The following is a 64,357-nucleotide window of genomic DNA, read 5'->3' as shown; positions in this document are numbered from 1 at the left end:
TGGAATTAGGAATGATTGACAGGCCAATTCTCCAACACGGGAATGCTGATGCTGGATTGTGGCCCGTGTTGGACTCACTGTTTCTCTCCCACATTAGGCATGCTTCCCTTTGGACTTAACCCACACACACACACACACACACACACACACACACACACCGTTTTGTTTCCATCACTTTGGAGGACATGATGCTGACTTACATTAATTTCCTAGAGTCCTAACCGCAATCACTACCTGCTTGACAAACTCCCAACATAATCTGACTTACTGAAAATGACAAGCCCTTAGCCCAAATCTTAACAACTTATTTAATGAGGACTTCATTTTTGTCCCATTCTAGAGGCAAGTCCCAACAATGTGACCATTCTACTTATATCCCTGCAAGATGAGGAGTACCCAGTACACACACACATCCCTGGCACTGTCATCAGTAGGTAGTTAGGTACATGCTCTAGTTGCTCTAGTTGACTAGACTTTAATGAGTCCATAATTCTGTAGGACATAGTGTGGCAAGCTTTGGACTTGACTTGATATATAATTGAGTCACGATTCAATTCATATAAAATATAGTCTGCTGAGGCAAAGGTCAGTATTTAAAGAATAAATGGATCTGAATCTCAGCTTTTTCAAAATTTCCAGCTGATCCTAGGATGAACTGATTCCGTAAACCAAGCAGCTGGAAATATAAGGTTATCTGCAACAAAGCTCATCAGGTTTACCTTATCTTTCTGATGCAAATGGTTTGCATTGCATTTATCTAAAGAGAGGAGAAAATTAAACTATCTCAAACCAAGAGAAAAGCATCTTTGATTTTACAATGCCAAAATCTTGTTATTAACATTCTTCTGAGATGTGTCGCATCTGAAGGAATATGTTATTTTCCTTTGACAGTTTTTTGTTGCATGCCTCCAGTGCTATGAAGTTAGAGTACCTTTGTTATGTGTCTGTATCATTCCAGTGCTATTTTCTCAGATACTGTTACATATGGGCAGTATCTACACACACACACACACACACACACACACACACACACACACACACACACACACACATGCGCACACACTGGCCAGTCCCAGTTTCAAAAGTGATGTGATTAATACAGACATATTTTTCTGGCAATGACAATACAATGTAGAAGTAACCAATTTCTAATTCAGTATTTCACTGTCTGTCGCTTTAATATCATGTCTTGATTGTTTTAGGGAGGTACTTGGTAATTTCATGTAGATAATAATTTAATTATTTCGCTATATTTAGATGATTGCTTGCAAATTTTCTGATGACTTTGGTGATATCTAGACCAATTTACAACAGGCAGTTCCAGAATTTTTAAAATAATTTATGGAAATTGCTGTGAAAGGGGGATTTTTTTTCTTTCATAAGGACCAGACTCTCTGCATTTTTTTAGGGTTTATGTGATTTTTGAAACTCGTTTTTGGATCCCCTCAGCCCTCCTCCCTTTCCTACGGCAGTCCAAGCGTTCAGACCTCAACTTTGAGTTAGATATTTACTCGAAAACTTTGTATATCTTTTTGTTAAGCAATAAAACTCCTTAGCGCAGATGTGTTAGTGCTAGATAAAAGTACAGAGACCCGCAAAGAAGAGAGGATGCATCACCACAAAGGATAAGAAAAAAAACAAGACAGAAAATGAGCTTCATGAATGAGGTTTTCCATTTTCTTCCAAACATATAATCCAAACTTGCGTGTGGAATTCTGCATGTCATAGAAACATGGAATAATATCCCTCAGCTGTTTACTTAAATGCCCTGAAGAATGTACTGTGCCTCAGAATCATTTGCATTTGTGGTAAATCAAGGGGTAGGTGAGTTTAGAAGTAGAACTGTTTTGAAGATTTCATCTTTATTTAAATACTAATTTATCCTCATGTACGCAACACATTCACTGCCAAGATCACGGAGATGAAATGACTTTTTATTCTGCAGCAAACTGGGATTCCTGCAGCCCTTGACGGACGCACTGCAAAATGCTTCCTTCCTGTTTGTAAGTTGTAGAATCTGTGGGCAGTGAAATGTTTGTTTTTTGACTTTCTGGTCCCTCCCTGATTGAGTCTTCCTACAGTTGCACGCTGCTCTATTTCAGTGTAAACGCTGCCTCTACCCACAGAATGCACGATGTGTTTTCATGTGAGTATGTGTTTGCTCCTTCTCGGTTTTGTGTCCAAGGGATTCTTGTTTTGATTACCCCCACCCCTCTGCTCATGAGGAGAGTAGGAATTTACCATTTTTTTTGAGTCGACCATGCCTGCGCTGTTCACTACTGCACGTCTGTGTGTGTCTATAATGTATGTCTGTTGTCTGCTCCATTGTGATGCCGACATGTATTATTGGTACATGTTTGTATTGCACCCACACCAGGATCCCCGGACCAGCGGAAGCTCCCAGGCCAAAGGAAGTGCCAGAATCCTTTGTGAACAAGGCTCCCCCCGAGATTAAGCGTATCACACCCTAAATGCAGGGCTTTTTTTTTTTACTGGGGATTATCTGAGGGGACAGGGGGGCACCCTCTCCCGTTGGGGCCCTGTCACCCAAATTCAACACACTGTCAAAAGAGCGCTCCCTGGCTCCCTCGGAAGGATGCAGGGCATGAGGGGTGGCATTGTGCCCCAAAAGACAATGCTAAAGTGATTAGCCTGAGTTATTAAGGGACCATAGAAAATGCATTTTGACACGGGGCTTCCAGTGGGTCCAGTTCACTGTTGGATATCATGGAAGTGTCAAAAGCATCAGGCTGTTTTTCGCATAGTTTCGGGATCCATGCGACTACTTAAGCTTGTCGGATTTATGTGTCAAATAAGTAACTATGTAAATACAAATAGATAACGTCTATCCTTTATCTGAATTTTATCTTTTTAAGCCTATTTTTCAAATAAAATGTTCATTTATAGAGCCTCAATCTAAATAACGGCAAATTAAAAAGTTAAAATTTGTCCCCCTTAATACGACTGAATCGCACTACTTGTAACAAAATCTTATAACTTACACTGTAACTTCCCCAGAGGTTTATTGTCACGTAACGCCACTTATGATGATCCTTTATTATGCCCAAGATGAGACAAAAGGATGAAAGTAGTAAAAGAAACTAGATACCAGTATGGTAAGCAGCATAATACAACATAACATCTTCAGTAATTCTTAACCATAAACGAATTCACCATCTCCAGAGGTAAAGCAGGGTGCAGAGGAGGGAGCGTCTTGTAGTAAAAGCAAAGCAGGCATGTAGCCGAGAGTGACTTTAAGAAGTTGAGTGTTGTCATCATATTAAACGCCTCTTTGTGTCTGTTCTCCCACCCCCTCCAGATCTTCCCCATATTAATGTCTCTCTTCCATTAACCCCTCCCTAACTCTCCCCTATTGTCTTTGCACTGGCCTTTCCAGTGCACTGCTGTGCATCTTCATTTTCTCTTTGAGGCAGTCACACATATTCCCACTGGCATTAGAATACTAATGTTCCAGCATGAATACAGAAAAAGCATCTGAGCGGAGGTGGGAGTTGACCAGTTAACCACCTCTCAATGACTGAGCTGTCTCTTCTCAAGAATCTAAATCTTCTTTCACCCACTCACTGTTATTTAACTTTGCAGAGGACCCCCCCCCCACCCCCCATGACTTCATGACTTTTTATTAGGTGTGAAGAAGTTTTTGAAGTTTAGAAAACTGAGAGAGCCACAACCGACATCTCCCTTTAACTGAAGTTCTGACGCTCACGGTCCCGGCCCACGTGAGTCAGTGCAGCCAATATTTGAGGAGCTCTAAATTTTCTGCTGCTGAATGCGGCTGTTGTTGTAAAGGGAAGTCCTTGGAATCGTCACAGCAACCTGCTGGGTCAGTGGGGTTGCTGGCCTGTGGGGGAGAACAGAAAACGTCTGTATAATTAAGATTATGAAAAGCACTGATAGTTATGACCTCAGACAACACAAGCCAAGTAGGTTAACTGAAGCTGCTGCGAAAAAAAGTAATTTGATAGTGGTGAATGAATTACTTTGGTCATTTATGGAAGGAGATGTAGGAGTATTTTTATTGGCATTATTAGATTACAAATAAAAGCCTCGCTATTGAAAATGTCAAAACAATATTGAATAAAGTAGCCAAAGTAAAAATGCTCATAATCCAAATTGTGTTGTTTTTTTCATTATATCACATGTTTTAAAATGTTAAAAATACATTTGAAGATAACTTAATGTATCAGCTTTTCCATGTGGAACCAATTTTAGATACTTTTAGTTAATTAATTATTATGTGTAAGGGTATCATATTTTGATACGATCTGGATTGTACCTTTTTGTGCAAATCTTACCACACATTGTTGAAAATTATATAAAACAGAAATGTAAACAATAGGTTATTAAACCATTTTATGTAACATCTTCATCTGAAAAGTAGGAGAAGTTCTGTAGACTTTGAAATGTTGTGGCTTAGATGTAACATCAAATGGAAATACTAGTGCACAAGTATCTTAGAATCATACAGTATATACCAATACACGCACCTCAATTCATTCACTACCTTGTCATTTTTCCTCCCTTCTTTTGCACCAAACATTCTTTTACATTCCATAAACACTACACAATGAGCGTTTCTGCTTCGTACACTCATGCATTTTGTGTAATTTCCCTCGAGATTCCTTGGAAAGTTAGGTGAAGTTTATATGATCACCTTTTGAGAAAAAAAAAGAAAAAAAAACACAAGTGTGCCATTATTTATATACACCTCATTCCCAGCCTGTCTATTTCCTCCTTGCTCACACCTTGTCACATGCTATAATTGCAGTTGGCCCCTAAATCTGACCAATAAAAACTGCAATTGTTCACTCTAACAGCCCATGATAGCAGTTTTTTCCACTAGTAAAATTTGTTTATATGATTTGTAGTAACTGAGTGTCAGTTGAAGGTGCTTGAGGGATGCAACTCGCAGCATGGCTGACCTCTTACAACAACATTTGGATTAAATGATACTGACACGATAAGCCTACAAATCTGTTAAAGACTGTAAATGACTGCCTGTTCACTTGAAGAACTTCAGACTTGATCCCAAAAGCATTATAGAGCTGTGGAGCATCACCTCCCTCTTTTCTCTACCCCAGTTAGAGAATCCTCTACAAATGAGCGGTCATTCCTGATTAGGCACACATTCAAGAAATGTCAGAAATGGTTCATGTGCCTTGTCTCAGTTCAACTGGTGCAGTCAGATGTCCGCACTGGACTGATAGAGGCTTTGGATTCGGAGTGCAGGCGCGTCATGCCAGTTAGTTTAGGGCGAACCCAGGTTAGATGCTTGCAATGTAAGATTTGGATAATTTTTCTTGTTTCATTTTACTTAGGGGTTGATTTGAGTGCCACCTAAATTGCTCTCCATCAGTCACTAACACTTACATTACACAACTCACATGCACCTCAATTACAAAAGCGGAACTTGAGTCATGTCTCACTTTTATGCATCTTGTACTAAAAATTAAATGTAGCTTCGAAAATAGATTTGAGGAAAATGCAAAATAAAAACCAAGTCTTTGCATTCCCTCTCAGAGTTTAATGTGTCAGATTCACTTAGCTTTTTTGTTAAGATGTGGAAAATACACTGCCCATGTGCCCCCCTGCCACCTTCTTTGGGACTATATTGGCCCATTTTTAGGTTCTGGTTTAGCTTTTAATTCCTCAGCTGTGGTACACCTTTTTGCAGCTGGGCAAAACCCAACTGAGCACCAGTTGCCCAACAACCCACAAAACTGTAAATACAAATTAAAGTAACATTTAACAACAGTGTTTTAGTGAATGTTCTCAGGTGTTGCTAATGCTGGAGGAGCAGCAATGTTTGATGGAGAGTAAAAGATGGGAAATGGTTCCTTTGCTCAAGCTAAGAATGGAAAAAAAACTTGAATTTCTTCACTTTCAGATGTTTCACCCCTCATCTGAGATGCTCCTTCAGTTCTAATGACCTATGGGGAGTTTCCGAATAAAACTGCCAGGTTTTGGGGCAGATCTAGGTTATGGTTTACTTGTTGGGTAAATGGAAGAGTTGATCTGCAGAAACTAGGTGTAATGGGGGTTGTTATGCTAATGGAGGTGTCGTTTGTTGGAACTAAAGAGCAACTTAGAGAGATTACCTGGTTTGGAATGTGAAAAGGTAAAGCTAAACAATGGAGTGAAACCTGTTGGATCACATGAACTGAGGCGCATGTGGACATAGTAACATAGAGCTGGAGGAAGACAACAAAGACAACGAAAGAACATTGTACCTTATTTTGCTGGTGTTTCAGAGAAACTCTGAAAGGTGTTGAACAAACACCATATGCCGGTACATTTCAAAGCCCAGAACACCCTGAAGCAAAAACCGGTGCACCCTAAGGCCAAAACACCCAGGCACAAGATAGATGTGGTGTATGCTGTCACTTGCACTGAGGATTGTGATGATGTCTGCATTGGAGAGACCAAACAACTTCTGCACAAACAGATGGCCCAACACTTCAGGACAGGATTCTACAGGCCACCTACACCTGAAGAACGAGGGCCATTGGTTTGAAGACAACAATGCCCGTATTCTGGCCAGAGAAGACAGATGAGGAGTCAAAGAAACCATCTCTGTCAAAACAGAAAAAACATCTCTGAACAGAGGAGGGGGCCTCAGACACAACCTTTTACAAACATACAACGTCCTACTGGGATCGATACCAAGACAGATTTGCAAACATAGACTAGGCCCATCTGCATCCTACAAACCACCAGGAAAGACCAAGCATCAGAACCGGCCCCCGGTAACGTCCGCATGAGCTTCGGTTCATGTGATCCAACAGGTTTCACTCCGTTGCTCAGCTTTACCTTTTCACATTCCAATCCAGGTAATCTCACTAAGTTGCTCTTTTGTTCCAACAAACGACACCCCCATTACCATAACAACCCCCCCTTACATCTTGTCTCTGCTGATCAACTCTTCCATTTACACAACAAGCCACTATAACCTAGACCTGCCCAAAAACCTGGCAGTTATATTTGGAAACTCCCGATAGGTCATTAGAACTTTAGAAGCCTCTCAGATGAGGGGCGAAACATCTTAAAGTGAAGAAATTCAAGTAAAGTTGCCAAGACAAGAAGATTTTGACTAGAGTTTGAAAACAAAGCTGTGTTTTTGATACACTGCATGACATAATTCCTGCATACCAGCCATGATGACCTTTTTCAGTGTGCAAAGCTAATGCCCTGTGGCCGTAGTAGCAGCACTGTATCTGTGAATACTCTGTTAAACTGGATACAACACACAATGATGCATTGACTTTATTGTAATTGATAATGATTTATTTGACTTTTCACAAAATGAATGCAACAGAATTATGACCCCGCCAAAACACTGAATGAGCTATGCAAACCTATTTCAAATATAACAGGCTTATGATCTCTGAGCTCAGATAACAGCTAATGCTTTAGCATTAACCACAACTGTATTCAATACTTTGGTTGATGTGGATCCCTTGGGCAGTGTTTACAAAGTGAGCATTCATGTCTGGGTTTTGACTTTTCAGTTGCAACATGGCGCCCGTAAATCAAACCCAATAAGTGCTGCGGCCAGTGTTTTCATTAACTCAAAACTTGCAGCCCCTGAGCCACAAATAGATAGAGGAGAGATTCACTGATCCCAGAAATTCCTTGTGGCACGCAGTTCGGGCTGCTCTCATCCACCCGCCGTGGCCACTGGATCGGGGCCCACTTATAGCTCACAGAACTGATCAATCTGCAGAACACAAACTGTTCCACACTAACTGATCAGTCACAGGAACACACAAGCTTAAATGTATTATATGAAATCAAGTCACAAAAAGCAACGTGTGCACTCTTATCCAAACCTCACTGGATAAAAGAAGTAGCAAAGCAGTATGGCATCTTCATGGGAAGATAAGGAGGCATGATATGTATTGTATGGTCACTTCTTAACGGTATCCTAATGCACCATGCTGGTTAGAGCATTATTTTTTTTCAGTTTGCAGCAATCCTCAAAAACTTCTATTATAATTGCTTCATTTGAGAAACTTATACAATGCATAATTGTAATGTTAGAATGTTTATACAGTAATGAATTGAACATAATAGGATTATTTTAAATGCCAATAACAAAGGGAGGCTGCTCTGTGAGGATTTTACAGTGGCTGTTTGAATGTAGGCTTATCCAATTCTTCACAAATAAAGACTTTTAATTCCTAATCTAACCAAGGTTAGATAATAAGTTGGATGCAAGCATGCAAAATTCTGAATATTCCCAATACTCTCTATATTATGAAATATTTAGGCATGATTCAGCATATACAGTATTAGTGGAGACAGTGTACTGTTTGAACCCTGTAACTTATTTGAAAATGTACAGTGCAAAATGAAATATAAAGATCAGATTTTAGTGGTTAGATTCTTAACCAAAAGGCAACTACTACCACAGTTCACTGTGAGTTTACAACATCATCAAACTACGTAATTTGTTATTCATTTAATTGATCTACCCACAGCGATAGAAACCTTGCCACAGCCACATGAAGGAACAGTTTTTCATGATGAACTCTGATGATGTTCTTCCAACTTTTGCATCCATGTTCACTTGTTGAAACAAAGACAGCAGTGATTCAGGCCTTCATCCTCATCAGCATTAGAACCCACAGTGAAGGAAATCTTTTGCCAAGAGAATTTCTCTGAAAACATCCCATTTACTGGTTAGAAAACCACAAATCCTTGCTTTTCGCTGAACATGCATAAAATAGGGGTGGTAAATGAGAAAAAGGGAGAAAGTATGGGCATCTGTACAAATTAAATGCAGATTCTGTATATATGTTTTTTATGTCACAAGTGGAAAAAAGGGAAGAATGAAAAATGGAGAGAAATAACCATCATCGAGCTGGCTGGGACTCTTGTTTCATTTGGCGAATTGAAGCTCAGCAGCATTACAGCCCAGTCATTACCCAGGAATCCACAGTAAGGGAAAATAAAACCATGCCTTTTCTTTCTTCATTTCTTCACTTCTTTTATTCGCCTTGTCTAAATGTTATACTACTCTTTTTGCTCTTTTTTTTCTCTTAATCACAATCATCTTTCTGCGTTCTCTTACACATCTCTTTGTCTGCTTTGTCAGGTCCGTGGCCTGTTTACTTATGGGAATTTCAAGACAATACACACTTCCAAGCCCCTGAAGGACTTCAGCATGCTGCAGAGATGGTAATTTTAGGCTATTAGGAGCTTGAAATAAATTCTACTGCTGATGGAAGCAGGAAGCTTGGAATGAAAATGATCTACCACTTTTAAAGTGCCACACAGCTTTGGATTAGTGTTTATGAGGTACTCTGTCTGGCCAATGCTGTAATGTGAAGAAAAATATCATTCCAAAAATCAGTCCGCAATTCCACAAAGAGGAAGTTTTTTCTGTTCTGGTTACACTCGTCCTCGTGAAATGTGCTCCTTTCTGGTAAGAATGAAGAGCCTCAGAAAAAGCCACGTTGGTCTGTGGCATCTGGGTTTTACTGTTGGGTAAGTAGAGAGGGGGAAAGGATGGTTTAAACCACACATATAGAAAACCCAAGAAACATCAGCTTTTGTATCCAGAACGGCTGTACAGGAAAGGATTACCGCCGCTAGAACTGTAAGAGAGGGAGACGAGCCGTATGAACAAGTGAAATGGACGCTAATGTGTGTCTCCCTGGACTGCAAACTATTTGATTCAGTCTCTAACTAGCGATTCTTTTTACTCTTTTTTCATAATCATAACAATTGCTTTCATGCAATAGACAGGCAGATGGAGTGAGATTCAAAGAGACAATGACAAGAAGACAGAGACAGTCAGGTGTGACCTTCACTAACCAACCTGAGACCAGGTTATGGTTGCTGTGGAAATTACCATCACAAACTAGACACTGAACTTGTTATTTCGCAAGAGGAGATTATTCTCTTTCCTTTTAAGATAACACATGCGACTGCCAAAATCCCCTTATTATTCTTTGATTTTTCATGACATTAACCTGTGTGTGTGTGTGTGTTCAAGGCTGGCCATTCACATTAGCTCATACTAACACAGAAAGCCTCTGCTCTCCTTCGTATAAATTTCCTCCTCCATTCTTCAGTGCCACTGCTGTCAGACAGGATGAGTTGAAGTCTTGGACCACTAATATCCATCACACTGATGTGCGTTCGGAGAAAGGAATGGCCTCCGCCGGCCCTGACCCCCACCGTCAACTCTTATTCAAGGGTGAGGTGAAAGGCTGTGGTCAGGTACCTTGAATGCGCTTAAGACAAAACTGGATATACTGGGAGTGTTTCTTAACTCCTTCCCTGTGAGCTGTGGTAGGTCTGAAGTGTCAGCTACAGTCATGTAGGTCTAAATAATTTTGTATACAACTAAGGTCCACCATGATTTTGAAATTACGATGCTGAAACAAATGTGGTAATTTGACTTTTAAGCAGTAAAAACAAAATTGGCTGGCAGTGGTATTAGTGTGTCAGGACAGATGGGTTACAGGAATTGGATCAAGGAGTCCTTTCATGGTTCAAGAATTTTTCAGTTATGTTTTTGTATAACGGATGGAAAGCCCGGGCCTCGGAACGTTAAGCGTCTGATATAGACAGACACTTTGGAATTCATTCAGATAGGTAGGTTGAGAAGGATATGTGGACAGGAAGCTGCTGCCAACATCCATTTACCTTAGCTTAGCATACAACAGAGGGAATCACATGGCTACGTCTGTGACTAAACTGAACTCCGAGCACTTTTAAAGCAAACATTTAAAGTACTTCATTTTGTCGGCTTCGTTCATACAGAAGCCAAAGCGCAAAAGCAACTGATTTTGGTATTGGTTGACTATATAAGTAGGGATACAATACTTTTGGATTTCAGCAGCTTAGTGAGGATGACACGCAAGCCATAACTTTGGAAAAGACATAACTTTTGCATGTCTCGCAAAATAATTCAGGGTCTGGGACCAGACTGTAATTTCTTTGTCTTTAGATCAAAATATCCATCTTATGGTATTTGTAAAGGTTTCAGGCTCCAGCTAGGAGCTTCTGTGTTATTGTGCCAGAGGGAGTGTGGAATCAGTGTCTGCCTTTTAACATTCCCCCAACATCCCTTCAGGGCAGCTTTAGCATTGTGAATTTTTTCTTTCAAACAGTTTGGAAAGCCAGAGAAAAAGACAGAAAGACCTTGTTCATGACTGGATGAGGTGGAGTCACTGGGCACTGTGCCCAAACTCTCTCCACCCCTTTGCTTCTACTGGTGGTCTGACAACTTGCAGACTGTGATTCTGAAGCTTGTTTCAGTCATATTAATGAGTTGTGGGCCAAGTTGGAGGATTTTTAATGTATGTGTTTTTCATAGCGTGGACCGGGGGTTCTTTGAGTGGGTGTGTGTCACGGATATGAGTTGACAAGGATTGTAAGTCATACGGAGCTGACAGGCAGGGGTGACAGAGGCCATCCAAGGTCTTTATTGGCTAACATGGGGGCCTTTTATGGATTTATCAAATCGCTGCCCCCCCCCTACTCTCATCCCCCCTGTGCACAGGAAACACAGATGTACAAAAAATGTGGCGAACATGTCAACAGAGCATATGGGACCTGAGACAGAAGGATGTGTCGGGGGTTATTTCTGTTCGGAGGCGCATAGGAGTTGATGTGACAGTGGGGGATTGGGTCAGGGCCGTTCGATAGGATGGGGATGAATTGGATAGTAGGCATTCAGCTAGCTTCTGAACCCCCAAATTTAAAATGATAACCTCAAAGGGCAATTTTTTGTTGCAAGAAAAGGTTAAAACATCATAATGACTCCCCCACCTCAAAAAAAATCACTTCAATGAGGTTTCTCAATTATTCCCACTGACAATGTCTACTTCTAAATCTCAATATAAATGCACAAAGGAGTCTACCAGGAGTGACAATATTATAAGAGATGAAGGGATGGCAGGACAAGAAGGAGAGTGATGGCTGACAAATCAAAAGTATGTACATATGCACACATTCGAAATCTGGCCATGAATGAAAAGTTATCGTGCTGCAGCAACTATTAACAAAGTCATGCTGAATGTTTGCAGGACTACTTGCTTTGTTTGGACATAATCGTCTACCATTTTTAAAAAATCTTATTGGCTCAAACCCCACCCACCTACCCTGGACCAGTGGCGTCAAAGGCTGAAGGATGTAAACTGCATGGAACACATAACAGCAAACCTACGACTTCAGACAGACCTGTATCTTGACAACTGGGCACCCATCAAAAAATATTTGGAGAGTTGAGGATATTATCTCTATTTGACTGAGCTAGATGTTTTTTTTTTTTTAATTCTTTGTTGTGTTTTAGTTTTTTTTCTTTCTTTTTCCTTTTGCTTGCTATTGAGGAAATAAGTGAATTGCTAAATGAATGGTAGAAATAATTATACCTATAAAGAATATTGTATAATGTGTATCTTGTCATGAGGTTTTGTAAGAATGTTTGTGACTCTGTCAAAGAACCAGTTCTAATAAATGTTCAAAAAAAAAAAAAAAAGCTTGTTGGATACTCATTTTGATCATGCAAATTTTTTTTCAAACATTTTTAAGATCTTATGGTTTAAGGTATGTCTGTGTAGGTTCTCAGTCATCCAGGTCATCGTGAATTCTTGTCAACAAGAAAGTTTTAATGTAAATTCCCTGTCTTGCTTGAATACCCTGTCAGTAGTGTAGTGAGTGATAACTTTGTGTTGCAGGAGAAAAACAGGAGGTTCAATAGCCAGATTTCCCCAAATCCAAATCCATCAATCTCAGGCCCACAGTCCTGGTTCCACTTTTGCATGTCTCTGTTTTATTTTTTTTTTAAAATAGGTTTAAAAGTGAATATGCGCTTTGGTGCCAGATGATTTCTACTTAAGATTTCATAAAAGGATTTCAAATTCAGTAGAACAATGTCACACTTTTGCTCATCCGAATAACATTTAAAGTTGCTGACTCTAAAGCTCAATAGTTTATTCCCATTCCATACACTTTACACAAACGCTTGTTATATAATTAACTTTAATTGCTTAGCAACCAGCTATTAAGGGCGGTGTTATCAAATCACACTTGTTTCTGTAGTTTTTATTTCCTTTAACGAGATCTTAAGGAGGAGATAACACTCGTATATTACAGACAATCAGTCATAATGTCAGCAGTAATCAGTAAATGTCACAGCCAGCTCACCGCAGTAAAATGTTGTTTCCTTTAGTTTCCACCGTGAACACAATAACTACAGTGTTTAAACACAGCAGTAGTATCACCCCCCCCCACACACTTTTTGAATAAACTTATTTCCAAGACACATTGAATGTAGTAAATATTCCGTCATGTCACATTAGTGCTGCGACCACTTGCAGAGCCTAATGTCAACTGTCTATAAAAAGCCTTTTGTTTCTCTTCCTCTACCCAGCAGTAAACCCTAACATTGGTAAACAGATCATGTAGCATTGCAGCAGTGAAGCAAGCAACTGCAGACAGATCAGCTGAATGATAGAGAAGGATATTGAAAGTTAGCAGGGGATGATGGGAGCTCAACTAAAGAGGAAAATTGGAACCGTTTTAAGAATATGCTTTACTTTTATAACTTGTGTTACATGATTGGGGCTTGTAATTGTCAGATCAAAATGGTCAAGACTTTAAGGTAAAAATGTTTGTATGATCTGGCCTTTGTAGTTAATTCAGTGGTCATTGTAAATTTATTTTTAAAAGGAGACTGCTTTTTATCTGCCAACCCTCAATTTGGTAGATTTACAAATCTCTCTGGAACAGCTATACAGGTGACCAACATTAAGATGAACCAGCAATGTGGAGCTGAACATCAATTTCCGTTTTGAAAGTGTATGAACCCCTTCATATGAAGATGATCTGTGACCTAGTTTTAAGGGGAGTAAAAATTAAAATGACAACTTGAGCCTGTGTGTGTGTTAACATGTGTGCTCACGTGTGTGTGTGTGTGTGTGTGTGTGTGTGTGAGAGAGACAGACAGACAGACAGAGACAGAGAGAGTCTGGACTCGGTTGGTCCTAACCAGGTTGTCTGGATTTGAGCCTGGGGCCCCTGCAATGATTTGGAGTGCCTCAGTTTGGGCATCCTCCTTTATCTTATTTATGATCTGACCAGGGTCTGGTCCAAAATCCCATAAAACACAGGGAGAGAGGAGATTTTGCTGCACAATACCTTTCTGTTACCACAACTTGCGGCTGACACATTTAACCCGAAGCACATGCTGCAGATAAGAACGCCGAAGCATCTCCTGTACTTTCTTATCAGGAGCGAAGTTGCATATGGAGCCTTTTTTCCTCCCTGCTATTTGTTTTCAACTCTTTCTTTCTTCTGCGCCTCCCAAAAGTCCAGCGCGGGAATGGACTGTTCTGTTTCCGTCATGCACTTTGCGAGAGCTTTATTTCTGAATTCATACTGAGATTCAAAGGGTGGATGTTAAAATGCTGAAACAAATATGTTGAGCAGAAACATATTTTAATGAAAGCTGTTTAGAAATACTTTCTATGGGAAATTGTTTACTTTTACACTGCGGTTGGATTGCAGGTGCAGCGAGTTCAGATTGTAACCGCTGTAAAAAGCCGTCCCGCCATTCTGCTTGAAGCCTCAATCATCTTTGCACTGGCATCAGAATATGAGTCGCTCCCTTTTTCTGCTCCATTTCAGCTGTTATGAGAGCAGATACGTCTCATTTCTCGGTCGGCCCTGAGGTTTCATGCAGACACGCACAAGACCCGTATCTTCTCTTACCTTTGAGGCTCCAAAAAAAAAAAAGAATTTTTGATCAGGTCAGATTATGCAGGATACACTTCAGAAACTGTGAGTTTACATGCAAATCCTTGCTTCTTTATTCCCTCCCTCCCCACTGTCTTTTCACCTTTTTCCCCATGAGTGAAGGCAGGGCCCTATCTTACATCACTGCTCAGTCATTTCTGTGTCAGTGAACTGCGAAGGGGTCGGTTGGTGGTAAAAATGGAGGCGCATGTCTCTCCCTTTTCAGGAGGCTTGCAGTATGTTACACCAAATGCAAAAGTGTGGTCTCTACTGTCTACTTTTCATGGCGGACATGTGAGAAGAAAGGATGGGTAAGAAAGTGCTTCAATACACCTCTCTCTTTTTTTAGATTCACTCTTCCTTTTTTGTGGTTAAATGCTGCGGAAAATTGGATGGCTTGGCAAAGCAGAGGTGGATGTTTTCCCCGAAGCAGAGTGCGGATAGAGCACATTCCAGGGGAAAGCTGTGTAAATCCCTCCATTGATTTGGTACGAAACCCTCCTGACCTCTGGAATACATTAGCAGATTAGCCATGGAAGCCATGTGCACGCAGCTCTTTTAGCTCAGGCATTGGCCTGCTCAGCCGCTATGCCATAAGAAAGTTGTCTGTGGCCACCCAAACACGGGGCCCGGATGCTGAGGGCGGATGGGCCCCCGTTCTTTTACTCTCAAAACCCAATTAGACTCCAGTGTGTGCATCAATGTGTGTATTTTCCCGCATTTGATTAGGATGCCGTTTACGCTGGTGATGTTTTCGCTCTTCAAATTTAAGCGTGTGTGATTTCCAAGCCATATGTACCTTCAAACATTCACATTTTTCATTATTGTTATTGACTTAATGAACACGGCCGCTATTCATGCAGTCTAACTAAAACAAGAAGTGAAACAGAGTGTTGTTGACCGCTAGATCAATTCTTTTTAATGCGTGTTTCAGTGTTTGCAGTGTAAATTAGATCAAACACTTTCTCACTTTAAATGAAAAGGTGGCAGATATTATTACTCATAGATACTATGTGATGATCTGGTAATCTTTCCCTGCATAATTCTTTCAACATCTCTTTAGTCTTTCAGTTTGGAAGTGAATGTTTTAGTGTGGGAGAGTTTGCTATAGCATGCATTGTATGAGTGGGGAAGAAGAAATACCTTTATTGTCACATACAGTTATACATAGAGCACAACATCAGCAAAATTTGATGACTACATTTAACCCATCATGGATGCACTATATGCAGAAGGCAGCTGATGAACAGTGGAGCAGTTAGGCGTTCGGTGTCTTGCTCAACAACACCAGGAATGTTCGGTTCCAGGGATGACCGCTCTAACCCCCCGCGCCATGCCGACCAAAGTGGACATTTTTGTTATCACATATTAAGTTGAAGATGCTTTGCATTTTATATGCCTTCATTTAAAAAAAAAAAATTAAAAAGTATTTCTCTCAGAGGAGCAGGAATCTGGGCACCAGCGTTTCTATTATTTGGGCCACCCCTCTGGCACGTGCTTTTTATATCATAAAGGTCATATAAAAGCTAATTGAGTGTTAATAGATTGAGCAAGTGGTCATTGACCCGGCATTGTTCATATGGATGTTTGGACGTGTGCATCTTGTTTGGGGTGAAGGGTGGTGCTCTGGGTCAGGGGGAACACGCCTCATGGTCACAGGCGACAAGAACCACCAGGAGTCCTCTGTGTCCCCCCGCGTTGGGGGGACACAAGGCTCGGCACAGACCCCCGCACCACAGGAAGATACTTGAGCCACAAGCCAAGCACACCGACACCCATATGGTGGGTTCTGAGTAGCTGTCCATCTTTTAGCCTGAAGCCATATTTGACTCTCTGATCTCAGAGAAGGTTTGCTTCTATACTAATGGATTATTTGTGTTTTAATTCAACATCGATACTTCTCATTCTGTACTGGCTCAGAGAAACCTGCAGCTGATATTTGGACATAGTCAATTTCAATCAATGGATTATCATTGTCTACTTTTCTCACTTCAATGCTTTGTTTTGTAACTGGCTTTAATCATCTCTACTCATAAATGTTATGCACTTCATAAACTCAAATACTATCTATCTATCTATCTATCTATCTATCTATCTATCTATCTATCTATCTATCTATCTATCTATCTATCTATCTATCTATCTATCTATCTATCTATCTATCTATCTATCTATCTATCTATCTATCTATCTATCTATCTAGCTGTCTTTTTGATGTTTTCTATATATTTGTTATGATGCATTTGTGATAAATATATATTTTGGATGTAGAAATATCTGTGTGACATATCACTCTTGGGTTTACATTTTGAATAGATGAACTAAAACTGCGGTAGACAATGGATGGATGAACTAAAACAGAGCTATGTATTTTAAAACTTCATAGCTTAACTAGTCATGCCCTCTGTAACGCTACATAACTTACCTGTTTTATTGATTTCAGTTTATTGCATCCGGCTCCAGACTTTGATGGATTTTTTAATCTGCCGAGATACGTGACAGGCTGGCATTATAGCAGGCGCTTTCTCTATTCCATTTCTCCTACCGCTTGCAAGAGGTTATGTGAAAACTCTAACTTTTAAATAGTCAGAAAATGTGAATGATGGGATGAATGGTTGTGTGTCTCTATATGAAGCCCTGTGATTGGTGGGTTTGTCCAGGGAGTGCAGCCGGCGACCCTCCCACTTATTATTTTCAATTTTCGGGCAGTTTTCTTTTTCTTTTTCCTCACCGAGTAAGGTATCTCTGTTTGTCACACGGTGTGGATGAATTCCTTTTGTTTCCCTGAAAGTGTGCCTGCCCTGTATCTCTCTCTTGATGTTTACCCTGTGATTGATTCAGCACTTTTGAGTAATGAAAGATAAACAACTGATCAGATGTGGATGCACCCTGCTACTGAGCAATTTGGTTGTTTATTTGGATGGGAAAACAGGGAGCCCAGAGGTGCCACGTTTTCACACCGTCTTTAATTTATCCCCTTTTTTTTTCAAATTTATCTTGGTTTATTTCGTTGCATATTCACAGGCCTTGCTGTTCCCGTCTTTTCCATTTCTTTCCTGATTCATCTCCTATTTATCCTTCTGTTTCTTCCGCTCTGGCTTTTTGCCTTTTTTTTTTTTTTCGCAAACACTTACAATCACAATGGAGTATAAAATACTCCTCATGGTTTTGCAAACCTCTGCATTTCAGAAGGGGTGTGAAACTTTAACTGTCCCCTCTCTGTCTTTTTGTATGCCTTGAGGTCAGAGATCACCAACCTACAATTCTTCAACCTATCAACTCCTCTCTCATGACCGTATTGACTTTCAAGCAAATGGTGGCATTTAAGAACTGCAACACTGACAGAAGAAAATATGCATAGCATAGAAGCAGGGCAGCTGCACATCCCAACTTGAAAGGAAATATTGCAATACATTTTAATCAAATTGAGGTGATATAACAAATGTAACAATAGCCCCTCTCCTCTTTGGCCCTATTCTCTATTGCGTAGCTATGCCCTCTTAGTACTCCTCCATTCAGCCCTCTCTTATTCAACTTTCCATACACCTCAGTCCTCTGTGCAAGATCATGGGTGATGTGTTGCAAAGGCAGTTGTTTGTTGTCACTGTGAATTACGGTGACATACTAAAGGAGTGACAGCTCCTGCTGGTAGCATAAACAAGGTAGAGGCCGGGCTGGGGAAGACTGAGATAGGTATTTGAGCAGTGGGGGGGATGGGGGTCTAATGCTGCTTTACAGTGCAGCAGGGGAGGGGCTCTCACAGTGTGAACATCAAGATTCTCAGGGATCAGTTTACAAGGTGTGTCTCTTTGACTTTCACTGTTACAGTTATTACAAGCTGAGGTTTTCCCACATGTTTTCTTTAGTTATACATTTAATTTCAGCAAACCAGTCCAAAGTTTGACTAGATAGAATGTTACAATATTGCATATCATATTTTCCAGATCTTTATGTTTGTACGTTTTGATGTGGTTGTATAGAGTTTTGTTTCACAAAAAAAAAAAAGAACAATTTCAGACTCTCAGTTACATTTCTTGATTGATGGAATATGCACAAACAAGGTACCCAAACTGCTACGTGCAGGAAGTTTAACATTCTGCCTGATTAATTTATTTGTACACTGCGATTCTAACAAGGATGACTAAAGTGTACATTAATCACCACATGCTCAGACTCACTTTCATTGTTTATATGAGGCAAGTACTGAAACGACATTTCCCAGCTTGTCTCCAAGCTTGGTGTAATTGTAATCTGTTAAATAGTCAATCGCTCTTTTGTCTTTACTTGAATTGAGCTCTGCAGGGTAATCTATCCAGGTGCCTTCATAAGTACTTGACTATTTTACAGGCCTAGTAGGAGTTTTTAATCCATCCTGATTTGCAAAGCTCAGGATTTCTGCCATCGCCAGGGGCATGAATGGAAATAGAGACATATGCTGAAATGGGGAGTTTTTTTTAGGAAACACTGTTGCTCAGCAGAGTCATTATGACTTGAGAGTGTAGAACAACATCGTAGACAACTATATAAATCTGTCAAGCTCGATGCAGGGGGAAACATGCTGCGACATGAAGCCAGTGTGCTGAAATGTCCACAGAAAAAAAAGCCCGATTGAAAGTTTGCACATTTTAAGTCTGTGATTTGAGGGATTTTGTGCCGTAAACTAATTAAGGCAACATTTCAGATATGTGCGAAATATGATTCTCCCCCGCTCTATCTCTCCGGATGTATCGCAGAGGCAGCTTGAAGAGGGTCAAACAGGTGAGGAGGTTATTCCTCAGGAGACCGTTCAGCTCAAATTAGGCCACTGATTGGCGTTCACGGTCAAAATAGTTAACCTCAGTTCACCCTTAAGAAAACATATGCTTTACTTCAATCCTGCAGTCTCATTTGAACAAACTTATCTGTGAAGGACTGCTGACTCACGCTTATAAACCTGGGTATACAATTATTGTCAGTTACTCAAATTGCCATGAGGGAGAGCAGACCACTTATTTAATTTCAGCACAATACCAAGGAACTTTACCGAGGCAATCTCTCGCAGCATATTGGAACAATATTGTTTACAACTCACAGCTTACCTTTTCTTGTGCCCCTGTCTCAAGACAAAGCCATAGGTACGGTGCAGGGAAAAAACATAAACAGAATTTAATGTGGGAGTGGGGAATGAAAAACAGAACCAAGCCAAGGTCAAGTCTATAACTGCTGCCCCGCGGAGTGATTTAGGTGCTGTGACCGGCAGGCTTGTCCAATAGCGGCTAAGAAGAATGAGTTAGGGTGCAACGTTTGAGGTGTTGAGAGCCTTGGCGGTAATGACTTGCTGATGACATCAGGACATAGAGCAGAGTCTTTTTTTGGCCTTGGGGTTAAAGGTCAGACAGCCCATTCCCTGACCTTGTGATTTATTCCCCGGGGCCCCTCCATCTATAAACACAATGAAAGCTATGTGACCCTGGGAATGCACGACTCTCTCTTTGTTGGCCACTCTACAGAAAACCCGTATACTGACTTCAGGCCTCCCCAGCCTTTACTTCTTCACTGTCTCACACAACTAATATTTTTATTGGATGACAAGCCGTGTCTGTCTTCAGATGCAGTAGAATTCACAATAGAAAATGCTTGCGAGATACAGTGAAAGTCTGTGAGAAACCTGACTTCCATAATAAAGGACACCCCCGAAGACAGCCTCAATTCTTCTCATTTTGCTGCAAAGACCAGTTAACTTTAGTTTCTACAAAGCTTGCATCCTGTTAGCTGTCATTCAGAGCTGCTCCTGGGTAGGGGGGACAGTCACGTGCTGTACATCGTGTAATGTTTAACCTGGCTTCCTGTTGCTCCGGGCGGAGAAACTATAGGGACCGCCGCAGTCAGCACTAATGTCTAACTCAATTCAACTACAGAGGAACACATCCACCGAGTAAATCGCGTCCATGTCGAAAAGTCTGCGTCTCCCTGATGAAGTCTATTTTTTAATCATTTAAAGCTTACAAATGCGTTCAAGACATTCCATTATCTCTAAGGAGTTGGGTACTCGGGTCGTTTTTGTCCCTTCGTTTAACTTAGCATTTTGGGAAATATGCTTCGTGAAGAGTGTCATGGTGATAAGCTTCACGCCATCTTTACATGTGAACAACACTGGAACTGGAAGCTCTCTGCTGTTGCTCTGCATGAAGCAGAAAAACAGCCAGACACAGAAAACCTAATTTTCCTCAGAATTCCACCATCTAAAGCTCACCAGTGACAAATGCCAAAGGCTGTGTAATATGGAGCAAAAATAATAAGCAGATTCTTTCACATATTTATTTGATTCAGGCTTGCAATGACATTTTGCTTCAACAATCATCATTACTGGCATTCGACACCACCATGATTTCTAAATAGCAATAACACGCCTGAGGATGTCACTGTTTAAAGAGACCTGGATACAGGTACACTGCAGGAATTCTGAAGCGAGTTTACATCACGGCCAAACCACAGGGCAAGAGTGACATTGATCAATCGTGTATTGCAACCCATCCAAAAACGCACTTCCACTGACTTTTCTCACAGGCCCTATGAAAGAGCCTGTTTCAATGATTTTATTATTTGGTCTGTTATAAATATAGAGGCAGAAGTGACCGAACTCTCAGTGACCTCAATCCCATTGTATCGACTGTAATTGATGAGTTGGGATCACGACTGAAAATTCTAAGTGACGTGCTCATTAGAAAAGCTATGTACTAACAGAGGTATTCTCGATTAGAGGAAGTTATAATATGATGATGAGTAAAAAGTTAACAAATACACTTTTGTTTATATCTGTGGGCCTAGATTTCCATTTTCTTGGATGAAATGATGAATACAGGCGACTGGCAGCTGCCGGTTAGGAGTGTTATTTCCACTCACTGAGGCATGACAGATAAATGCTTGCTGACTACTGGCCGAAGTCCGGGCATTTTTTTCCAGTGCAGCTTTTTCTTGACAAGCGTTTACCCAAATATCACGCTTCTTTTGGGCCAAATTAGTGTGTCTTTGCCCCTGTGTGTTCCATGCCCAGGAGTGCCGAGGGGTCCCATAGGGTATGTGTGACATAGATATTGTCATCACATAGCATATGTGTGAGCTCTGTTGCTGCAATCAGATGGAATTCATGTCTTGTACAAACATGTCACAACTTGTGAAATCAGTCTTTCAGGAAATTTCCAGTTGAGAACTTGTGAATAGCCAAAAAGGGGTTTCAGTCAGATGGACTCTTCTTGAACTCATGTTAAACAAGACCCCTTTCCCAAACATAGTATTTGTTTTTTTTCGTCATGAAGGTGTTAACAAAGAGCCTATGTATGCGCCCTCCGATGAAGACGTTGATGTCTCAGGGTACTAAATGAACATGTACGTGTTTCTTATGTGTGTTCAGAACAGTTTCAAAACAGCACATGTAAAAATGATAATTTGACCCATTTTCAAGACTTTTGTGAAAATAAATGCAGAATAATTGTAGAACGACTCAATGTCGGAGTATTTCATAGGCTCTTTCAAAGATTTGTTACTGATGGTAACATCGAGCCTGGAGTCACAGTTAAATAAATGAACTTCTGCTGCTGCTTTGAGCCTGCCGTCTTGCAACTCATAGTTCGGACATGCGTGTTTTTAAGGAGGATATTTATCTGCTAACTCTTAAAGGACTGTCCACCGGGATGGGAAAACAAACCAAACTTTGATGGTGTCAGCACAGGCTAAAGTCCTGACTTGCGAAGTGAGTCACTCCTGAATGACTAGAATGGCTGAGATGACCTGTTCTCTGAACCAAATGAGCTGTGTGATGTGTTTTTGCATCTGTGTGCACTATGTGTGTGTGTAATCTTATTGAAGCGTGAACAACGATGCTTAGGAAAGGTTAAAAAACACAATTGTGCAAAAACAGAGTATACGTAAGAGAGAGAAAAATCGTTGCTCTTTGAAATTCAGGGAAATGCTATTCATTATTCACCGTACGTACAAGTTGAAGTCATATTTTACAGTGATATTACCTGTCGCGTTAGGGTGAATACAAGCATTTTGATGTGGTTTGTGTATCACGTACAGCTGTTTGCTGTTTGCCAGTGGGGCACGAGCGAGTTGAAACTACCAAATGCCCAGTCAAGAGCCGGAGACGTCACACTGTCTCCTCTTTTCCCCTTCCCTTTCATCTCGGCCCCACTGCAAGGCATCCCAGCTATTTCGAATCGCTCTTGAGCGCTGTGATGGAAACATGTGAGGAATCCGGACGATTGACCCTCCGGTCCCCTTCCATCCACTCCCTCGGTCCGCGCTTGCTGTTACCTGCCGAGGGGGAGGGGAGCACTGCCTGTCCAGAGGAAGTTATGGCACAGTGCTGACACCGAGGAGGGAAACCTGCTGACTTACTGGGCGATGCCTCCTGAGCTAAAAGCAGGGGGACCCTTTCGTATGAGACGGCTCATGACATCTCATACGCAGAGAGGGAGGTTCAGCAGCAAACAAAGAGGAGGATTTCTTTTCGATCCATTTCGAATTAATTTCCCATACTACTGATGTGTCTTCCCATCAAATGACGGTTTCTCTGAGGGTTGTCTTGCATTGCAAAGATGCTATATGGTTCAAATTAGAGCCTGAGGCATGTGTCTGCATCTTACCTCTCCCTCCAGCACCCCCCATCCCCCACCACCCAGAACTCAAAGCATTTGTTTCATATATTGCACAGGATATGACTCATGCACATTTGATGTTTTAATTATACAGTGTCAGTGATATACTGGGAGAAAAAAAGATTTGGCATAGTACAGTTACAATAACATTTTGCTGCCACTCATGATTAACGGCAGCATGCTGAAGGTGGAATTCCATGTATAGGAGGAGAATTCTGGTGATTTATACTGTAAATATCTCTTCAGGCTTCGGTAGGATTCAGTCCCAAAGAATAATATAAAATTGTACCTTTAGGGTGCACAACTGCTAGTCAAAGATGCCCATAGACCCTGTAATGTAAAAATGTGGTTTGGCACCCTTTGTGCTTTGTATGTGTGTGTGAAGAACAAATGGTTGTCAGAAATACCAAAGACTGAAAATCGGACAAGAGTTTTCAAAGAAAATATGATAAACTATCTAAAAATCAGTAAGGGGCAGTGCAGGGTTACTTGTATCTGAATCCTGTATTTTGGAAACTAGGACTTAAGAAGTTAGAAGCTGGAGTGGAGCTTCAGGTCTTTGGTTCTGGATGAAAGGACACCTCAGTGTTTTTTAAATTTTCATTTCATTATTCCAACTCCGACTCTTTTCTTTGATACTCATTGCCATAACATTCGGCTTAAAATAAATAATTGACCAATTAAAATCGATTCTATGTAACTCCATACTAGTTAAAAGTGACATGTTTGGTTCGTAAAGTTTTAGAATCTCAAAAGAATTGCAGCAATAGTGTGCCACCAAACAATTGTGTTGAATTGTGACTGTTTTTCAAACATTATAAAGTTACAATCCATGAAAGCCCTAATATATGTGTATGGTTGTGCGCAGGCTGTGAGAGAGTTGTGGCACGTAAATTAAGAGCTGTAGAAATCACAAATGAAACCTGATCTCATCTTGCGACCCATCGGGGGGACAGTGCACGTGGCTCAAAGCCAGATGGAGACAACATTTCTGACAGAGGCATTATTCAAATGAAGCTGGTTTTGTTTAATTGTTTTTGTAATATTATATAGGGAAATTGGCTTAGTTTTCCTGGGACCAGCAGAACTATTTACTGGGTTGAAATAGCTAAATCCAACCTCTTTTCAGCAGTAGCGTACGTGTTAATGGGTGTGAAAGCCTTCCAGGTCCTTTAAAAGGTACGCAAAGTTACTTTAAGGTCCAATAATTGGCAGTAAATCACTGCAAACTTTTCCAAGGAGGGAGAAATAGGCTCCTCCTGCATTTGTACCTCTGACAATGCAAGGGAGTGCGCCGTGCATGAGCCAGTGACATATAAAACACAATGTAAAACGCTGGAGGAGGCACAGTTCCAATCATTGACCGAGTCAATGTGAGGCTGCATTGTTTGACCCTTTACATGAAACAAGTTGCATCAGGATGTTGCTTCGCTCATGAGAAAAGAAATGCTAAACTGGCCGGTGGATAAAGGGAAGCAACGGCTGGTTGCAGATTAGCTCACATCCTCGATTTGCATATCTGCAGATGTTGTAATAACTGGAGGGCGGCTCGGATTGGAGGTCAGCTGACACATCCCTCCTGATCCCCGGCACAGATGTTGATTGGATTGTCAATTTCTTTATGTCTCGCGTGCCTTATAACAAACATTGCAGCTGCTTCCAGTTAAGGGAGGAGGATGAACGAATGAGGAAGAAGAGCGACAATGACATCTTGCAAGAGCTGCAGCCTGTTGTCCATCTAGCCCTCATGTCATAAGCTCGTGAGACTGTGCCTGATGGGTTATTTTCAAATGTGAGTGGCTCAAACAGGAAAATAAATTGGAGGCTTATAAATAGCGGGTGAAAAGAGACAGTGAGAGAGAGATTGCAGGGGGTATTTTGTGCTTCTTTTTAAAAATTAGTCCAACTCTCCCTCCTCATCTCCCGTGCACTCTTTATTTCTGGTCAGCTTGTCAGCACCACTGTTATCTGATGGCTTTACTGGGGGAGGCAGAGATGGGAGAGGAAAAAGGATACGGGAAAAACATACATAGCGCGATCCATTCATTGGCCAAACCTTGGCCTAAAAAAAAAAAAAAAAAAAAAAAAAATTCCTTGTTGGAGCCTCTTATCAAAATGAAAGAAACCGCTTTCCCTCGCTTGTTCAAAAAAAAAAAAGGAGACTTCAGTGTAAGCAAGACATAAATAAAAAGTCTGAGGAGATTAGAGTCTCCCACCCTCCCCTGAGTCTCTTTCAGAGCCCTTGAGCGCCTGAACCAATGCAAGCGACAGCTTGGAGCTGAGGGGGCCGAGCCGCAGGGGGCCAGCCTCCAGGCTCTCTCTCTGGACACGTCGTCTCAGTTGTATGAAAAGTTATAAACTTCTTTCCAACTCTGAAATACTGCATAGAAAATTAACCAGCAAACCACAAACTCTGTTCTGCATTATAATGTTTTGCATTTTGGTTCTTCAAAACCAATGGCATTTCCCTTTATGATCAGGGAGAGTAATGACAGTGACTGATATGCAGGGAATTACATGAATATTTGCAGTTTTCTTTTAGTGCCCAAAATGATTAACTGTATTATTCTCCAACATATCATACATTTAAATCCATGACAAAAAGCATGAAAGTCTGAAGAGCCAAACAAATTAAAAAGTACTCATCGATAACCCTATATCTGGAATATTGTGCACAGGATTCCCGCAAAACCTCAGACGGGGCTCCATTTAATGTTGCAATACGACAAATGTAATGAGCTGATCACAAATGTTATGATATAAAACCTAAACTTATATATGTGGAGTAGAAAAGTAGCAGGAGTATGTAATGTAATATTTTGTAAGTCGCTTTGGATAAAAGTGTCTGCCAAATGACAGTAATGTATGAAACTTCAGTAAAGTACTTTTAAACTCACGTACGTTCCAGCAGGGTGGAATTTCCGCACAACCTTGAATTCAAATGTAACACTCAACGTGCAAATGACATACAAAGCAACTTAATGAATGTGTTAGTCGTGTGCTTTTCCATAAAATCACGATTCGACGATCCGGGCGCTCGCGACGTTGCGCGTCTTCCTGGGCAGCAGTGGCGCTTTGCGGCCACTAGGGGTCGCTGTTAGAACGGGGCCTCGACTGAATTGCACCCGGGCAGCAGTGCAGGAAAGGCAGGCAGGCAGCACTACAGTCAGCCGTGGCGGTGGAAGGCACGGCCCAAAGGCACTGCGGCCAGGAGGCGGCTCAAATTACACTTAAGGGGGTGGGGTATGTGTGTGTGTGTGGGTGGTGGGAGGAGGGTGGGGGGGTGACACCCTCTGGAGTGAAGGAGGAGGGCAGTGTGTGGAGACGTAAGGAGGAGAGAAAAAAAAAACTAGTAAACCTGACAAAACGTCTGGGAGGCTGTGCGGGGACCGTCTACGGGGGAGTGAGAGGGGGACAGACGCTGGAAAGAACGCGCACAGATGGATTTTAGGACTTTTTGCATCGGGAGTCTTTCTCACTGCGCTTATTGAGCCCGGTTCCGCGTCTCACCAGCTGCAAACTTTGTATGAAGTTGACAAGTGCACTGTCGGGAACGTCGGGTATGTTGTTGCCCGCTGGAAGAAACTTGGTGACGGGGAAGAAAGTTTCGGGGGTTCGGCGCTCGTCGAGCTGATTTCGAAGGGATAACTCGGAAAGTCGGATTTCTTTGCATGGCATCGGACATCGCTGACTGTCGGAGGTGGAATATAATCTCAGTTTTACCGGCTGAGAGGGGGATTGTAAACTGAAAAGGCAGCGCCTTCGCAAGATTTTTTTTGGCGCATTGTGGAGTTGAAGACATTCCTCCCTCTGGTTTCAGCCCATGCACTTTCATCCCTTATCTGCATGCCAAAACAGAGAGCTCTGGGATTTTAACCCTCCTTGGTAGGTATTTTCATTTTGATTTAGTTATTATTGTTGAACTCATCCGTGAAAAAAAGAGTATAAAGCTTCCCAGGAATGTCATCTGTCAAAGATAAAAGTCGGCGACTTGTGTGGAGCGAGGATGTGCGTCCTATTCTTGTATGTATGTAAGATGAGTAATGCATTCTAATAATTATTGTTTTAATCATGCCACGGCGCCTTTTTTCCGTGTGCACACTTGAAACGCGCATCTTAGAAAGTGTCATACTTGAGCTGGGAAAACCTTCCTCGCGAAGTTGGTGATCATAGAAGACGCGCCGTGTTTGTTTAAGGCACTTAAGCGCTAAACTACACCTTGCATCATCACTTTAGGACCCATTGACAAGTGTCCTGGTTATTTATTACTTTGCTTAATTCTCTACATTGCATTTATGGTACCAATTATCCCGCGGCCGCGGTTGTTTCTCCTCGGCTTGGTGCCGGAGCCCTAAATCACCCCGCGCCCCCGAATCAGCTCCACATTGTGGGAGGGGGGAAGGGGGTGCAGCCAAGTGATTTGAATTTCAATAGCCATTTAATCAAGCGCCAAGTAATGTCATTCAGAGTCCGCGTCCACGGATGGAAGTGGTCGTGGACGGAGCAAAGTTCCCTTACTCAATTTCCTCCCGGGAACAATAAAGTATTTCTTATTCTGATTGTCATTCTAGTCCATGTTGCCCGCGTCATGTCGTCAATAACGTCTGAATTTAGAAAGATGGTCTTATCACATCACCAGTGGAGTCGGGAGGTTATTTTCCACGTTTAGTTTTCAATTCTACACCTTCCCTTTTGCTTTTTCAACGCGTGTTCTCAATAACTCACCTTGCTTGAAATTATGTAAACCCAATCAATGCGTAATTGCTATGCGTGCGTAATTGATGCACCAATCGATTCCCGATTGATAAATCACCAGTTCGTCCGGGCGCAGAGGACTGTTGCAAAACCATACTTGAAGTCCGGATGTGGGAATAAACGAATGGATTAAATGGGTTTAAAAAATAAAGCAAAGACAACAAAAAAAAAATCCAGATCGATATCCGCTGACGATTCAGGGAAGCGTTTTCTCTGAACCTGCAGAGACCCAGTTACCCGGTTTTGACGCAGATTTCCAGATAAACAGACTGGAGGTGTGTGTGTGTGTGTGTTAGTGTGTGTGTGTGTGTGTGTGTGTGTGTGTGTGTGTGTGTGTGTGTGTGTGTGTCCCAATATCCCGTCTTTTGAGTTTCAGCAAAAAAAAAACATTGATCCGTTCACCGAAACGAAATAAACCATTTGAGAACACAGTTAAGATAGGCGGCAGCGGACAACAGGTTCCAGGCAGCGGAATAAACCGTCTATAACACAATTATTACCATATCGACTGATCTGGAATATTCTCAAAGCATCTCGTGACTCACGTGTTGAAAAGGGAGGTTTTTTGGTGCTATAGACAGAAAGGATGAAAAATATCTCCTAAACATATTGTTAACATCAGAATTAAAAAGCCATAACTAGCAAGTGGTTAAAACCCCCTACATATAATGCGTGGATCCAAAAAGTATGGGACATTTACCAGATGGAGCAAATTACATATTCATTAAGACCCCAGAAGCCTATCTTTACTAAATGGCTCCTGCTATGTCTTTACTAATACAATAAGGTCAGACTCAAAAGAGTTTCCGACTGGCACCGGACATAAGCGTCATATCGTTTTAAATTACCTTACCTCTTTTTTCGATCATGATATGTACCTGACATTGATGTAGAGAAAAACTAAATCAAAAATGGAGTAAAACAAAAAAGCGGAGATTGTGGTCAGGTTGTAAAAAAAAAAAGAATATGCTGCAAATGGTCAGTCTGTATAGAAACGACGGATGTGTCAGCAACTGGAAATCTGCTTTTTGAAGTGTTTTGACTCAAGTGTTACTCAAAGTGAATGGTTTGTTCACTGGAATTTATACAGAAGATGAGGAATTGCTTGGTGAAGCACATTTCATTGGAAGGGAGATGGAGGGTGGTTGAGGACTGAGCGCCGGTGCCTCACGGCTTCGGTATGTCTGTGGCACAGCTTGTTTGACGGCTTTCTGAAAACACTTCTTATGTTCCTTATACATCAGTCCACTTTACTTGTAAAGAAGTCTAGGATGTAAAAAATGTACTTGAACATTAATTCACACTGGTTTTCTTTCCTTTATTTTGTCAAACTTTCCACAACCATCTCTCCATCCTCCCTTCACTTTCCTGTCCCCTCCTCCCCCTTACCTCTGATTCTAGGTGATTGGGTGAATTCCAGTGAGTGACGGGCTGAATCGGCAGCAGTTGATGGTTGGGCGGACTCCCTCAGATGGGATCAGTGTCCAGGGGGAGGTGGAGAAGGGGGGTATGGGGAGCGCTGGCCCCCTCTAACGGGATGGCCTTGTGGGCCTGTCTGCTGGCTGCCGTCCTGCTGTCTTTGCTGAGTGTCAGCGTGGCCCGGCCACCGCTCACCTCTACCAAGGAGGAGGAGGAGGCCACTCTGGAGCCCGAAGGTAAGCGAGATTAAAAACGAAGGAAAGAGCCTGGGAGGCGTCAAACCATTTGCCGGATTTGTTTTTAGAGAGCAGGTGTTCCTGTGTCACCCCCCCCCCCCCGCGCCCCTGATCCCAAACACAGTTTCCTTGTCATCCCCTCACCTACATTCATTTTATCCAATAACATTTTACCTTCAAGTGTCCTGACAAAATAGAAAAAGCAAGAGTTTAAGCAATCCGATTTTGTGTTTTTCACGCTTCCAAGTGCATAACTTCAAGTTGGTATTTGGAGTTGTTGTTGTGAAAACATCGGAATCTTGTTTTCCACATGATCGGCCAAGGGAGTCACACTTTTGTTTTACATCCATTGCTGATGTCTGCAGGGGTGTAACATAAACGTCAGTGCTGAAGGCTGGTTTGCGGGACAAGGGAGAGCTGTGGAGGAGGGTGTTTCTCGTCGTCCCGGGAAAAACAAAAAGCCAAGAGTGACGGACGCGGAGTAAATCGGAACGGCAACAACTTGTGTTTCGCTTTGATCTATAACCGTTCGGCCAAACCTACACTTTTGACAAACCGTCTTGCGTTTTTCAAGAGCCTTTTAAAATTGTTTTCTTCTGAGGTTTCTCCACTACTTATGTCCAGTCACAAAGTCTGCTAAGAAACTGACTAATTAGAGTTGTTGCAATGGGTGGATGGCAAACTCACATTCCAAAGACTTTTGTTCTTTTGCTTTTAATCAGTATGCTAATTGTATGTTAAGCCAACAACAGGGCATCACTTTTGAAGCCCCTCCTCCGTCTTTACACAACAAACACACACACACACACAAACACGTAGCGTAATGAAGTCATGTGACTGGAGATTAAGTAGCTAGACCTGTGGATCACATGAGAGAGCGATCAGTAGTGCCCTGTTTATCTGATCTGGAGTATATTTCCCCGCTGCACATGGCAAGACACACTTGACACTGCAATTTTGTTGTGTGTGATTTAATCAGATTGTGTACAGCTCTCTCCTTTTCTGCTTGACTGTCACTTGTAAGGAAGAGACGTTAGGTGGGCATAGCGGCCGGTTCCGCCCTCCCTGTCCCAAATAAACCCCCCTACAGAGATTTCTGGGATGCTCTCCGCCCCTCTCTGCCCTGCAGCCCCGGTCACACTGTTACATACGTATGTGGGAGCAATTATTGCTTAGGATTTATCAGACTGGGTATCAGTTTCTAAACAGGGTCTACGCCTGCACCCGGGTGGCCCGGCTAGTTTGTTTACCTGTGGCTGCTGTAACAGTAGAAGCGGAGGGAACGTGCTGGTTAAGGCCTCAACAACAGGCCTATTGTTGCAGCTGCAGCCACTTCAGTGCCTGTGAGAGTGTTTACCTTGCCTGGGCGCTCTCCGTTTGTACAGTGATTAAAATGCTGAACGGGGTGACAATGGCACTGACCACAGGAGGTGCGTGTGTTTGTCCCCTTAACACTGGAAATTCCTTTTCGGAAATGTCTGATCAGAATTTGGAATATGTGGAATATGTATTTATCCGTCTGTTTTCCGAATCACGGTCAAATGCCGAATAAACTATTGAGAAAACCCCTTGAAAGTGATCAGCAATAAATTACAACACATCATTTACAGAATTATCAAAGATAGAGTCTAGAATTTGGGAGAAATTACCAAACAAATCTGCCAAGGATTATCCCATAATAGACAAAAAAGTGCTGTGGATCAAACACAACTTAATTTGCATCCACAAGGAAGAATGAATTAATAATACAGAAACAATATATTTTATTCATTATTTTCAAGGTATACCTTGTAGGTTCAAATGCAAGATAGTTCATTCACAAAACCCTCAATATGGAATTAAAAGCAAAATTCTGAATATGCCACATTGTCATCCATTCTTTGTTTAAAGGTAATCAAGAATGTCAAATAAATATTGCAAAAGTTAAACTGGATTGTTTGTTGATCATGACACATCTGTCTTCTCTTGATCTGCCTTGCCAGATTGAGTTCCTTTAAAAACATTTGTCAAGTTATGGAGACTTAGGAACACTAAATAACTGCAACCGGCATCATATGACAGCAATAAGTAGAAAAAAGAATTGCCCTCTTGGCACGCTTTATAAATTTCCACTCTTAGTTTTTACCTTAATCTATAGGTGATCCTTAGGGGGTCACTAAGATTAAAGTTTCCAGACTGTTGGTAAATTGTTGTGTGTGTGTGTGTGTGTGTGTTTGTGTGTGTGGTGGAAATGGGAAAGTCAAGTACTCGCTGGATTATTTGTAACACTGCACTATCTACATAGTAATAGTGTTGTTGTAAATGTTTAAAAAAAGTCAGCTACTGGGCTAATGACATGATTTTATATGTGTGTGTGTGTGTGTGTGTTCGCCTGAGACCGGTGATGGTAATGGAACTGAACTCCAAGACAAACGAAGTGTGACGGCTGGTGGTGTGACTGGAGGGCAGTTGGGCTAAATATACAGCCTTTACACAATGACTTTTATTAGCCTGCCGTTGGCTGGTGTTAAACTTGAAGGGTAGACGGTGGCTGTGAGTGTGTTTAAGTGTGTGTGCTGTTATTTGCCTTGGCCGATGTGCCAGAAACCGCCTTGTTACTCTAGTATTCAATCTCACACCTGTCTGATAAGAAACTGGGAAACTCCTTCCTGTGCCTGCTTGTGCCTCAAGTCTGTGTCCGGTGTGTATCAGGTGCCAGGCATGAGTGGGAACAGTAGAATAGTCAAATAAAATACAATATAAGAAAGACTCGATCTTAAACTTCCACGTGAAGTATTAAAGAAGTTTCGTAATGAATGATACAATATTATTGAAATTTGAACACCGTGATTGCACTGATTTATTAAGACTTTTAAGTATTGCACAGTAGACAATATTGCCATAGCTGCACTTAAATTGCATTTCATAGATACATGTATGAAATGTGCAGGCGACTTAGCCGTTGTCATCTCCCTAGCTCTTCACCTCTCTGTAAAAATGTGGTGAATTGATCATTTTATTCTGAGGGTTCGTCACAAGAAAGCAGAAAGAGTTGTTCTTCTCTGAGGGTGACCACACCTATAGGAGATAAGAGGTGAAAAGGTCGGGTGGGGTTTAGAGAATGCCTTAATGGGGGTTGAAGGGCCGGCCAAACTAGAGGGACTGTTGCCAATGATGTTAGCAGGAGCCAGTACGAAACTTCTCTTTTGTCAAAATATAAAAAGCCAAGGAGGGATTTGAATCTGAAAGGATGTGGAGACCAGAAAGAAAGGGGGGGGGGAATCTCCAGATCTGATGACAAGCAGAATGGAAGGGAAGGGGAGAGGGAATTGAAGGGGCTGCTGAGATAATGTGATTGGGCAATTTCTATGTGTATGTGCGTTTGCATGCGTGTGTGCATGCATGCTGTGTGTGTCTCCGAGATGTTTGTCGTTACATTGAGCCAAGCCATCCTATTGTGTGAGAAGAACATGTCAGAGATGAGACAGAAAAATAGACTCTTAGGTGAATGAGCCTTTCATGTCATCATTAATGGAAGAAATACTCAATTGCCATTGCAAACTCTGCCCGCGCCCGGCCTCACTGCGACCAGACTGACAGACGGCGAGATAAGACGGCAAACATGCCTTCAAGGAGACGTTTGTGAGATTTTGCTGCACGTCACCCCAGATAGTCGGGCTGTGAGACTAATTATGGGGAGCCAAGACGGTGCGAGTGAGGAGGATGTGATAGGGAGGAGCGGACGGCCGGGATTTATCACACCTGATAGACACGTGTAATAGCCGTCAGATGGAGAGAGAAAACGGTTTAAAATTTCGATGTGCTTCGGAACAGGAGAGGTAAAAGGGTAGGGATGGTAGTGGGAGGTAGGAAGGGAAAGCTGATGAATGGAGCAAATGTGTGAGAGTGTGTTTGTTTGTGTGATTGAGTGTATGTGGGTGTGAGGGGTTGTGTGATTGCATGAGTGACAGAGACATTTTACTCCTTCCTCCTGCGGTGCAAAGCTGGATGAAACTTTGCGGGAATGAAAAATCTGCAGTAAACTGTTACAGCTGCTCAACTCAGCATGGGTTTCAGCAGTCTTGCAAAAAACGTTTTGTGTGTGTGTGTTTTAGCATTAGTCTCTAAGTGTGTATATCTTACAGGGCCTGGCAAAATACTTCACTGAAGGTTGTTTTGATGCAGCTATAATCTTTTATCAAAACGAGTTTTAAAACGTAATTTCGAAATGTTCATTCAAAACATGAAACAGTCTCAACTAAAAACCTCTTTTTCACGATAATTTACATGAAAGTGGAATCATATCAACCTTCATATTCCCTTTTCTGAGGACAAACTGATATCATAATCTAGAATCCAATCAATATTTATATTTTGGCCAGTCTTCAATATAACGCAGGGTTTGTGTGTGCGTTGTGTATGTGTGCATGTGTGTGTGTGTGTGTGTTTGTGTGCGTGCCTGTGTGTGTTTGTGTGTGTGTGTGTGTGTGTGTGTGTGTGTGTGTGTGTGATAGTTTTTACATGTCGCAGGTTCCCATGAATAATCAGGAATACTGAAGGTGTCAACAGGTTTGAGACAGGTCAGGGTAAGGTCAGTGGGGTCAGTGGCGTGTGTGTGTGTGTGCGCGTGTGTGTGTGTGTGTGTGTGTGTGTGTGTGTGTGTGAGTAGGGGGAAGTTGGGGGATGGAAGGGGTGTTGGTGGGGCAACAGAGGGAGGAGTTGATGGATTGGGACAGATGGACACAGCAAAAGATAAGAAAATGGTGAGGACTAAACTAACACATGCATGCTTTCTTTAATCAGATGCGCCATTTGGGGGCACTCCTCTCCTCCTTGTCTTTATTTTCCTGCATTCCAGCCCCGTCACCTCTCACACCGGAGCTCAAGCACTAAGTAGTAATGAGCACGTAGGATCATTGTTTTCTCTGTGGTTGTCTGAGTATTGAGATTGAACCCAGGATTTTGAAGTTTTCCATACCTGCAAGTTTCACAGCAGAAACGCAGACTGTTTTCTGTCTCGGGCAGTTTCTAATATTATATCGAAAAAAAAATTAACTGCGAAGTAAATGTTTGAACTAAAGCTAATGTTAAAAAAGAGCAGAGATAGCTCTTGTCAATCAGTGCAGGAGCTCAACCTCAACCTTATCAGACCACACACAGTTGTGTGTGGCAAGGGAGGGGTTAATTATTTCCGGATCGAATGAAAGAAAGGGGGGCAAAACAGACAATACAGGAACTGTACCTGTGTGTTTGTACTCGCCCAAGGGGAACATTTAAAGGCATGCACACATGCCTCAACCACGGGCTTGCTTTGGAATTACTTTCCCTTCCTGTTGCTGCTTGAGCATGTGTGTATATACTCTACATTTTTCACACACACACGCACGCACGCACGCACGCACGCACGCACGCATGCACACAGTTACAATTACAGATATAGCACAGTGGGGCATGTTGTTGAAAGGGACTTCTGTGGTACAGCCTCCATTACAAAGCTCAGCCCTCTGGCAAATGTTCATAATATACATTAATGACTGGCTTCTCTGTGTGCGTTTCAAGTGTTTCTTCTCCCTGGGATCGCTATAATATCTCATTTATGCTTATTTCGGTCCCCTGTGAATTGTGGCTACAATTTCCTTTTTATTTTATTTTCAGCAATAAAAAAAAGAAATATTGCATTATTTTTATAGTTTGAAGCGGTGAAGAAAGCCATCTAGTTTTTGAGCAGCGTTAATCATTTTGATTGTTGGTGTGAGTCAGTAATGGCCAAGGTGTGACAGGCACTCGCTCTCTGAAGAAACAGTTTTATTTTTTGGGCAATTTTTCCGCATTTTGCTTAGAAGTCAACAACAATCAAGGGTTTGCACTTGGAGGGACAAAATGTGCTCTTATATGAAACTGGAGGTTCAGCCTTTTGCACACCAAGTATATGTTTTGAAAATACATCTTGCATAGTCTTTATTGATATACAAGTATTTGAACACAGTGTATGTACTTGGACTTGCAGGCAGGTTTGGGATTTCTCCCAGAAAAAGTGGTTTTATGGTCTAAGGAGTCCAGCAGAGTTGCTTGCATTTTGCCTCGGCTGGGAGATTTTGTGCTGGGTTGTCTATTGTCCCGGGCCGAGTTTTGAAAGAGGCCGAAGAGGAGAGAAACGGAAAACAGAAGAGTCAGGCAGCAGCCAGATGAAGGTTGTTGAAGTTTAGTCACACAGTCAGGAGTCAGTAGAGGAAAACAAAACAAAACAAAAGAAACCAGCCCTCCATCTCTCCTGCCTGAGAACTGCTTCTGTCAAACACCTTTCTGGCCGTTTTCCTTTCTGATTGGGAGACACACTGACGATTTATAACATTTTTGGAGGCTGCAGGTATCTCGCTGCACTCTTGCTACTCACTCATGTATATTCTGCTTGGCAGATCAATCATTTTCGGTGATGGGGTTATTTCTTAACACAGTGACGTCAGATTCTCATCCAATTCTCACCTTTAACCACACCCTGATTATATTATTTGTCTTCCACGCGTACCGCTCTGGCCGCGACTGCATGCTCGTAATGTATAAATGCTTCCCAGTACATTTTTGTAGGAGACCAGCGGCATTTTTAAAGGACTGCATTTGAAATGACTTACTGGGAGTTTAAGGTAACATTTTGGTGTGACGGTTTATAGAATGGGCCTCCTCTTCTCTGTATTGCTCCTCCTGCATAAGTTGATTCAAGTGCATCCGATTGGGGTCATGTGGTGTTTTTGGTTCTTACACTATGGCTTGTTTCTTCCTTTCCCACCTCTCTTTCCTCCTTCATGTGCACCCTCTACGTTCTCTCCTCCTCCCCCCTCTGCCTCCTTCCCCATTCGCTCTGCAGACACATCGAACAAATACCAAATTTCTAAGCCCACGGTGTGCTCAGTGCACCCGGGGGAGGTGCTGAAGCTGAGCTGCCCTCTGCCTGCATCGGGGATCATCACCTGGACCAAAGACGGCAGCTCTCTGGGCACCAACAACCGTACACTGATAGAACAGGAGGTGCTGCAGATCCGTGATGCCACACCCAAGGATTCGGGCCTGTATGCCTGCAGCAGCGTGGGCAAAGACACGGTCTGCTTCATAGTGAATGTCACAGGTGAGTCAGGGTTGAGGCAGGGCAGGAAAAGGTGATACACGGAGTTTCAGATTCATGGTTGCCATCAGCTTTGTTGTAATCAGACTGGCCATGAAGCGGATGTGGCCAGAAGGACAATGAGTCAGATCAGGTGGCGTGAATGTGTGCGAGCATAGCATTAGGTGATGTATAAAATGCTCCCACTGAATTATCTCCTTGAAGTCCTTTTTGTCTAAAGAATTATAAAGTGGCTGCATGAAAATCTGTGCATGGCATTCTGCGCAAGTGCAGACATATGTGGCAGTAAACGGTGGCAGTAATTTTAGTTACTCTGTGCAGATGCCAACTCGTCGGGGGATGACGAGGACGATACAGAGCGATCGGAGGACACAGGGGCGGATGGAGAACAGATAAGTGAGTATGGGAGGATGAAAGAAGAGATCAGTGATTCTGTGGTGTATCATCTTCCTGCAGAACCTCCTGTAAGTTATTGGCATCCAACAAGAGACCAGAGCTTGCGCTGATCTTTTTTCCCTCCCACAATCACTTAATCGCTGCGGCAACTGCAAAATGCACGCTCCCATGCTCGTCCAGATAATTACATTGACTTCGCAAACTGGAGTGCCTGCCTTCCATTTACCTGCTGAGTCATTGGCGCTCTTGTGAAGTATGCTGCTACTTGGCTTTTCCTCAAAAAGGTCGTTTGTTGTGAACAGGAACACTTGACTTGGTAAACATAATTCAACATAGAAAAAAAGGTGCTCTCCCGCCATAAAACAGGGTGTAACATGTTTGGTTCTTTTCCCTTTTTTCAGGATTTGACTGGTCTGACAAATGATGAAAAGGCCTAAGCAGCATGTCAAAACTGGAATGTGGAGTGTGATAGTCTAACACTAACTAGACTTAATCCTGAGCTGAAATAATCTCATTAGCTACATCGGGGTTTATTAGCAGGGATTATCGGGAATAGACAACAGTTAACACAAAAACTCACATAGCATCATCTCTGCTATTCTATATTATTGGATTCTTGTGTATATGCAGTGATGTTTTAAAGTGTGTGTGTGTGAGAGAGAGAGAGATAGAGGGGGGAGAAAGAGGGGTAGAGAGAGTTTGAGCAAGATGCTCCAGGGAAAACTGAAATTCCTGACATTCCTCCAGCTAGTGTCTCTCAGGTAGCCAAGCCTTAAGGAGCCAGTCAGCTATCCAGTCAGTCAGCTGGGCTCATCTATTATAAAAGACACCCATCTGGACCCAGTTAACCATGTGATGTGTGTGAGAGTGTGTGTGTCTGTGTGTGTGTGTGTGTGCGCCACACACGCACACTCACTCACAAGCAAGTTTGTGCATGTGTATATAGTGTGTGCGGTGTGTTTTTGTGTGTGTGACAGATATTCAGAAAGAGAGAGGGTTGGGGGAGAAAGAAACAGAGACAAAGAGAGGTTTGGAGAAAGTTTTATCTAAGTTTGTCTTTGTGCTGCTGAATGTCTGTGGTCATAATGTGTTTATAAAAGCACGTGCGTACATACACACAGAAAGGGGCTGTAGGCAGGATGAGGGCTTCCACATCTTGTTAAAATTCTCCACATGCATTTTGTCTCACCGTGATTCCTCCCCCCTCCGCTTTCGGGCAGACCGTAATTGCCTGAAACCCATTAAATATGGAGGTAAGAGGAACTCTTTGAGAGGAAAAAATAAGGAGAGGGAAAAGATCCAGTCATTCTGGTGGTAATAAGCTATCTGAAAACAAAGAGAAAGCTGTTTTGGCCGTTGTCACGTTTTCTCACTGTGTTTTTTTTTTTAAATTCCAAACCGAGATTATTATTTAAGAAAAGGGAAAGAAGGGGACAGAGGCAGGATGAGGGAGGGAGGGTTTGGATCATTACCAGCAGTTCTCTGAGCATGGCGTGGAGCCTTGGCCTCTTGCCGAGGACTGGAGAGGGGGAGTGTGTGTGTGCGTGTAGGCATGGGATGGAATGAGAGCGGAGTAAAGCTTTATGTTCTTGTTATTTTCTTCGGGAGCACTCCCAACGGTTTGGGCATCAGGCCGCTGCAAAACAGTGTTTCAGATCCAGCAGACTGTAAAATGTAAGCTATTGAAAAAACAATAATAAGTGAGAGTCTAGAGAATTTGTGTGTTTGTGTCATTGGTAGAGTAATGGAAGAACCATTACAGGGAAGCCTTGTTGAGGCGAAGGCCGAGGTTGAGGGTGTTGGGGAGCACTTTTGTAATCGTGAGGTAAAAACGCTGCGTAGAACTTTATTTCTCTACTCTATATTGTATTTCTTGCGTCAAACGTTTTTGTCAGCGACCTTTCTAATTACGATTCATATAATCAAGCATTGTTTGCGTGCTTCCCATTAAGATGAAAACAGACTATGAAGTAGAATGAACTGTATGAAACAACATAATGCGATACAAACTGATAGAAGTAAAAAGAAATAAATGAAAACGCTTAAGCTCTTTGTTCATTTTAAGTCTTTTGTTCAATCCCGGCGTGTCATATGTATGAGCTGTAAGTCTTATTTCCTCCATTGTGCTGGAAATAAGGCGAGGGCTGTCCATCAGCACATGTGTGCCAAAATGTGAGACCTGCAGGATCTCAAGTTACTAATGTTTTCACCTACATATGGAGTTAACTAAATTATTTGAAAGACCTTTGAATAAGTAAAACATAACCGAGTGAAAGCCAAAGGTGAAAACCAGCATGTTGTCCTCACTTATGTAGAGACTCACTTTCGTGTGCCCCATGCTTTTTAGAGGTGAGTGCCAGGATGTCAAAGCTTGATGGGAAATCATCTCAATGTTGAAATACAATTTTTTGGAGGAGCGGTGGATTTTGCTCTCCTGAGGAATATGAGAGAGAGAGAGAGAGAAAAGTTGACTCATCGTGCAAGAGTTAGATAACCTTAGCTCACCCCCCCTGGCCATTCTTACAGCCGCAAGTGTGGATCCAGATGCATTGGACTTTGGGGTCGGCAGGGTGACTGGAGGCCACGACAGTTAGCTCATTTAGAGAATGCTTGGAAGGTAGTCTTGTTTGAAGTGCTGCCCCTCTGGATGGGGAGCATGAGAAACACCACTGTTCACCTTTCATGTCCCAGGCTCATCTTCTGACTGCCGGTCATCTCAATCTTCGCTTGATCTGTCACTGTCTGAATTGAAAGAGTGCGAACGGGAAGAGGAGGGGGGGGTGACTAGAAATGAATATCAAGAGGATTATAGATAGTGAGAGTGAAGCGGAAGAGGTGGAAAGGGGGTAAGACTAATTATAGTTTGTGCACTTAGCTTATGCACTCATTCAGGAAGGAAGGACACTGTTTACTGACTTTATTATCCAAGTATGCTCGTCTTGTCCGGTTGTGCATGCCAGAGAAAATGATGGGAGGTGTCTGATAGTATGCGGATCGGACAGGGTCTTTCCACTTTGCATGTTGGAAGTCCAGATCTCCTGCGGCATGCGTGCATGTTTAAGGGTCACATTGACGGCTCTGGTACGATTCTTTTGTGGGCATTCATTCAGTCAGACAAACTAGTGCGATACAAAATGATGGCATGGAAACCCGTTTGGGTTGTTGTTTGACTTTGACTTTCTCTTCCCCTCTGAGTCCCATCTGCTTAGGCAATCACACTTCCAGGTGCAGAGAGAGAGGGCGGGTGGGGTGCTGAGAGAAAATCCAGCTGACTGATAGACAAAATTAGGGGTGGGGGGACGGAGGGGTGGAGGGAGAGCTGTCAGATTTCAATAGGAGAACCAGTAACAATTTGTTATTGATAAAGTCTGCACAGTTTGAAATGAATTCAGTGCATTGAGAACTCTTTTGGTAAATGTGGTATTCATTTTCTCTCCTGCTGGGTCGTAAGTATTTTCCAAGGGTGATAAGCAGCATCCTTCATCTTGCTGTCCATATCTTGTCTAGTGACAAGCGGATAAAACAGCGGAGCTTTGGGAACTGCAAGAGGCGGAGGGAGAGAAAAAAGCTGCTTAGTGGAATGAGATGAAATTAAATGTGATGGTCTAGTTACCCCTCTTGGCAACGCCCAGGCGCATTCTCCCCTCAGAGCCCATGTTTTTTCCCTTCCTGCAACACCCCGCAGAGCATTCAGGGAGACAGTGTGTTTTTATTTAAGTGGGTGAGCGTTGAACTCTGAGTTGTGTGAGTCAGACCATGGGTTTGCGCACATTGCAGGAATAAATACAGTTAGTGTCGCTTCTCTGCAGTCATGTATTCCTATATGTCTGAGTTGGCTCAAGTCAGACCCGAAAATAGGGCAAGGATTACAACTCTTTCAAAATGTACTGTTTCCTGGTTACAGGCGCCCCATACTGGACCTTATCTGCAAAGATGGAGAAGAAGCTGCATGCAGTGCCAGCTGCCAACACAGTGAAGTTCCGCTGTGCTGCAGGAGGCAACCCCCGGCCCAAGCTGCGCTGGCTTAAAAACAGCAGGCCTTTCCGCCAAGAAGACCGCATGGGAGGGTATAAGGTAATATAAACAATGATAGACTGTGCTCTTTTTTTACGACTGCCAGTTTCTCTGCTGCATGCGCTGCTCTTTGTATGGTCATTATCAAATATATTTAGAGAGGAAGTTGAGGTTCTTCTTCATCATTTGGTCAGTGTCCTTTCACCCCGTTTTCAACCCTCAGCGGAGAGATGCCAGACAAGCAGCCAGAGGAACGTAGGGCAGGTTTCTGGTGTGAAATTGGAATTGCTCATCTGTGCGCCTCCTCTCACCAGGATTCTTTGCAGAGACTCTCACTGTAACTTGAAATACTTCTTTACCACCAGCAATTAGAAATCTAAGCCTGAGCCTGAAGGGCTAAATGCCCCCAGACACTAACTTATAGAGCAACTCGGTAGCGTCAGGGCTGAAATGAGATGAGTATGTTGAGGTAACTCAATCAGGGAGAACAAGTCCCACTGACTTGGAGATTACCGTGTGATATTGTAGCTGTTTGGGTTTTGGCGGGTTCATTGCAGCAAGGACGAAAACAGCTCCAACGTGATGGAAATTATACAATCAGCCTGGGCAGCTCAAGCTTTACCTGAGCCCAACCCTATGGCATAATCTCTCCACTTTGCAAAATGTGGCCTTGGACAAAGAGAAGCCACAGTTTATTTTAAGTCTGACGATCAAAGCTATTGTCGGGTCATACGTGTGGATTTCATACATAGGTGATTCTATTTTTGCAAGTAAGTTGGGACAATAGTGCCTTTGGGTGCAGGGCCTTGGTGCGGTTGTCTTTGGAACCGAACATACGTGGTTCACTTCCCGTCATCCCCTGGCCTGTCGAAGTGTTGTTTATAAAGACTCTGATCCTTAGTAGCTACCTTTTGCTCACATTTCATCCATGATTGGTTAAATGCAGCCGTCAAACTTTACTGATGTTGTACTGTATGTACAACAAAATGTGATGAATAAAGCTATTTCTATTTGTAAATGCTTACACAACATGGGAGGACCTTATTGTCTTAGATCAACTGACTTACAGAATGGTAACAGGAAAGGAGATTGGATATCTGCGTATGTCTGTTGTTTTACCTCAAATTATAAACTATGATTTCCTTTCAGTTGATAATTCAGTTGATTTCTTAGTGACTCAACTTGTTGATATCTTGGATTAAAACAGTTAAATTAAAAGGGTTGGGTTTCTGTGTTTTTTTCACAAACTGTCAGCACGAGGCTTAAAAATTTATTCCAATATGCAGAGTCACTCCGTGGCATAATCCTGTCAACAGTCTCAAAATTATTTTCCAGGACATTGTATCAGCTCTCTACTGTCAGTCCTCAAATGAAATCCCTTCTTTCCCAGGTTCTCATCCTGTTTCATCCTTACTTTAAGCTCGATCTTCCTTGATCCCTTTTAGACCACTGCATTTATGTTCATCTATTGCTGCATGTGTGTGTGTTAAAGTTTGTTCATACCACAAACCCCTTTCTTTGTAGGTTCGTAGTCAGCATTGGACCTTAATCATGGAGAGTGTGGTGCCATCAGACAAGGGCAACTACACTTGCCTGGTGGAAAACGAGTTTGGATCCATCAACCACACCTACACTCTGGATGTAGTGGGTCAGTACCACTTTAGAAAGATAATGTACTTGTGTAATCACAGAAAAGGGACAAGCGTTCTCGCACTAAGAAAAGAGTACTATTGAGTTTGCTCTGTTTGATCGACCAGGCACAGATAGGCCACAGGTGCAGATCACTGCCAAGTGTATGGAAGCTAACCATATTTATATGTATTTTTTATACAAATTATTAGTATCAATACAGCTATATTTCATTTTCATTTATTTAGCTAAGTTCTACCCCCATCATGGCCATTTGCTTGTATAATGTTCAATCATAATGTGTTTCTAAGCCAAACAAACCACACCTTATTTCGAGCTAATAGTTCAATCAAATTTTTGCAATTATTTGAAGTACTTTTGTCCTATTCTCTATTGGGGTGAACGTTAACTTGATAAACATAGTAAATGAATGGTCAAAATCAAAAAAGGTATGCGGACCAACAATTACCACTTGTGTTTTTATACAATTATTCAATGCGAATTGTAGTGGCATTATTCTGTATCAATATTTCCCACCGCCTCTAGAGTTAAACTGCTTTTTTAACATCAGCTCATGCATAATGGGATTTTGAACCTGTAGTGGATAATCACAGGCAGAGTGCTGGCCACAGCAAAATCACTGCACCGTTCAGCCCTAACGTAGTCAACCCTTCACAATGACCTTTGGAGCGCAGAAAGCAAAATGTGTTTTTCTGCCAAGTTAGCAGAATCAATAGACATCAGGGCAACAAGGGGTTTGGGATGAAGATAGTAGATCAATTTGTGTTTGTTTGTGGACCTTCTCTTCTTTGTCCTCACTTGAACCGCTATCCAGGCAATCAGAGTGCTTCGGCACAGTTGTAAGGCCGGTCAATAATCCACAGTTAAACTAGACTGACATGCAGCTTAAGTGACTTTATTTACAGAAGAGCAATTTAGGAGAGCCAGTTGCTCGAAGTGAGATTAGTTTGTGCTCTATTTCAATTACATCTCTACTGTCACCATTGGTTTGAATAGACCTACTGTAATTACACATGCCTCTTATAATAGGAGTATGTTTTTCATTACAATGAACGGAGACTGTACACTTGAGGCACACATGAAGGGCTCTCACATACTGACTTGCTCCCCAATTCAGGCCCCCCTGCTCTGCTCAGCTCTGGAGTTACCTAAAGCTCTCCTTCAGACTGCATATTTCTGCTTTTTTTGTTCTGTTTTATTACAGAGTAGTAAACCCCCTCCATGTCTGGCTCCACAGCCAGTGCCCCCTGCAACCTCTTGCTTCATTTTACTCCATTATGCGTGGGATAGAGAGAGAAAGGGGGAGAGAGCAAGAGACGAGGAGCGTAGACAAAGACAGAAAAGGCTGTTCTTATCAGTCTTTTTCCAAATTACCCGCAGGATCATCTATTATAACCCCAAGGAGCTGGCAATTTCTGCCTCAAACTAGCCTCTGGAGAAAGTGCCACAGTTGGGTATCTATCAACCGACACAGATGACAGGGAAACACACGGGGGGAGGAGGGTCTTTCAGAGAGAAATGTGGCACTTTGTTGGTAGCTCCTTGCCATCCTGTGCCATGCTGCTGTCTTCCTGTGCCTTGGCCCCTTCCTGACCCCAGGCCCAGTGTGCCAAGCTGGGTTACATAAAGTTCACCATTCGAGCATGGGACCCCATGGGATGCCCCCGGTACCCTCAGGCTTCTCTGTCTGCATTCCACCGCTGCCACTATTAAATCCCTTTAGAAATGAATGAATGGGTAGAAATTCAAATTATAAACACATAATTATGTATTTGCCTCACCAGAAGCTAAAAGAAGCACTGCGGTGTCGACTTTGATTGGATCAATGGAAGCAACAGGCATGACCTATTAGCTTCTTTTGACATCAGTGATAGTGCGAACCCAGAGAGCAAGATTGTTATGTGTGTCCAAAGATTCTTTTCCTGCCAGATGTCTTTTCCTCCTTAAGTGTGGCTCCCTTATCTGAAGTTGATGGGCCCTAAAGGACCGTCTTCACATCTATCCATACCTGCTCACAAACACACACTCTTGACAGGCTATTTCTCATAATTAGGAGACAAATTGATCTTCAATTTAGTCTTTTTACAAAAACAAACACAGCTGTGTGTGCACATTTATACCCACCAGCTTAATGAATTACTAAAGCCATAAGTTTCCCCCTTGGTCCACTTAGTTATCAAAACAAGACATGATATCGAAATATAAATCGGATTTGGGATTTAGGATTCGGCAAATGTTACTATTAGGTTATACACTCCTCCCGGTCTGGGAAACATTGAGATGGTGAGAATGGCTTTGAAAACTAGAGAGCCAGAGTAAAAAAGGGGGTTGAAAGAGGGACAATAAACAAGGCAAGCCCTAGGAATGTGCAACAAGGAGGAGGGAGATGGGGGACGATGAGGGAAGGGTGGGAATCATCTGATCTGACAGATTTTACAGAGATGCAACAGGAAGAAAGGCTGGCAGACATGCTTATGGTCGATGTCTCTTCCTTGCTATTTGGTATTTTCCATCTGTTGATTCCTTGTTTCCCTCATTCAGTTTTTTTTTTTTTAGCCCCACCAACCTGTACCCTTCATCACACAGAATCAACTTTCCTTCCTTCGGCCTACAACACGCACACGCAAGCATGCACGCACGCATGCACACACACACAAATCGCTGCACTTACCTAAAGGCTTTATTTTGGAAAGGCATTGCAGTGCCCCAGGCAGAGTGATGTCATTGTGTGTGTGTGTGTGTGTGTGTGTGTGTGTGTGTGTGATGGCAGAGGGTGGTTGCTGTCAGTGAGGGGGTTGGTGGGCTCCTCACTGTGGTTGTGAAGGCCTAGTACTTTGAAAGGGGGCATTGTTCAACAGGTTTCGCTCTGTTTGGATTTGCTGGTCAAATGTTTGCTTGAAAAAGAATGCAGATAGTGGAAGATGTGAGAGCATGAAGGTGCTTCACTGGCATTTTCATTTGCATACACAGAAGTGACATCCAGTTTATACTCAATTTTTTTAGTTGCCTTCCAACATGGGTTCATGTGCCTTTGCGTCTTCATATTATTTTAAACCATGAGTGGTTCCCATATAATAAAGCCACTTAGTCATGTTTTTATCTGTCTGGTTTGATTGGAAACATTCACACATATGACACATAGGTTGTTTTTTGTGAGTTTTTTTTAAAGATGAACTGTAAAATTGAAGACACATCCCAAAATTGTGTTGTGAAAACAATTCCTTTCTCCTCCGCAGAACGGTCGCCTCACCGACCCATTCTCCAGGCCGGACTACCAGCGAATACAACAGTTTACGTAGGGGAGGACGCTCGTTTTGTCTGCAAAGTCTACAGCGATGCTCAGCCTCATATCCAGTGGCTGAAACACATCACGCAGAACGGCAGTCGCTACGGTCCGGACGGACACCCGTATGTCCGAGTACTGAAGGTACATTCGCGCTCTGTCCGTTTGAATTTTTTTCTCCTCCTTTTTTTCATGACTGTGTTTCTCTTGTAGTTAACAGTGTTTCAGATGGATTTGATTAAAGGACCTAATAATCATATTTCCTCCCCCTGGATATTGTTAGGCTTTATCCATACTGGCCCCTGCTGATGATTCCTGCTCTCTCCTTTCCTGCAGAACCAGTAGCTGAAGTCATGTGTTTCCACTTTTTGTGTACACGATTCAGTGAATATCATCTTATTAGTATTGTCGTGTTCCTGTCATAAGTATGTGTATGTGTGGCTTTCAGCGATCAGGCATTAACAGCTCCGACGTTGAGATGCTCACCCTCACCAACGTGACAGAGGATGATGCTGGAGAGTATATCTGTAAAGTCTCCAATTATATAGGGGAAGCCAACCAGTCAGGCTGGCTGACTGTCATCCCAGGTAACCCCAAGACCTGACTGATACCCCCTTCCTTCCTGGTGTGGTTTCCCGGGCTTCATCCCTGGCCTGTCCTGGTGTGATGGTTCTGCTGGTGGTCTCTTGGTGGTCATAGGGCTCACACATCTACTCTCCTGTTTTTTGACCCCTATTTTGTCATGTGCCGAGACCAGTGCAACTCTGGAAGCACTGCAGACCCAGACACTGAAATTGTCAGAGCTAGTATTTCACCAGTCTTCTCTTTTTTTTTTTGGTTTTCTTCTGTCTCTCCCTCTTGCAAGTGGTGTCAAAATTGTATAAATGTTGTGGCTGTGTAATGCTGTCCATCCTCTCTATGTTTCTGTGTGTGTGTTCTCAGTCAAGTGTATGAATTAGAAAAGGCTTCATTACCAGGTTCTGTTTTTGTATGGTGATGGGAGCCTTGTGGAAATGTATTTTTTGGTGAATTGGTTTCTTATTTCCCATATTTTGGTGGCATATGGGGCTCCTTCTGTGTCTGTTTATGAATCCTCCTCCTCCTCACCCAGCGCCCTTTGCTCTAGATGGAACCGCAACAATGGACACCTTTTATTTTGATGCTGGTGATATGGGTCTCATTTTTTTCTTTCTCTCTGTTTCTCTCTCACTCCATGACTTGTCCTCTCTATTTCTACTTCCCATCCTCTGCTATAATCTTGGACCCTCTCCTCTTTTCCACATTCTGTTCTTCCTCTCCCCAGACCGCGGGTGTTAACACCACAGATAAGGAAATAGAAGTTCTCTACTTGCCCAATGTAACATTTGAAGATGCTGGGGAGTATACGTGCTTGGCGGGTAATTCTATTGGGATCTCCTTTCACACTGCTTGGTTGACGGTGCTTCCAGGTATATACACTCGTATATTACCCCTTCTTTCCATTTCTACTGTCATCGATGTTTAACATTTGAATTATATTATTTTTGCTACTCACATGGAAGGCTGCTCCTTCCCCCTGGAGTACAAGACACACAGCTCAACAATAAGATCTTCATATATACTGTCACAGTCAGATACTAAAACAACATTTCGTAAGACCGCATGCATCTATTTTATAGAATTATCTGGATTTGAAGCTGATGAAAGCTCAGAGGAGGTAATAGGGTAGTTTGCAGACAAATTATTAGGCCTCAGAGACGGAAGTAGAGCTCCCTGAGCAGCTCGAGTGTCTCCGGACTCCAAAGGGAGGGGAGGGTTTGTCTCCCACATTCCTCTTTTCTGTTACATCTTTGTCCTGCTTCTTGGGAACAACTTTTCAGTGACACGTTTTGATTGTGCATGCTAGGGAAATCTGATGTTTCAGTCCATGTGTATGACTTCTGCCTCTTACCTGAGAGGTTAAGGTTTGCTCCACCCTTTTCCCGGCTCTGATAATTGTCAGTCTTTGTCAGCCTTATTTCTCCTTGAAATAAGAATTGAAAGGTAAAGCACGACCGATGCATGAGGTTTGCTTTGCTTTCTCAATTATCAGGCCAAAACCTCTCAGTTCTGAAAAAGTTGATGATTCATGTATGTGAGCATTTTGATAATCTATGTGTGCTCTCACTTTTTAAAATTCTCAATAGTATTTTTGTCATGTGAATTAAGCCTTATAAGACTTTATAAGTAGGCTTCAAATGTAAAGATTCAAATATTTCTATCAAATTGATAGATTAGAATGCATGAGCCTGGATAAATAAAAACAATGATATGACTTTCAGAACTTGAAAGCCATCAACACTACTAATATCAACTCACCTCTTAGGTTGTAATAACGCTGCTATTAAGTTCAGTCAATAAATGATACAGTATAATTGATGAAAAGCAAGCTGTTTCTTCTTAGGGTACTATTAAATATTTATAACCCCAACAAGTTCTATGTACTGCCATCTCTGGGAGTAAGAACTATACTTTGTGCTTAGTTAGAGGAACAAAGAATGATTCTTACATTCAAGTAACCTCCAGCTGGCTGCTTGTCTGCTTGTCTAAACAAGTGTTTCTTTTTAAGCTTGCAACCAAGTTTGCAATTTTATTTTGGCTGAAAATAATTTCAATCACGACGACACTGGTGTTAAACCTTAACAAACCTTTGGTTTATAAAGATGCCAAGTGCCCCCCTTCTGCACATACATTTCCAGATAAATACCCAATTAAACCAAAATGTCTTCCGAAAAACCATGCAAGGAACAGCTACTTTGATTCCAACAAGATATGTTTACGGTTGGAACACAGTCATTAAAATTGTGCTGTGTTTTTGAATACTACTTAGTAGTGGTATTCAAAATATTGACTTACTAGTGAAAATAATGACTAAAATTCAACTTACTGACATTTGTCTCATGTCAGAGTTATGCATTTCAAAAGATGCACTTTTTCATACAATGTGAACACTATTCTCATTGCATCCAAATTATTGCTGCTGGTTGTTGTTTTTTATTGGAATATTGGAATGACTGCAAAAACCGTCCCTGTTTATTATTCGAACTGAAAAAAATGTCAAAGGGGGTCCAGGTGCATTAAAACGCTATAGCCTACAGAGTACAAAAAGATTGTAGCTACCAGGAGAAAGGAAACAGAACTAATCAGAAATAATTTTTTCAGTCAATACACTAATGACGCTATCCACTTTTACATGAGCCATGTGTACAGCATCTATCCCGTGTTTGCCTTTCTCTGTCATGTGTATTTATCCTGTATATGACACACTGGAGCACATGAGAATCAGTGACAGTCCTCCAAATAACTCATTCTGACTGATCTCTGTCTCATTCTTTGGCTCTCCCTTTATTTTTATCAGCTGCTGAGAAAAACAGGGATTCCCTTTCTCCCGACTATGTGGAAATTGCTATATATTGTGCTGGTGTCTTCCTCATCGCCTGCATGGTCGGCATTGTGGTGGTGTGCCGCATGAGGAATACTGCAAAGAAACCTGACTTTGGGGGGCAACCAGCAGTTCACAAACTGAGCAAGCAGATCCCTCTGCGCCGCCAGGTAACAGAAAGTAGATAAAGAGTTCTACAGGCATCTAACACCTCTTGAGGAGAAAAACACACATTGCTGATTGATATATTTTTATTCTGAGCAAAATATTATAACCAGTGCATGGTGGGTGAAGTTATTTCAGTTTAATGAAAAAACAGTGGTAGCACATACAGTATTATTGCAGAATTGCAAACAATTTACCTACAGCACACCCGCTTTAACCAGTTAGCACTTCTACCCGAGTGTTTTGTGTGCTTGAGTCGTGCGTTTCCCTCAAGGTTAACCAAAAGGTTAACATTCCGCAGTGAGACTGATTCCCGTGTCAAGGTAAGCTTCGGGCAGAGAGAGGAAAGATGAGCCCTGGGGACAGTGTTGGGGCTTCTTATCACGCTGCCATCTAAGTCTCTCCTGTTGCAAACCTCTTCAATGCAATCATAGACAAATTTGTATCCCTAAAGATAATAACTTAAGTGAAGAAATAAAGCTTGTATTAAAATGAACGCTCCGCGTCAGGCAACATGATCGGTGATTTCATTTTCAAAAAAATGCCCAGTGCATCATGTAGACCTACATTGAAAGATACTCCTCGAGAGATGCCTCAGAGCTTTTTATGATCGGTGAACCCGGAACGCATTGATCAGCCAGTCACTTTCTTCTTGTAGGTGTCGGCAGATTCAAGCTCTTCAATGAACTCTAGTACACCACTTGTACGCATCACCACCCGGAGGAGTTCTGCACATGATGACCCAATCCCAGAATATGACCTTCCTGAGGATCCGCGCTGGGAGTTTCCCCGTGACAGGTGAGGGGAACTATAGTATTGATATCTAACGCACATAAAAGTTATTTTAGGTAGTTCGGTTTGCATTAGAAAAAATGAACAAACATTACATTACATTACATTGCATTACATTACATTACATTGCATTTGGCAGACGCTTTTATCCAAAGCGACTTACAATAGACATAGGGACTACAAATACACTTGCAAATACACAATGCACAGGAAATATACAGAACAGTAAGCTTGGGTTAGTGAGGTTTTTTTTTTTTTTTTTTTTGACAAAGACATACACAAACGTACACACACACACACACACACACACACACACACACACACACACACACACACACACACACACACACACACTGCATAGCCTAACTTGCTGCCTAACCTGATCTGGGGCATCAGCGCAGTAAAAAGTCCTGAAAGAGAACAGTTTTTACCTGTTTCTTGAAGGTTGAGATAGATGATGCTAGTCTTGTTGTTCCCGGAAGTTTGTTCCACCACTGAGGTAGTAGAACTGAGACAACATGATCGGTGACAAACAACTTATCGACACTTTTGACAACACTTTAATCTGAAAAATTCAAATGTAAGATATTTTTCTTTGAAATGAGAAATGCATTTTTAAATATTTGGAAATAGAAAAAATGAAATGTGAAAAGTACCTTAAACACCAGGAAATAAGGGCTAACCAGTGAAAAATAGTTGCACTGCCTGAGATACTGTTCCCTCTGTTGGCGCTGTAGTAGAATGACTGGGACTTGGCAACATGCCCTTTGTGTCTTCATAACAACTGTTGCTGCATCACCAGTTTGCTCACGCAGAGTCACACACATGCTTGTTGGAGAGGAGTGAAGCTGTGCTAATTACTTGTTAGCCCTCACAACTTTCATGTGCATGTTCAGGCGAGGTGTGTTTGCTCTGTCATACCAGAGGAATAAATGCAGAGAAGGCAGAGGCCAGCAATGAGCCTTTTGTTGGCTCTGAAGGCAGCAGAGGTTGGACTAGTCAAATCCTTTCTTGAGGTATCTGGTTCTAAAAGAAGGGGAAAATCTCATAAATCGCATAAACAAGATGGTCTGTCTTTGGTTAAAATGAGTTTAATAACAGCTCAGATCATTAATTGTTATCGGTAATTACTGAAGTTAACAGTTGTGATACAATGCAAAGCTCTTTATACCTGCTGATTGACATTCTAGCTAATAGTTATGATTTAAGCCAATGAACCAATCGAATAGGGAAGTTTGTGAAGCTCTTTTTTCTTTCACTGTCATCCCACTGCCTGGAGGATCATGTTGGGATGGCAGAATTTTGAGGAATGCAAATGTTTGCGGTTTATGTGAAAGAAATACATCACAGATAATGTAGCTGGATGGACAGAATGGTTGCCATTGAGTATGGCGAGTGTGTGTGTGTGTGTGTGGACAGAAAGGGGATTGTGTTACGATGGCTAGGCGTCGGCCTGAGGCCCTTGCTCTCGCCATGGAGTGTGAGTGTTTACGTAGCTGGGACGCTGAACCTTAGGGGTGGGACCAATGCTTGTCAATCAAAACAAAAAACAAATGAAAAGCACAGCCAACCAGCACAGGACTAGATCAGGGGTCAGATAATAGATGTGGCTGTGATGGATAGTGAAATAAGGTGTGTGTGCGTGCATGTGTGCTTGGACGCATGCATGGTTGCGTGTGTAAAATGCTTTTACTGTGCAACACTGTGCAGTGTGAAATATAGTTCATTCTTACACTGTAACAATCCAGCGATCCAGCTGTTATGATAAGACTAACAATAAAATGCAATTCAGTTTCCAACTTTTATTGTAGACAGGCCCAACTGTGTGGCAACACCATGCCAGCATTCCATCTGCCACAGGTTAATGTATCAGGGCTAAGCTAAGCCCTGTGTAATGACTTGTAAAGACCGTATAGTGGTACATGCCAAGGCAGGTAAACAGTTTAAAAATGAGTGCCTCTCCCCGGCTTTATCAGGTGATTATCGTTGCCATCCCTTCCTACCTACTGTGCTGGCACAGGCTGCGCTCACAGCGCCAAAAAAGCACTCACACAGACAGAGGTGATTGAGCCACAGAGCAGAACCATGATAAAACAAATCAACTTTATTCCTGTCTTCTTTCTCACTTTTACTTTCTTCCTAACATGTGCGCTCGCTCCAGAGAACAGGTTATTCATATTAAGTTTGTCTTTCAGTTATAAATAATATTCCTGACTGTCCTTTGTGGCACCCTTCTTTCTCCCTCTGGCTGCAGGTTGACTCTGGGCAAGCCCCTTGGCGAGGGATGTTTTGGCCAGGTTGTAATGGCAGAGGCGCTCGGCATCGATAAGGACAAACCCAAGGAGGCCGTAACTGTTGCCGTCAAGATGTTGAAAGGTAAGCATTTTTTTGGCTACGTACTAATATTGAGGTTGTAATTGTAAATGTCTGACTTGAGCTTCAGCTTAGAATATCGGGATAAGACGCACACCACTTCATTTTGTCATGTTGGCAACTCCGAGTATATTATATAGGAGATTTTTCCTCTTGCAAGAGACCTGTGAAGGGCAAAGTGAAGCTCGGGACAGTCATTATCGTTGGTAATTTGTGGCTGGTGAGTGACACCAAGGGAAAGAGGTTTGTGTAGGTAAAATTGGAGGGCGGTCACATACCTGACCCCAAAGCAACAGTCGGCTGAGGTTCATCCAGAGTGTACACAAAGAGGCGAGTCACATTAGCAGAACTGTTGTCATTAATGAAAGCGGTAGTAGGGGGTACTGGGATGAATAGATAGCTTAGACAAGCTTGTCAATAAAATCTGCTCTTGAAAATGATTTTTAAATAGTGATGCACTGGAATGCCGGCAGTGTCATTCTGGCTGTCTGGTTTTTGCAAATGGCTCAATCCAGCCCTTCAATAAAAAGTCTGAACAGCAGATCATGAAATCTGATTGAGCATCTTTAATTCCTCCATATCACAGTGGCACTGAAAGGATGCCTCTGTCTTCTGTATGAGAAGCGTCCCTCAGTGCTGAAACGTTAGCCATCATTGTCTGTCGGTTATACTTAATTAGAGGTACCTCACAAAACAAGTTCTTGTCCGAATGTGAGCGTCTCAACTCTGAGGGTGAAAGAGAAGATGGGACCGGGGTGTTTGTGGAAGGTAGAATTTTGATACCATGCTTTTTTTCTTCTTAGATGATGCCACTGAGAAAGACCTGTCTGACTTGGTGTCAGAAATGGAAATGATGAAGATGATCGGAAAACACAAGAACATCATCAATCTTTTGGGGGCCTGCACACAAGATGGTAAGTAAGACATACATGCAGTTATAATATCTCAAGATCTCAGTGAGCAGTACCACAGAAGATAAGAAACGTATCAGAATTTATATGGGAATTTTTATACCACAGCATTACTTTTAGCTTGCAAAGAGATCATTTAAATCCTTTTAATTATATTTTTTGTGTGACTCTTCTGCCAAAGTCACATGTGACTATGTATGAGAAGTGAATGGACTGTCTCTCTTCACAGGTCCTTTGTACGTGATAGTAGAATATGCTTCGAAAGGAAACCTTCGGGAATACCTCCGAGCCAGACGGCCAGCCGGCATGGAATATTCCTATGATATTGCCCGTGTCTCAGACGAACAACTCACTTTTAAAGATCTGGTCTCATGCACTTATCAGGTGGCACGCGGCATGGAGTACTTAGCATCACAGAAGGTAAGAGAGACAAATTTTTATCCATTTAATGTTTTTTTTTTCCCACAAAAGATTCCACTCAGTGTGGCTGTCTGAGCTTCCCTTTGGGAATAATGCCTCCTAAAACCCGGTTCTCGACCCCCTCCCAAATCTCTGTATTGTACTGTACTCATTCATTGACAAAAGACTCTCTGTATAGACAAATTGTCATCTTTTTTCACAATAGTGTTACAGCCATGTTGGCTGAATACAAGCTCACGGTCCCGCTCACTCTTGGAATGTGACAAAGCATCCTGCCTCTCTCACACACTCGTAAATCTCCACATTCTTGCACACTCATGCACAGAAATGAGTAAAACCATATATGTAGCAAAGGAGTCTTCACTTATCAAGACAGGGAGGTGCAGTCGGCGTGGCATCAGTTATTGAATTTAATGCTGCCTTTGTGCAAGTGATTTTAGAAATGATTTATGCAAAGAATGAAGTAACTGTCTTACTCCTCTCTTCCACTCATTTTTTCCACTCTGTGACCTCCGTTCTTTTCCTCTCCCCCTGTGTTTCTCACTTGCTCCATCCAAGTGTATACACAGAGACCTGGCAGCAAGGAACGTCCTGGTCACAGAGAGCAATGTCATGAAGATTGCTGATTTTGGCTTGGCAAGGGATGTCCACAACATCGACTACTATAAAAAGACGACCAACGTGAGTCACGGAGCTGCATGCGCACACATGGAGCAATGTGCATTTTCAGGGAGGGGATTGTTTTGGATATCCACGGCCTCCAATTAGTGTACCCGTCCCTCTGATTCCCTTGCCTCATCTACCTAGTTCACTCTTTCCCTCGGCTGTTTTTCCCTCGGCTGGCAGAAGTTGCAGGTTCCCAGGCAGACTGTGAATGTAGTGACTGCCTTGTTTATCCCTTAGTCTCTTGTCCCTTTAGTTTCATAGACACTTATACAATTAGGCAGAAAGCGAGACAGAGTGAGAGGGAAAGGGGAGCGGTATAAACATAATTGACATCTCTATAGTGGCCCAGTGGTGTCTTTCTTTCCCACCACAGAGTAGCAGTGGCCGCACATCCTCATTTAGTATGCATGGTTGCCTTTTCATCTCATGTACAATCATGCTGAAAACTAGCTGACAACAGCAACGATATCTGATGATTTAAGGGCAATGGTTATTTGGCCAGTGAGTGCTGTGGCGATGATCACTTAAATCTTGGTAGAGCCGTCACTGTAGTGTTATACATGTAGAAAAAAAGGCGTAGGTTTTATATAAAAAAAAACAACAACATAGGGCATTTCTTGTAATATCCAGAATATTTCCGTGAGATTGTTGGCCAAACATGTTTTATGTTATGTTTTATGAATTTATGAATCTTTTAGTTGTTACGTCACTGTTTACCAAACAAGAAAGTTTGATTACTTAGTTCTAATCGAACCAGAAAGTTTGATTAGATAATTTTACCCAAACTCACAGATATAGACAGTGGCTGCTTTGTCAGTTGTGCTTAGCTTCCCAGACAGTGTTTTAATGGCACATATAGATAAACGGTTTTATCTGTGACACTGTTTATCAGCTCCATTACTTTAACAATGCAAATGTTCCTCTGGGATACTTCCTCCCAGACAGTATCTCAGTGCCTTATTGCCAGGTCTGCCTTCAAGACATGGTCTCTGCAAGACATGACATCTATCAGCAGTGAATAAACTAAAACAGGTTGATTAGGCCAGAAATCGATGGTGATACACTTGTCAATTTTCTGTGACCAAACGTGTGTGTCCACAGGGTCGTCTCCCGGTGAAATGGATGGCTCCAGAGGCACTCTTTGACCGGGTCTACACACACCAGAGTGATGTGTAAGTGTTTTTAACAAAAATGTTTTGTGCACAAAACCAAACAAATTCAGTAAAAAAACAGTCAGAAAACCTACCCTGAAAATGTTTTGGAGCCATGGAGATCTGCTGATCTCCTGCAGCCACAGGTTGAGTTGTGTGTCAGGAGTGTTGGGGGTCACAGGCTATAAGGGCCAGTGCTGGCTGGTCTTTGGCAAAAGTGAGGATTACACGCTAGACTTGTAGCCAATGCTGTGTTACTAATCTGACCAGCTTCAAAGGGCCCTGGAAGGAGCCCAGAACCCACCAGCACCCCCCCTCCAAACGATTCACATTTCGCCCCTCTGTCCCAGCTCGGAAGTCTCCCCTCTTTTTAGGCCTCCTCACATGTCAAAATGCAACAATGCTGCAGGCCTCCGTTGCTGGCCTCATACTCCTGCTTTAACCCCCTGCCATCCTCTCTTCAATCTCTTCTTCTCATTCAGCAATTCTTAAATATGTGGCTCATCGTTTTTGAGCCATTCCGCGATCAAAATAATCCTGGTTCTCCCCCCAACTGTTCTTATTTTCATTCATCTGGTATGTGAATTTTTGACCCGTCTCTTCTCTGTCTTTTTTTAAAAGTTCAAGAATACTCATTCTAAAAACAGAACAAAGGGAGAGCGTCACTGTGTTGGTGTTTGAGCTTCATACATTCTGACAGCGTTGTTTGAAGTTTCTTCTCCAGGCGTTGGCGGCAGAAAGTGTATGTGGCAATTAGATAAGTGCCTTGTATACTGATCTCTGGTCAAAAGACATTTTGTGTATATGGGTATGTGTTTGCCCGTTCACCTGTGAGCTTGTGTGTCCTACACCAGTGCAAAATTTAAGTTCATCTAGCCAAGGTATTTGGATAGAAAGATTATCTCTGTTCATGTTTATGCGTGCTTTCGTGCCAACAAATACAATGTATAATTGCTCATAGTGTCCTTCGTGTGCCTTGTAACAGCACCAATCGATAGCATGACAGAGAAATGAGCTTGATGGGCTGCAGGCAGGCAGGGGCTCCTGTAGTTCTCTTTCAGACCACCACTAATTACATTTCATCACTTACTTTTAGTAATTGGCTTTTTCATATAGCATTTAAGAAGCGGAGGAAGAGGAAGAGAGCTTTTTCAGGGTGGAGGAGGAGTGAGCCTTATACTCAGCGGCATAAGCCTGGCAATCCATACATGACATCAGATTAAATGAATACATGAATTCCAATGAAACTCTCTTGTTTTGACAAATAGACCCTTGGGTGCACGGCTCTGGTTTTTTAACATTGAGGGAAAAGCGGTAAAGTGCTCACTCCCAGAGATACTACATGATGGCGGATCTTATCATTGCCACACTGAATAAAACCAAATCCACTTGCTTTATTTGATGAAATTTGCATTGTAGTATATTGTAGTGTACTGTAGTAGTCCATTTTGCAGGATAGTAATGTACCACCTGTGTACTTGATACACTGTATAACATTACTTGCTGAATGATCGTTAGCTCTATACCTGAGCCATCTATCTAGTTTTTTTTTTATAGATTCTCATCTAAGGTCAAATATTGGGTCATTCAAAGTGAGCTGGAACACGGGGTTGTGGAAGTTTGTTTGGTAAGTCAAGGTTGGTTGCAGACGTACACGCCTCGAGTTGGGGAAACAGGATGACAAGCATTGTGAGCTGTTACAAAGTAGCCCAGAAAGAAGAGATGAGTGTGTCAACAAGGGGAGAGATACAACACAGTGATAGAGAAGAGAATAAACTGAGCATTGGTTGTGTAAACAGATGCTCAGAGTGATAAAACACCCGGCATGCCACTCTGTTTTCAACGCTGGTTAAGCTGCTAAGATTTCTATGTTGTGTCGCGATTGTGCCTTTCTATATGGGGACTCGTTGGAAACCCTGAAACCGAAGGATCATTATAAAAACGTATTATATGACAGAGTCTAGAAATCTGCATTTTTACAACTGCTATGAGGAAGTAGTGAGTAGTTAAGTGTCAATACCCTTCTCTTATTCCCTTCTCTTTGTCTCCTGTGGGTGGTCCCCTGTTTGTTTTGGCATGTTATAACTGGACAATGCTAGTCTCTGTGATAGTGCAACCAGTCACAAAAGCAATCATTGAGATCAGGGCCAGAGTGGCACTGGGAGCGGGTTTGTGTCACAAAACATTTGACCACAGAAAGAGGACATTGACACAAAACACACAGTTGAAGCTGACTCCAGGCCAAAGCCAAGTAACCATATGTAAATGAGTTTAAAGCGTATATGAAGATAAAACCACAAGTCCTTGAGCTCTATCCAAAAGTGCATCCACTGTATCTGTGTCACAGTTGAATGTGGTGGTTATGTGAGTAAAGTGACATTGGTTTTCCACAAAAGGTGGTCTTTTGGGGTGCTGATGTGGGAGATCTTCACCCTTGGTGGCTCCCCGTACCCTGGCATTCCTGTTGAAGAGCTCTTCAAGTTGCTAAAAGAGGGACATCGCATGGACAAGCCAAGCAACTGCACCAATGAGCTGTGAGTATTTCTGTTTGTTTCGCTAACCTTCTGGTGTTCACGTGCACACTCAGACTCTCCATCAGATCCGTGACTCTGAGACACTCTGTCCATTTTGATTGGCCCCAGCACAGCTGCAACTCACTTCTATCAGTGTCCATATTCACAATGAGTTCTCTGCATCACTGATACTGTGTAATGGAGAACTGGGAAAAAGAAAGAAAAATAGGAAGAAAAGAGCGAAGAAAGAAAGATGATATTGCACTTGCACATTATGGTACTTTTTGAAAATCACAAACACTGGGATCTGTTTATGATCAGCAGCAGCCCATCAAAATGTAGGGAAATGAGAATGTGTCAAAAAAGCCTGCTGTTTTGATTTACTCTTGGATGGCGAGACTTGAGGACAGAGGAATAAGGCTTTTGAGATTGAGAACGTTCGGGTGATTGAGCAGATGAAATGTGAAGGGCCTGGCAGAATGAATCTAGTGCTTCCTCAAATTTCTTTATATTATCTCCTGAAAGGATAAAATTTCAAGAAGAATATTTTTCTTACCAGGTACATGATGATGAAAGACTGCTGGCATGCCATCTCATCCCAGAGACCCACCTTCAAGCAGCTAGTAGAGGACCTGGATCGAATCCTCACCTTAAGCACCAACGAGGTGAGCATTTCTTATTCATCTTCAAATATTGGACAGCTGGATGCTTTCAGGGTGGTCAGAAAATTGTGCTGTGCAAACACTATGATTTCCTGGCAAATGGGAGGCCAGCGTATCATAACAATAAAATGGAATAATCTGAAACATTCTTACGGAGATCTACTGGTTTTTAAATCCAAACCAAATCATTTTATTGCCAGTGCATACAGGGTTGAACAGAGTGTTGCTGAAGGTTTTAGGAGCATTAGAAGCCACATTGCTGACACGACACGTAAATGGTGACCAAAAAAAAAAAAAAAAAAAAAGTCAGAATAATTTGATCCAGGCCCAACATGGCGGCCATGAATCAGCGAAGTTGCCCAATTTTGACAGCCGTGCCTTAGTTTTGATAATGTACTGTTTTATTCCATCTTCCTTCCTGTCATTTTTGATATCCGCGTGCTGACCTGAAAAAAGGCCGTTGATGGAAAGCTGTCAAGACTTGTCAGCCATTGTGGTGGAACTTTCTGATTCTTTTTTGGCCAAAAAGCCCAGCTTTCAGCTTGAACTTTTGAAATTTAATAAATCCCCCCTTTTCTTTGCCCCAAACCACTGGCAGATGTGGAGGTCTTTAGAAATGTGAGCCTTCTCACGCTTAGCTGGGAAAATGGAAGCCAGTGCTAATTTTCTCGAGAACCCCAATAACTTCCTCCCCACAACTCGTCCCAATAACATCCATGAAAAGACAAAGAGAGGAGGGGGAAAGGGTGCTTCAGCAGACACCAAAAGACCAAAAACATCCCAACAGTACTGGACCCAGTAAAAATTAATAACATTACTTGCGGGGTTTTCGTCTTCCTTCATCTTCATTTTTGTGGGGTGAGCATTCTATTCTGCCAGTTCCTTCATTCTTTCCAGCCATCATATCGTATTTAAGCTCGGCAATGGAGAGTCAGATGTAGGTTTTATTTGGACTGAGAGAACAAGGGGATGTTGTAAAGGCCTCGGTGCCACATATCTACCCCGGTTTTCTGCCCCAAAACCGTCCTCTTCTCTGAAACTTCAAAACAATACTAAACAATTTTTTCAGTTTGCCAAAACCACAATGAGGTCAAAGCTGCGATCTTTGAGCTATGCTGGCAAGTCAGCGGTCCTTAAGTCAATTTATTGCCTATTATTTTTGCAAATATTTTCATCTAGTGTTCAGTGTAAGGTTATTTATTTTCTTCTCTTTCATAAATCCTTTCACAGCGATTTGGTATGGTTTAGATAAATATCATAATGTTGATACTCTTCCCATGTCTCTCACCCCTCTTTGGAAAGTCCTCGCTCTTGTCAGCTTGCCCAACCCTGCATTTATGCTCTATAGTTTGTTCTAAGTCTTTGACATCTGAATCCTTTGAAACATCTCCCCGTTTGTAACCTATGAGCTTGTTTGAGTGTAAAGTATCTCACCTAACTCTTTTTTTCCATTGCCATACTCAGGAATATCTGGACCTCTGCGCCCCGACAGAGCAGTATTCTCCCAGCTTCCCCGACACACGCAGTTCCTGCTCCTCTGGCGATGACTCTGTGTTTTCCCATGATCCCTTACCCGACGAGCCCTGTCTTCCCAAATATCAACACATAAATGGGAATGTCAAAACATGAGCCTTTACTCTCCTCAATATCACAGCTCCACCTACTGCAATATTTGCCTCACACCTCCCAAAACACAGCACAGACACCTTTTTTGAACCCCCACCCTCATATCACCCTCTCTGGCTCCTCGTGGACTCACAGCCCAGATGGGACTGAGCTGGCCGGAGCGCTGTGTCGCACACTCAGATTGCCTTGTGCAAACTTTATGAGGTCTTAAGAAGAGGATATGGACCCTACTGACACTGTGTATTTTGTATTGACTGGATGAATCTCAAGGGATCCTGTCCAACCTCTTCCTTCACATAAACACAAATTATCATCCTCACCTTTATTCACAAGGAGGTTTTTGTGAAGATCCCATTCCAGTGGCTGGCATTCCATGACTTTTATTTCCTCCCCAACGAATGTATGGACTGAAGTGAACTTAAAACCAGGAACTATAAGAGGATGAATTATAGGAAAAGGACAAAGAGAAAGGGTTTTAGCTAACAACCCAGAGGAATAGGAGGAGAGCACATATAGAATCTGCTTCTCTCTTCATTTTGTGATATTGATGCATTTCTTTCTCAGTTCTCTTGGTACACCTTCCCAATTATTCTGGAGAATAAAATACACAGTATAATGTATAGTGCTGGGTATATTTGTAAATATATTCAAATATGTATAAATATATATTATATATTTACAATGAATTATTTTTTTGTATGGACTCGAAAATAACCATAAACAATCCCCCTCCTCCCCTCGCCCCACTTTGATACTGAGGAAGGTATGCAAGCAGGTTCTTTGTCCTCATTTCTCTTTTTACACATATTATTCATAGGCTGCAACAAAAGAAAATGCACGCACTCTCTGTCTGTCTGTCTCTCTCTCTCTCTCTCTCTCTCTCTCTCTCACACACACAGGCACGCACGCACGTACGCACGCACGCACGCACGCACGCACGCACGCACGCACGGACATAGACCCATACACACACACACACACACACACACACACGCATATATGATCCATGGTCACAAACTTAAATTAACACCTGTCTTTCTCTGTCTCAGTAACATGGTTGAGTATTGGCTTTTCAGGGACTAAGGTAGCATGTTAATTTATTGACTTATGTTTTTTTTTTAATTAATCATAAAGTCTGAAAAACAAACAAAAATAATATGGCAGAAATGATGACAATAATTGTGCTGATTATACATGGATAATCTGTTATGGTAATTTAAAGATGATTTTTCAGCTGTAACAGAAAATGGCTATTTTAGTGGGTTGGACAGATCCAGGTTTTGTAAGTTTTATATATGAATGTGAATATTAAGTTAAATTTTAAATACTGTACATTTTATAGTCGGCCAATTCCTTTTCTAAGTAGATGATGATGCAGTTTTTATCCCGTCATTTAACTCTTAGTTTTGCTTCAGGACAGGAGGTTGATTTCTGGACATCTATCCACAATTGACAAAAAAGGATGTAGGAAGTAAAGACTAGTCATTACCTCCCTTGTTCAGACTAAATATAGACTCCAAATTTACTTGATGGAATTGAAAGCTGAAATACAAAGTATTAAATCATGTTTTTTTCTACTGGACCAACTTTAAGATGTTTCTTTGCAAGTGTTCATTTCACATTTGCAAATAAATAATTGAAAAAAATATATTCTCATGGTAATGTCTTGTCTTCATTCTGTCAGAATGCTAGTTTTTTTTTGGTGAGGCATTGAACAATGACGTTTTCCAAGAGGAAATAATGTGTTTTCATGAAGCTACACATTTATATGAGCTAGATGGCCTGATTTTTACATGTTTATTAAGGTCTTAGTGCTGTTGATGAGAAAACTATTCTTGTGATTCAGATTTTAAACGGTTATACAATTCTTTTTTGCTTTCTGTGATGATAATATAAATGAAGCCAAGCAAATAGAACCATAAAATATAATCCATCTGGCAAAAAGTCACATCAACATCTGGGCTGTGAAAACTACATTTAAAAAAGGGATCTTAAGCCTAGTGATCATAAAAATACAAAACAGTAACATTTAGACAAGTTGGAAGCACACAGAATGTACATAAATCAAATTGCTGATGAAAATTTCAATGGGATACAAATATACCTATTGTGGTGGCACGATAATCCCATTTGGAAAAATTCAAAATAAGGGGACAGTGACAATATATCATGGCTGATATGATGCTAAGCAGCCCTAATGTCAAGCAGGATTTTTTCCACCACATCCAAAATGAAGGCACAAAACCTTAGCGAATCTACGGAGGCAACAAGTGAAGGGATGCTTTTCTGGATTCCTCTCTTGTTCATCCTACATTATCTTACATCTAGACCTCACTTATCTCACTCCTGTCAGAGAAAACCTCCATGCGAGCAAAATGCGAGTGGAGTGGAGTGTAACAAGAATGCAAACAAGTCAAGCCCTAAATTACTATTAGTAATTAACAAAGACGTCATCATTGGCATGCTCTGTTTCTTTCTGTGTCTTTTATTGATCTGACAAGCCTCTTTGTTTGCCTTCTGATAGACAAATTTATTCTGAGATAAATTGATAAACTGATTGATTCTGTTTCTTCTCTTTTCAGAACAGATTGAATTTAACAGAAACAATGGGTGATTTATCAGCTTTGATGCAAGTTATCAAAGTTGATCTATTAGCGTGTCTGATTAATAGTGGCAGTTCTGGATGTATCTTCATCCGCAGCGGCGCTTCATGCATATCAAATGCAGGGGGGTTGAATGTCTGTCTTCAGTCAGGTTTTCAGTCAAGGTTTCAAAATGCAAATTTGCAACAACTATGATAGCAACCAAATATTCATCATGTAAGCAGCGTGTAAACATGCTAACATTTGAACACAGTGCACATTTGTTGTGTTGAGATTTTAACCCAAGGAAGGCATTGAATAAAGAAAATCACCCCAACAAACTAAATAGGCATAATTCAATGGAAATCTATCAATTTTTCCTTAGAAGTTTTAGTGGCTGGACCAAAAATGGGAAATCATCACCACCACCATCATCATCATCATCATCATCATCATCATCATCATCATCATCATCATCATCATCATCATCATCATCATAATTCCACATACAAAGAACCACTTTCCCAATACAAAGGCCGCCATGCTATAGTCTCTGCTGCTGACTGTTACCTGAAACAATAAGTAGCAAATCATAAGGACTTCCTGCAGGTGATGACTCAACACATTGTTCCATTTTGCTTGTTTGGGTTTTGCCCCACTGAACACCCTGTGTGCCAAGGTCTGGATCACCAGGCACTTGCTGGCCAGCTTCCCCCTTAAGCCTGGCTCCAGGAAGGGGGCTTGGCCTTCTCATCAGGGTACTTCTGAATGTAACCTAGGATGACTTTGTCCTTGGAGACCCTACTAGGGGCTGGTGCTCCAGACAAGATGGCTCC

The 64,357-nt window shown here is 42.0% G+C and overlaps 1 protein-coding gene across 3 annotated transcripts; it reads left to right on the top strand.

Moving 5' to 3' along the window:
* Positions 1-26,682: 26,682 nt before the first annotated feature.
* On the top strand, positions 26,683-62,597 carry fgfr2 (fibroblast growth factor receptor 2). 3 transcript variants are annotated; one of them, XM_086166099.1, is made up of 18 exons: positions 26,683-27,296; positions 29,568-29,821; positions 36,663-36,920; positions 37,239-37,313; positions 41,218-41,387; positions 42,852-42,975; positions 46,214-46,404; positions 47,564-47,708; positions 49,637-49,830; positions 50,484-50,623; positions 52,872-52,993; positions 53,794-53,904; positions 54,131-54,321; positions 54,880-55,002; positions 56,089-56,159; positions 58,535-58,672; positions 59,211-59,316; positions 60,778-62,597. In XM_086166099.1, the coding sequence occupies exons 2-18, from the start codon at positions 29,638-29,640 to the stop codon at positions 60,940-60,942; spliced, it is 2,508 nt and encodes an 835-aa protein (XP_086022225.1). In that variant the 5' UTR covers positions 26,683-27,296; positions 29,568-29,637; the 3' UTR covers positions 60,943-62,597. The 3 variants fall into 3 exon arrangements, with proteins under 3 accessions (XP_086022225.1, XP_086022233.1, XP_086022240.1); XM_086166107.1 differs by lacking the exon at positions 47,564-47,708 and adding an exon at positions 46,709-46,847; XM_086166114.1 differs by lacking the exons at positions 36,663-36,920; positions 47,564-47,708 and adding an exon at positions 46,709-46,847 and having other exon boundaries at positions 26,741-27,296.
* Positions 62,598-64,357: the final 1,760 nt, after the last annotated feature.

Source organism: Fistularia commersonii, chromosome 2 (assembly GCF_037954325.1).
Source record: "Fistularia commersonii isolate RoL2024-O1a breed Wild chromosome 2, RoL_Fcom_v1.0, whole genome shotgun sequence".
NCBI lineage: Eukaryota > Metazoa > Chordata > Actinopteri > Syngnathiformes > Fistulariidae > Fistularia > Fistularia commersonii.
This window is presented reverse-complemented; position numbering and strand designations above follow the sequence as displayed.

What these genes read in the sequence shown, in the direction of transcription:
- fgfr2 (XM_086166099.1), top strand. Translation starts at nt 29,638, where the DNA reads ATGGGATCAGTGTCCAGGGGGAGGTGGAGAAGGGGGGTATGGGGAGCG. An exon ending in TTGGTTGACGGTGCTTCCAG is followed by an intron (nt 47,709 to 49,636) that starts GTATATACACTC and finishes TATTTTTATCAG; the next exon opens with CTGCTGAGAAAAACAGGGAT. An exon ending in AGCAACTGCACCAATGAGCT is followed by an intron (nt 58,673 to 59,210) that starts GTGAGTATTTCT and finishes TTTTCTTACCAG; the next exon opens with GTACATGATGATGAAAGACT.